Below are 72,089 nucleotides of genomic sequence, written 5' to 3' on the forward strand. Positions count from 1 at the left end.
TCCATAATTTACCTAGAATTGATTTTTGTGTGTGGTGGGAAGTAGACATTGATTTTCATTTTATTAGTCAATGTTATGTTTGTAGATCTGCAAGGCCATATTTATAACATGACAAGTTCCCCTCTAAGAATTTTTCTAATTCTGGAATAACTTTACTTTTGCTAATCTATTTGTCTATTTCTGCCCCAGACTATGACAAGTGCTAGGGCAAGTTGCTGCATTTATTTGTTTTTTATTTCTTGGCTCTGCACCTCATCTGCAGAAATCTTCAAATCATTCTTTCAGATTCCAGAGAAACCCACCTTAGATTTTTAGAAGACATTTCATTGATTTGTGTTATTCATTGGGATGTTGTGTAGCATTTTTTAGGTTTTCTATAAATGTAGTCATACTTTCTGCAAACGGTAAAAATTCTTCTCTTTTCCATCCTGGCCTGCTTTTCTTCCTACTGGCAATTGCTGTGATTGCAGTCTGTTGACTCCAGATCGGTGGAAGTGGGTATCCTTCTCTTTTCCTTTCTTTAAAGTGAACAAGTGTTAGCATCTCTCCAGAGAATACATTGTTTCTTGTGTGGTTTCTATAGGTAAGCCTCTGCTAATTACGAAAGCTTCATTCTACTGAAGTCTGCTAAATTTCTACTGTGAACATTGACTCTCAACAGCAAAAATATGATGTGATTTTGTGGGACTTTACCATAATTTTTGATACTTTCAAGAACCAGGTTTCCTGCTCTAAAAAACGTTTCATAGTGGGATTTTGGACTACTGCTTCAGACACCCTTGACTCACGGTAGACATGCTTGCATTGGATTCCTGGCTCTACTTATTTCCTGCTATATTCTCAGCATTGCAATTTGTTCAAGAACATCACTTCAGCTATTACAGCTTTGTCTAGCTCACTGTTTTCCTATTTCACCAGTTAACTGCCAAACAGTAAGTCTCAAAATCACCCACTGTAATTTTTCAGCTTCTCTTGTTTTTACTTGGCATAGTTGTGAAACTCAGTGCATAGGACTTTTCAAGTTACTTTATAATTAAAGTTACTTGATCATAAAGAGGACCATTAGGCCCTCTCCTAAAATGATGCCTTTTCCTTAGAGTATGTTTTATCTGATAATAACAAAGAGCCTCACTGAATTCCTTCCACCCTTTTATTTCAAAATGCTTGTATCTTAGGTTTTGTTTCCAGACATGCTAAATGTCTAGTACCTTTTGTATGTTCCATTCATGTATAACACCATTTATACTCTGTATTTATCTTCACATCCCACAGGATTTCAGCACAATTTAAATTTGAGAATGACCTTTTTGACTTAGTGCTTTATTTTTACCTTTTATTTTTTTTTTCCAACTTCTCTGCAGTGAGTACACTCTACAATGACCCATGAAATACACCCTTGCATGGCTCTGTCCCCAAGAGTACAAGCAGAACCTGGGCCTTCCTTCTAACCAATGGAGTGTGCCAACACAATTGGGATGCCAGTCCCTTGATTGGGTTACAGTATTTGCCAAAGCTGAAGGGACGTCATTCTAGGAATTATTCATATTTTATAGATTTTACAGATTGGTGAGTTATACAGCAAGAAGAGGCATTCTCCCTCCAGACTTCAAGCCAACAGCATCATACTGTGTGAGGATCTATGGAAAGGTGGGAACTAAAGGACTAGGCTTTTAGGTAGCTAAAGCGAACCAAGTCTACACCCTGAGTTGTAGACAGACATTCCAGGGAATTAATTCTGCTAGCAATCTGAATGAGCACAGAGGAGGGTTCTTCCTCAGGGGCACCTCCAAATGAGAACACACCTGCTTCAACCAGGATGACAGCCCAGTGGGCTCACATCAGAGAGCACAGCTGGCTGCATTCAGACCCCTGATGTATAGAAACTAAGAGATAATGACATGTCTTGTAGTAAGCCAACAAATGTACAGTAATCTGGAACATGGCCATTGAATGGGAACACACTTTCAAGTTAAACTGTATTATTAGTGCTTCTCAAAAGAAATATTTGGGCTGATTTGCTCATATTTAACCCTTTATTTGCTCAGTCTTCTTCTTGAATACATGCTCCTCATGACTGATAAACTTGAAAGACTCATGTCAATGAAACACTGGCCATGGATGTTACTTCAGAAGTTCATGGAAAACAGAACTCACAGATAAGGGAGATCACGCCAATGAGGATCTTCAAAACCTTCATCAAATGAAATTATGCAAAACCCATGTGTGAGGAGTGAACATTTGATGTGCCCATTAAATCCCCACTTAAGATTACATAAGCCATACTGGAGGGTCTAGTTTTAGTTCCAGCTCTACTTCTAATTCAGCTTCCCACTGATGCCCACCCTGGGAGACAGCAAGTGGGTGCTGATGTGTTTAGGTCTCTGCCATGTCAGGAGCCGTGCACTATAGCCACACTGAAGCCATTTTGAATATAGACCTATGGGACAGTGGAAAACCCCCGGTTGGCTAGATGCTTGGGAAAGAAGTTATGAAACTAATCACACGCTTAGCTTCAATTGTTCCTAGCAACTGTTTCAGAATATGATTGATGCTGTACTTACCAACATCTTGTTACTGATTACCTATGCTATTGTCGATATGTGGGTTACTATTGTTGATATGGTGGCTGCTCAAGAACAATCGGTCTTGAGACCATGGCTTGCGTCCCAGTTTCTCCTTCTCTCCCTGAGCCTTAGTTACTGAAGAATATAAAAACCCTCAGTTGAAATCAATAAACTGACAGCTTGATCAGACCTACTGTCTTGCTGTCCATTCTTCGTGTCTCTTGTCCCTTCATTCTCTCCTAGGTGACTGCGACCCCGTTGACTGTCCTGCTGGACAGGACAAATTGGCGCCCAACGTGGATGTGTGCAGACCACCGACAGAGAGAACGCCGTGCCATCATTCATGGAGAGGCCTCTCGTGGTGTCGAAAAGGAACACCGGTTGAGCAGTTTCACGGTTGACCCGCCGGAAGTCGAGCTCGTGGGAAATATTCACGGCGTAAATCTTACGGAGCCAAGGTAAGATGGGACAAGCATTATCATAACATGACCTATTCTTGCAAGGTCTTATAGATTCATTCAAGACACGAGAATTAGGGTGAAAAAGAAAGACCTCAAAACCTTTTTGGATTTTGTAGGTCAAATTTGTCCTTGGTATCCCCAGGACGGTTCTATTGATGAGAAAACTTGGTGTAGAGTAGGTGATTGTTTTAAAGATTATTATGAAGTTTTTGGGTCTGAGAAAATTCCTGTTACTGCTTTTAATTATTGGACTTTGATTTATGATATTTTAAAGATTAAGTCTCAACATCCAGATCTACAGGATCTGGCTTTTGAGGGAGAACGATCTCTTAAAAAAAAAAAAAAGTCACTCTCGGCTGTCCACACCTGTCCCCTCACCTTCCCCCGGTTCTCGACCATCTTCTGTCATTATAGGTATTGAGGCAGAGTCCAATGCCAAGCCCCTTGATCAACTCACCCACCTCCACCTTATGCTTCAGAAGCAGCAGCTCCTTCAGCCCCTGCCTCATTACTAGAAGAGGAGTCTGTAATAGAACCCCGTAAGAGTGAGGCTTCAGATCTCCCCAAGAAGAGTGTAATATGCTGCCCTGTTATTCACATCCCTGCACGAGGTGGTGGACACCACACCGCGAACATCAACCTCTGCAGTTTAAAGATCTAAAAAATATTAAGCAAGCAGTGAAAGATTATGGTACTCAGGCACCTTTTACCCTTGCTCTTATTGAGTCCTTTTCAGGTATGCATCTCCCACTTCTTTACCCAGCCCCTTAGCTGAGAGAGGGTAAGATAAGCCATTTAAGGTTTATTAAAAAAAAAAAAAAAAAAGAAAGAAAGAAAAAGAAAAAAAAAGAAAAAGAAAAAGAAAAGAAAAGAAAAACGTGTTCTGTAATTTGACTTAACAAAAGTAATCTGATAAAGAGTGTTCCAAATCCACTGTTAAATTAACTTAAAGCATGAGATGAACCTATGTGTGCTTGTTTTACAAAATCTCTCCAGGTTAAAGTATTTTGAAGAAGAGGTTGGAAGTTGCAGCAGGTTTGAGAGTTATATATCTCTGTTCTGACATGTTTGGTGTTTGTGCTTATGTTTGTTTTGTCAATATTGTTAGTGTTCTATTATTTTTGTCCGGACAAAACTAAATTTTGTTTTAATATTCTTTCTCCAGTTGTGTCTTTGTCTTGAATTGTTAAGTTGTTGTTCTTGTTCTGAATTGGTGCGTGTGTGACTGACTGACAGAAGAGATGGGACGGATCATGACTAACCCCCTGGTTAGTTTCTCTCTCCTGGTAAATTTTAGAGAGGTCTAACAAATTTAACAGGACCTGGCCAGACCAGACTCCCCACCTCCACTGGGAAAAAATTTGTGTGTCATTTTCTTGCTGTTTGGTCTTTAGCTTACAGTGCTGTCCTGGCATTGATTAGGTCTATCAGTATTCAACATGTTCAGTTAAATGCTAAAGGTACTTTTGTTTAACTCATTTAGACCTCTAAATTCTTCAGAGTTTTAAACCAAATCTCATGACTTTGGGGGTTCCAGTAGGATCCCTGGAACTCTCAAAGATTGAGATAAAATTTAAATAATGTACTTGTCATTTAAAATAATTTGGATTATAATCTCACAATATTACAAAATTATGCTAAATTTATTGCATCATATATGCTATTAAAATAGAAGAGCATTTATGTTCATTGGTCAAAATGTTTCCTACTCATGAAATTGATCCAGATTGTAAATTACTTGTGTTCTTACTTACAAGGAAATATGTGAAATTTTGCCTTGCAGGAGAACAACGAATTCTTTAAAGATGTATAGTAAAATGGGTCATAATGTGTATATTTTCTGAATGTTTGCCTTTAAAACAATGGAGTTGAAGTCTGATTCTTTGTGAAAAACAGTGTTTTAACATCTTCTTTTAAGTAATTTTCATCTTATTGATAACCAAACCTGTTAACTAACTTCAGTAAATTCCAAGGTAGTCTCTCAAGACAACAGCTAAATTTAAGTTTTTTCAGCTCTCTTGACTTCAATAAAACAGAAGCTTAGGGGAAGCTCCAGGCCTATCAGCCATAAAACAAGGAAGGGACATGCTTGGAGTCTGCCCTTTGAAGAATTTGGGACTTTGACTTTGTCCCTGTTGTGGTGATTCTTATCTGCCTTCATTTTAAAAGGGAAAAATTTCCAAATCAGCTAGAAGAAGACTGAAAAAACTTCTCTTTCCCAGTTTTGAGGAGGATTTGTGCTAAAATGTGTTTCCATGAATTAGGAGAAATGATTGAAAATTGCTTAAAGCCGTTGTATTTAAAAGTTGGTATCCTTTTATTAAGAAAATGTCTTAAGAAAAGTTGAGGAATGAATCTTGTAAGTTTTACATATAATTGGCTATAATTTTAAAGATACTATTACAACATTGTGTAAATCTTTAACATTAATACCTAATACATGCTGATGTTAGAATTGATATCTGTATTCAAAAAAAGTTTTTGAAGTGTGTATACATAGCAATGCTAGTAAATACCTAAAAATAAAAATATCTCCAATTTTGAAAGCTGTTAAGAAATTGAAGCATTGAAAAAAAAATTGAAACATTGAACTTTAGGTAGTCTCTGTTTAATGGGTAGCTTTGTCAATTGTCTATCCAGCTTCAGTAAGCTCTATTCTTGTTCCAACCTTTGAGTTTGTTACAGTTCTTAAACAGTTAAGAGATGATTTTATGCACTAATTCCCATGTTTAAGGTTATATCTCCCTTTTGGTAACTGACTAAGGAAATATACATTTTGCCTTTCAGTTAGATAATCCCTTGTGTTCTGTATATTGTCTTTGTTAAATTCTCATGATTTAAAAGAACTGTGTTTAAGGGTATTTTCTGGTATGTACTTACTTTAAAATGTTTGGGTGATCATTTATAAGTGATAAAAAAATTTTTTTTTGATGTGTTGCTGTTTGAATCAGTCTGACTAAATGAATGGATATTATAATGAGGAATCTTTGATCAGATACTTTAAGAACTCTTGGCATATTTAATAGGTTTAACTCTTCTGGTTCTGGAATTTCTAAATAGGCCCCTGACAGTCTCAAAGTCAGAAGAATGTGTTTCAAAGGTTGCATCTTTCGGTTAGTGAAATTAATTATAGAACAGATAATTAATTAGATCTATTAAAAATGGTGGGGGAGGGGGCAATTGCAGAAAAGACATTGGGAAACCTTGCCCGTGGGGAGCCAGGACAGCTAAGTCTAAAAAGTACAAGAGTGTGTAAAATCCTACAGGTGGTATCAGAGCTAAACATAGATACTTTGTTTTCTAGGATTCCAGCAAGCCTATTGTATCCATTAAAGCTAAAGTTTAATTGTAAACTATAGGTATGGTTTATTCAGATTACTAAGAGCAAAATGTAATTCTAAACAATTGGTAACTTGAACATACTTAACAGAATTCTCAAGTAGCTGTTACAAAAGCTGTTTTGTTTTATGTGTGTTATCTGATATGCATATACATGTTTATGAATGAGAATTGCTAAGCTAAATCCTTTTTAAAAATTATGTATAGATGCATAATTAGGCTCTTAGAGAGTCATGTCTGTTACTGTTTTCTTAGGACCTACAAGATCTGTTCAGCTCAATAGTTCTACACGATTTTAAATGGACTTACTGCTAGCGTACAGTTTCAAGATTGGCCGTGGGAGCCCAAATCCTCATAAGCTAGATGGAAAATATATGGGTATATGTATGCAAGTGTTTAATGATAATTCAGATGTCAGAGAATGTTAAAATGCTCCAACATGGGAAACAGCTCTTACAGCAGACTCATAGACTGTCAATTTTAAGAAGCACTCAGTGGCCTCAGAATCAGCCCAAAGGCATTCTGATCTGACAGGAGAGCCAGCAAGAGAGCAAGCATATCAGGTGTGGAATGCCAGGACACTGCTGCTAAGAGTGTCCCTCCATGAAGGAACTCAGTGGTCCACGCCCCAGTGCAAAGAAGCAACCACCGAGGATGGTTGTGCTCTTCTCTCAATGGAGGAGAGAACTTCCACTTTGTGTGTTGCCAGGTCTGATGGGGTTGTTGTTGATTCAAGAGGCTTCCACAGCCTAAACATTGCGTGTCTGGAGCCTCAGGTGATAACTGACGTCACATATAAGAGTGCTAATTTGTTAAATCCACTAGAGTCACTGAGTTATAGTAAAAGTAATAGTACATCTTGCTGTATTTTAGTATAAAGATTTATCATCTCAGTTTTGGTTAGGTCTGAATATTTAACTCTTTTGCTCTAATAAGTCAGCTTGCATTTACCTGTCCTGTGATGGTCTTATATCCTGATGCTGTATGCTAATCCTTGCATTGTTATTGTGCCTTCTGATTGATCTAGGTTAGCAATTTTATGCAGCTCAAAAAAAGTTTCATGTGTTCCATTGAGCTCATTGAATATGTTCCAAAATTTGAGATTTAAAGGAGTTAACTTAGACAGAGGTAAATCTAGTCCATAGTCTTAAATTAAAGTTTACTCTAACAAAGACTGAAACCTAACAATTCTTTTACATCTAAGTTCTGAAACTCAAGTGTTCAAACTGCTAACCCAACTCACAACCTGATAGTCTGGGAAAGTTAACTATGTTATGTCTTGTTATTTAGACTTCAAGAAAGAGAAACCTTTCAAGTGCCAGAATGTACATCGAACACCTAATGACTTCTGCCTTCTATCAGGAACCACTAGATGGATCCCCTACAGCTGCTGTTACCCAACGGCGCCCCCCTCTCAGCAGGAAGTAGTTAAGAACAGATGACGGCGTCCCTTTTCCCTAAAAGCAGCTGGGGTCCATTTCTCTGTTTGGAAATGTAGGAGCTAGATGGGATAATGGGAAGTTAGGGTCTCCGGTTCCTGGTAAAACTGTCTTGTGTACATGTAACAATGTTAGTGTTATAAGATTCTTGAATGTTAGTATTTTCAACAATACTTGTACATTGTTAAGTATGTCTTTTTGAATCTCACCAGCCAGCTGCTCCCCAATATACCATCATATATGTGTCACCCCAGTAAAAGTCCACAATATTTCGGCCAGAGTGATAAAAATCAATCAATACCTCCAGGGACAATGTTCTAGTGCCTTCCTAAATTTCACCAGTCAGTTAGCCACCAGTATAATTAAAGTAAATGAGACCCAAGTTCCACTCATGTCAGGAGAAGTTATTCTAAATGGCATTAAACTGGCAGCCTGCATGTTCAAGGAATGGAGCAGGATGATGGCCTTAGAAACCTCGATGGTTGCTGCACTAGTAATTGCCATGCTCTTCCTGTACTGCATGCACAAACAACAAGCCTGGGAGCAAGTTGCCATTGGACAAGCCATGATGGCACTGGCTGTGGGAAATCCTAGCACTCAAGTTTGGCTGAGCATGATGTGTTAATAGGTAACCAGAGATGGGTAAGACCTGACAGGACTGGCAATCAATCTAAGACAGAGACCCCGCATGCCCTGGGCGGGACTCCCCAAGTGATAACCCCCCACATCATGCCATGCGGCTCCAGTCTTCTAACCGGTTCGTCTAAGGAAATGTGGCCGTTTACGGTTGGAGCAGTGTTTCCCAACAGGGCTGTCATTTATGGCAGCGTTGCCGGGGAATACATGCTCCAGCTATGAATTGTTACATGGCCCCTTTTCTAGTAAGCGTGTAGCCAATGACGGGCACCTTTCTGATACCCCGCCAACCTAAGACAGGGAGCCCTGGATGACTGGCAGGGCTGCCCAGAGACAGGTAAGAGCTGAGGGTCCCTCAGAATGAACCTAAGACAGGCAGCGCTTATCTTGCTTCACGAACCTTTCTCTTTTCACCACTTTCATTGATATATAGAAAAAAGGGGGAGATGTCAGGAGCCGTGCACTATAGCCACACTGAAGCCATTTTGAATATAGACCTATGGGACAGTGGAAAACCCCCGGTTGGCTAGATGCTTGGGAAAGAAGTTATGAAACTAATCACACGCTTAGCTTCAATTGTTCCTAGCAACTGTTTCAGAATATGATTGATGCTGTACTTACCAACATCTTGTTACTGATTACCTACGCTATTGTCGATATGTGGGTTACTATTGTTGATATGGTGGCTGCTCAAGAACAATCGGTCTTGAGACCATGGCTTGCGTCCCAGTTTCTCCTTCTCTCCCTGAGCCTTAGTTACTGAAGAATATAAAAACCCTCAGTTGAAATCAATAAACTGACAGCTTGATCAGACCTACTGTCTTGCTGTCCATTCTTCGTGTCTCTTGTCCCTTCATTCTCTCCTAGGTGACTGCGACCCCGTTGACTGTCCTGCTGGACAGGACACTGCCACACATGTGTGACACCTGAAGTCAATTACATGCTCCTGGCTTTGCCCTGACCAGCCCCTACTGTAGCAAACAGCTGGGGCAGATAGCCAGTGGATGGAATAGCTTTCCCTGTCTTTTGAGCTAATAAACAAAAGTTTTAAATAAAAAACAAGTATATGTGAGTTTAGAAAATGCATTAATTTAAGTTTAAAAACTATTTTATATAAATTATACATCTAACAGTGTCACAGATAGGAAACAAACATGAAGCACCTAAATTAGCAGTGCAAGAAAAAAGCACTGAGATTATCTTTTCATTATTAAAGCACTATACATATGACATGAAAATAGAGGCTAAAATGACAGAGATACGGGCTTATTTTGTACCTTTGTATTTGGGTGCACTGACAATAGTCCAGAGGTCCAATACTCAAAATTGTTCATTTTGTCCCTGACAGGAATAATGCAAAGAAAGTTTCCAAACTGAACAGGCTTCAAGTCTCCTGAACAAGTCTGCATGCTTGTGGCACTGAGAGCTGTGTGCCATACAAACAGGATCTTCCAACTTGAGGGTTGCACATGTCCCATTTTGCTGACAAACATCTGAAATGTTGGTAGTATTTCTTAAACTCCTTTTTTTGAAAAAAGAAATGAAAACTTGGTATGGACTCAGGGCGAATGCCAGGCACACACTGGCGCCTCCAGGTGGACCTGCTCGTGTCCAGCACTGATAGTCTCATTACTCTCTAATCCGTCACAAGCTACTTCCTTACAGAAAACTGAGGCATACACTGGACTCAGAATCACAGCAGATCACTGGATGTTAAATCTGGGAAAGGTCTGGTTTCAGACGGGTGGTGCAGTGGCAGGAGGTGTGTGTTGGACGTGGTGTTATTTACACCATGCGATTCAGCGCAGTATGCCTCATTTAACACTCCTCCATTCTGAAACTGAAGACAAAAACAGCAATGAGATTTAATTCAGTAATCCTTCAGATAGTGTAAGTCATTGAATGACACAGTAGTAATATGTGTTGCAAAAATCTTAGTTATTTCTGTAGGTCATTAAACTTCAAATGTGTTTACTACTAAATTTTCAGTCTTCCATTCAATGAAGACATATACAGTATATGGTTGGCCTGGCTCCAGGCTTCGGATCAGCTTAGCTCCAGCCAATGACACCAATTGTGGAATGAATCAGAGGATGGAAAAATCTTTCTCTGTCTCTCCTTTGAGCAGTAGATGTGCCTTCCCAATGGAAATAAACAAAACCTTAAGAAAAAGACTTTTTTTAAAAGGTTTTTGATTGGTTAAAAAATATATCAAACATAAGAACTGTGGTTAAGACTGTACTTAAATACACACACACACACGTTTATCTAAATATATATTTTAAAAGAAAGTTGGAAAAAATAATTCTTGCCAAAGTACAAAGTATAAAAAATGAGCCAGTAGGCCTAGAGCCTAAGATACTTCTTAGTGGCTAAATCCTCACCTTGCATGCCCCAAGATTCCATATGGACACTGGTTCATATCCTGGCTGTTCCACTTCCCATCCAGTTCTCTGCTTGTGGCCTGGGAAAGCAATCAAGAATGGCCCAAAGTCTTGGTATCCGACACAAACATGGGAAACCTGGAGGAAGCTCCTGTCTCCTGGCTTCAGACCATCTCAATTCTGCCTGTTGCAGCCACTTGGGAAGTGAACCAGGGCACAGAAAATCTTTCTTTCAGTCTCTCCTCTCTGTAAATCTGACTTTCCAAATCTTTTTTTTTTTTCTTTATGAGCTAACATAAGTGAACTAAAAAAGGTAAGAAGCCAAAATTGAACAAAGCAAAATGGGATCCTGGAAGAAACTAATCAAGTTGATGAGATCCCAACATGACTGGACAGGGAGGTCACAGCTGTGCACCTGCTCAGCATCATGGCACACAGGTGCATGCATCTACCGGATTCTGGGTTTGAACATTCGGCATTATTATGGTGTTCCTTCTCCCCAATGATCTACACTTTCAAAAAATTCCATTCAAATCCCAACCAGTTCCATGGATTTCTAAACTCTATTTGTAAATACAACCAGGGAAGAAGAGGCAAGGTCATCTTGAAAAAGAACAAGAACTAAACAAACCAAATGAAGATGCGCATTCAAATATCAAAGTTGACAATGTAGTAATAAAGACTATGTGAGGGTTCAAAACAGACAACTTTAAAAGAATCTGGGAGGGCTCGGCAGCGTGGCCTAGTGGCTAAGGTCCTTGCCTTGATCCCATATGGCCGCTGGTTCTAATCCTGGCAGCTCCACTTCCTCTCTCTCTCTCCTCCTCTCAGTATATCTGACTTTGTAATAAAAATAAAATAAATCTTTAAAAAAAAAAAGAATCTGGGAGCAGAACCACAGCTTCCAAGTGTTTTCTTTGATGAAAACGCTTCCCAGTGTGGGAGAAGATAGCATTTTTAAATGTCTGCAGTAAACCTGATTGGCCAAATATGTACACATCAACCTTGATCTCATCTCAAGTCAGATACAAGAAACAAGTTGCCAGACTGGGAGAAGATGTTTGTAATACAAATATTAGACAAAGGATTCATTTCCAGAATATGTGGAAAATTCTCCCAAATCAGTGCTGGACTTAGTGCATGTGATTATAGCAAAACACTAGGATTTTTAATTTTTATTTTTCAGATGGCATGATCTTTTCACCTCTCCTTCACTGGCTGAGGATGAACCAAGGAGCTTCCCTTGGTTACTCTGCCGATGTGGCCACTCGATAGAATTTGCCTATTCCACGGTTTCAGTGGCTCTCCTTGATGTCCTTCTCTTTCTTAGCATATATATGTTACTTTAATCTCCATTTTCAGACTCAATGTTCCTAAAATTGCTTTTAAGTTTTCATGTAAGAGGACCTATGCCAATCGATATTACAGTAAAAAGGAAACCAGGAGACACTCTGAGTCTGTGCTTATGTTAGGGGTCTCTGAGTTGCAATAATAAAATCTGGACTTCCCTTCTTATAAATAAAATGTGCTTTAGACTGGATCCAGGTCTATCGATTATCTTTCATCAGAAGCCTAAAAACTGCTAGGCCACCTTCTTCTATCTTAATCACTAAAAAAGAAAAATTACAAAAGTAAATGACCAAACTCCCGATGAACATTTTAAAGAACAATTCTGAAACAAAATCCCTCTGACATATTTCTGGATGCCTCTATCACCAAACAGGCTACTATCTTGACAACTTCTAATACAGTATGTTGAGAATCATAAAATCTGTTATTCAAGGTTGTTCTTCCTGTTGTACACCACATCTGCTATTTAAAATGTTTAAGGGAAGGTTAAATACCAGGCAGGCAATTCTGATAAACACATGGAAGATAAACTATTTTCATTTCAAACACAACCCTATTTTTCTATAGCTCAGAACTTCACAATTTTGAAGTTTAATCCTCTATTAACATAGATTAATCAATCATCATGGCACCACTAGTGAAGTCCCAAGTAAAACCATTGACCAAAGTAGTCATTTTTGTGGTAATTCACCTACCGCATTCTGTAAAGGAGACGATGCACAGAGAATGTAACTCAGATCAATTGTAATGGCACAGCCTGAAGAGGAAGTTCAGCCAAGCAGTTTCCTTGCACACCTTTGGGGAACACTTTGGCACACACTTATGGGGAGCCCCAACTTACTCTGGACATGGGACTCGGCACATACAGCATGTCGGCAGCATGGACTAATGGATATCCTGACCCTCTCATGTACAACTTGGCCTCTGCGTAGTCCTGGACAATCTGACCTCTGTCGGACAACAGGGTAAAAAATGAAATTAGATTTCAGTACAAACACCCAAAAAATTAATCAATTATATTCCTTTCTTAAATGTTTTGCATCATCAACTTCATTATTTCACACGATAAGGTGCAAAAATCCACTATGTCTATTTGAATTGTGCCCTTTTGCTCATAGATACAAAAATCAGATTTAAATTATTTTCTGCTAAATAAAACTCTGAAATTTAGATGAACTATCAGAGCAAACTATATATGTAACACAAAGCCATGAATAAAAATCCAGAATGCTTAGTTCCCTTTTTGGTGACATTTTCAGCTCACATTTCTGAATTCTGAAATAGAAAATGGAAAGCACTGGTGTACTTTGCATGGGGTTGAAAGCTTACTCTTAAACTACTGCATAATCTTCTGAAAACTACTAAGTTCCTAGGGCTAAAAATCAAATATCTGCATAGTTAAAGTGTAAACAAAACCAGGATCACGTGTAAGCAGGAGAATGAGTCTTATTAATACAAACCCATTTCCTTCTCTCTCAAGTGTTCTACTTACAAAACAGTTTACATAACTTATGAGCCTAAAGAAATATTTTATTTTATTTTTTAAAGATTTATTTATTTTTATTGGAAAGGCAGATATACAGACAGGAGGAGAGACAGAGAGGAAGATCTTCCATCTGATGCTTCACTCCCCAAGTGGCCGCAACGGTTGGAGCTAAGCCAATCCAAAGGCAGGAGCCAGGAGCTGCTTCCGGGTGCAGGGTCCCAAGTGTTTGGGCCGTCCTCGACTGCTTTCCCAGGCCACAGGCAGGGAGCTGGATGGGAAGTGGGGCTGCTGGAATACAAACCGATGCCCATATGCATTCCTGGTACATTCAAGCTGAGGACTTCAACCACTACACTATCATGCCGGGCCCGGAAATATTTCATTTTAAAAGGATGCACTGAAAGAATACACAATGAAAGTTAATATGACATTATTATCTATATACATATGTTTTATATGTTAAGCGAGACTTACTAAGACAAAACATATTTGGATGAAATGAAAGTGAAAACTTCCACTTAGCATCACGGTCAGTAGGTGTGAAGTCTAGCTTGTGTTCAGTTCCAAAGATGAACTTTTGTTTTGGATTTCAAGGATGGACGGTAACTGAAGAGGAGAAGCTATGGCAGACAAAGCCAGCTGGGGTGGAGTACTGAGCCATCCTTTCTTTTTTAATTCTGTCCATGATGATATTTTAGCCTTCCCTGGAAGTTCATTGCCTTAAAAAAACAAACCAAACCGAACCATCCACTAACACCGAAGGGCTGCATCACGTCTGCTCTGAGGGTTCCTGATAATTCCACAGAAGTTATTAAGACTGAGAACAGCTGCTCCTCTCTCCACAGAGGTCTGCTAGAATGAAGGCAAGTGGCAGTGTGAGGAATGTACCAAAGGTACCAGTAAGAGAACTACTCTTTGCTTCCAATGGTCTAAGCAGGAATACGGGAATTATTCTCTGAGCACTAATTTCCCCATCAACCTCACCCACTAGCTCTTTGTACACTAAGTACTCAATATACATTTCCTGAGTAAATTAACAATGATGAAGTAATCAAGTGTGTATTAATTTTTGGCTTGCAAAAAATCATAATGATCTTTCCTATAAGGGAAAAGAAACACAGCTTTATTAAACACCCAAAAGAACCATTATGAAGCCAAATAAAGAGCACAGAGCCCTGTTGGAAAAAAATACACAATTTTAGAAAGCAGGGAATGAAGACACTGTGAGGATGAACCCAGTCAATTTGCTTGATTAAAACAACATCAGCCAGACGAAGGGATGAGTCTGACACCAACTGCCTAGGAACACAGGAGGAAAACATCTACCACACATAGAACCCATCTCACAGCTCCTACAGCTGACCTGAGCAACACTGCTAGGAAAATTACCCCCAGCACAACTTCACCGGTGGGCTGGCACGGGTAACTTCAAAAATGAACATATGGGCCCAGCGTGGTAGTGTATCAGTTAAGGTCCTTGCCTTGAACGTGCTGGGATCCCATATGGTCACCTGTTCTAACCCTGACAGCCCTGCTTGCCATCCAGCTCCCTCTCTGTGGCTTGGGAATACAGTCAAGGATGGCCCAAAGCTTTGGGATCCTGAACCTGCATGGGAGACCTGGGGGAGGCGCCTGATTTCGGATTGGCTTAGCTCCAACCATTGCAGCTGCTTGGGCAGTGAAACATCGGACGGAAGATCTTCCTCTCTGTCTCTCCTCTCTGTATATCCACCTTTCCAATAAAAATAAATAAATTTGTAAAACAAAAAGTAAACATACAAGCAAAAAGCATTGCTTGGAAAAGCCAAATTTGAAATTTTGATTCTCTGCTTAGGTTTCCAGAGAATTCACAAATGAAATATGTACGTACAACCTATGTAGAGTGGCCTCCTGCGCCCACTGGACTCAGTGGGCCTAAGCAGACAATCAGGATAACAGATCCTTCCACTCCAAAACCTGACCCAAACCCCCAGTGCCACACAGCCAGGTGCTGAACCAGTGCAGAGAGAGACAGCACCGGCTGTCACATAAAGATTCTGCAGACATGAATATACAACCATGTCCTGGACACATATCAAATGGCACAAATTTCCCATGGAGCAGGCATTAAAATACGAGATGCTACACATACTCTTACTAAAAAAGGCTAGGGCGGGCCCAGCACAGTAGCCTAGCAGCTGAAGTCTTTGACTTGCGCATGACAGGATCCCATATGGCTGCTGGTTTTAATTCCAGCAGCCCTACTTCCCATCTAATTCTCTGCATGTGACTTGGAAAAGCAGTTGAGGATGGTCCAAGACCTTGGGGCCCTGCACTGCTTGGGAGACCCAGAAGAGGCTCTGGGCTCCTGACTTTGGATTCCTTCCAGCCTTTGTGTACCCTTGGGGAGTGAACCATTGGAGAGAAGACCTCCCTCTCTGTCCCTCCTCCTCTCTGTAGATGTAATTTTGCAATAAAAATAAATAAATCTTCAAAAAACAAATGAACAAAAAAAAGCAAAAAGCTATGGCTGTGGCTCTATAGGTTAACCCTCCACTTGCAAGTGCCAGTAACCCATATGGGCATTGGTTCATGTCCCAGTTGCTCCACTTCCAATCCTGCTTTGTGGTTATGATCTTGGAAAGCACTAGAGGAAGGCCTAAAGCCTTGGGACTCTGCATCCATGTGGGAAACCCAGAAGTTGTTCCTGGATCTTGGCTTTTGATCGGCTTAGTTTCAGCTGTTGCACTCATTTGGGCAGTGAACTAGCAGATGGAAGTGTCTCTCTTTCCTATTCTCTATAAATCTGCCTTTCAAACAAAAGTACATCTAAAAAAACAAACAAAATTATGTTCCAGCTTCACTCTATGAAGTTCCAAACTCCAAGGCTCCATGTCATTTCAAATCTTTGTTGTGGCTCTAAACGACAGGGTCTTCTGAATTCTGGGAGACACTCAAGGTCTGAACTAATGTTTATGAAGTCACTTTTCTTTTTAAATGCCCTGCACAGAAATCACTATTCACAAGGCTATGGTATTGTCTGCTGAACCTTCACCCTAGTCGGTAACATTCTAGCTAAGACACCCACATTTCTTTTTTAATTACTTTGTTGACAAAATTTAAACAAAAGTAGTGTAGGATGGAAAGTAGCAATATGCTTCTAAATCTGCATTTACGGAGTTTTCATCCTATGTAAATAAGATAGATTTTTAAAATCAGAAACGTATAATACAAGAAAATTGGTTTCACTGGATTTTCTTGTTTTACCTCCATAGTGAAAGCCAGCATGCTAACATTTGACACCTTACCAGGAGCCCTGAAGAGTTATCCAGTAGACACCTCAGTCGGCATATGAAGCTCCCCTCCATGAAGGAGTTTTCTGGGGGAAGCTGGTCCGGGTTGTAATAGGCTGGCTGAGTAGAGCGTCAGTTTCTGTAGATAGAAAAAACAATATAAGTTTTTCTTTCATTTTGCTTAAAATATTAATTGCTAAAAAATACATTATGAAAAATCAAATTTTTTCCAAAAATCCAATAAAAACTGAAAATTGCAGTTTTTACAGCATAGAACTTTACAGCATATCTTTGCAGCATAGAACTTTGGTTTCTATCTATCCTGAGCTATCACTGTCAGCAATTTCCACGTCTTCTAACACCTTTTGGCTTGCTTAACACTTTCACAGGTTTCTGAGAACACTTTTATACTGGGAAATGTTTTCTTACACTTGTACATGTTAGTTGACTTTTTGGGATACTGTAAAGAGAAAGTCTACTCACAGTCCAGTTTCACCCTTGTACATTCTTTCCACATTTCATGAGGTTTACAATCCTTGGGTAACATCTAGTGACACCTTGTGACATAAAAATGTCACTTCAGTACACCAGGCTCCTTGTGACCTGGTCCTGGCTGAGGCTACAGACTCACGCCTTTCCATTCTTCCTAATGCCAGCCTGGGGCTCTATGCCCTAAAGAGTCTAAGCCTTCTTTCACAGAACCCCTCAACACCATCTTTTGGAAGATGTTCTTCCCATCAGCTCCCTGGCCAAGGTCTGCTGCTTGCAAAGGGTTTAACGCCCAGTGTAGCTGATGCTGAATTTAACTTGGTCATCGGTATGGATAAGTTTATACACACTCTGATGTATGACATCATATAAATGTGAAAAACTTTATTATAAGTGATAGCATTGTACATTCTATATTACTTTATTTCTACTTTTTTATTAATTACGTTGCATTATGTGACACAGTTTCACAGGCTCTGGGATTCCGCCAACCCTTCCCCATGCCCTCCTATTTCTCTCTATCTGAAACATCTGAAAAGAAAGCTCTGTGGTGACCCACTGTACCAACTGTGTTACTCAGTAATGGGTCACAGCTTACAGTTTTTAAATGTTGCTTTACACTCTCTCCTATTTATGATATGACTATTTCTTAAACATTATATCTTACTCATTCTATAAGTGAGAAAAAATACTGGAAAATGTCTATTTTGTTCCAATTTTGCAACAGTTTTAAATCATATGATATCATGAATAACATAGCTATGCAATTCATTAAAATTCTAGGTTTTCCTATGACAACAATGTATTTTCTTTTAAATACAAGAACATTAAAATTGAGATTGTGTGGCAATATCAAGGTTCCATTATCTCTCTCCAGAAACTTAATCTTCCACCATGAAACCAATTCTATGGCAGTCAATACACACACAGCACCAGAATTATCTTCTGAAACACATATTGTGGCATGTACTATGCCTGGCTTCTACTGTGTTTTTGGAAAACAGCCTCTCTCCTTGCCAGGCAGACAGTGCTCGTAAGACCTGCAGCCTGTGCACTTGTAAGACACCCAGGGCCAAGCCTCAGTAAGACCTGCTAAACCAGAGCACTTGGGGATGCAGCCCAGAGCCTGTAAGCTCTTCAGGTGATTCCGCATGCACACGACAGCTTGAAAACCAGATATCTAACAATGGCAAGCACTCAACTGTACTTACCACCTGTTCTCTAATTACCTGATGTTCTTTCCCCTCAGATTAGTCAAACACATTGCAGTTCAATACATTTCCAGTGTTCAATGATGTCAATGTAAACACATTGTTTCCTTCAAGGACCCAGTCCATTACACACAGTGCTTCCCTCTCCCTCCTCCTGCCCCCCTCTACACTCTATAAGTCAGCTTAAAGATCACTTTATTTAAGTATTTTTAATAATCCACATAAATCATAATTATAGGTCCAAACAGAATTTTGCTAGCATTGCTTCTTTTAACATACATTTTTATTGCATTTCCTTTTTTTTTAATTAATTACATTGCATTATGTGATACATTTTTTTATGCACTGGGATTCCCCCCACCCCTCTGCTTCATCCATTTCATGGTTGTCCTCAGTCCTTGGCAATCTAGAAGTTACTCATGATTTTCTTAGCTTTTCTAAACTCTACCCGAAAGTTACTGACATACAATACAATACTGTGATTCAGGAATTAATCACTCTTAGATGATCAATGTAAGAACATTAATATACTTACATATAGTTATTCATTATAAGATTAGTTAATACAATAACAGTGATCTTTGCAGATTTAAAGATTTACACAAGATCGTATATGTAGCTCTAAGAAAAAATATATTGGCTACAAAGATAATTTTATGTTCTATAGCATCTACGTTTTACCTGATACTTTACAGATTTGAATGGTTACGTTTGTCCTTAAAGTAAACGTTATATACTATTATGTTGGAAAGCTTTACTTCTGACTGTTATCAGAGAAAACATATTTACCTGCTGAAACCCCACGTAATCTGGTATAGTAGAAGAAGCATAAAAGACCAAAGCATCTATGGTGATAACCAGCACAAAGCCTTTCGGTGCCTATAGTAGGAAGGTCACAAAGTTAGCAGTGTGACAATGATACTCAAACATAGCCAACTATATCTATGAAAAATCTTCCTGTTACAATGATCCAGATGATTACACCTCATAGACACACATACTCCTGGGCTGAGACAAATCTATCCATTCCTAGTTTGGATGAAGAACAACTCAGAGCTGGGGTGGGCATTCCACCAAGTGGTTACCCTGGGTAAGATGCCAGTGCAGCATCAGAGAGCCAGCGTGTTACATCTTAGGGCACTCCTGATTCTGCCTCTGGCGGGTGCAGACTCCAGGAGGCCCCTGGGTGGGTCAAGTCTGTAAGGTCCTGCCATCCCCCCCCATCGTGGTCCTGGACTGAGCTCTGGCCTCTGCTCCAGCTGCTGTAGACATGTGTAGACAGACACTTTAAACACTGATGCAATGTGAGACTCAGATAGCCTCAAGTTATTCTGAAACAATTTAATACTTAATAGAAACCACAGTACAGACACATACATATTCATGCAATTCAAATGCACACACAAAACATGAGCAAACAAATCTGCCCATTAATATCTAATGCAATTACTAATACTATATGTAGCTTTCAATCTATCTGGCTATCTGTGCTATTCTTTATTTATTCTATCTGAAGCATGGCTCCCTTTCTCCCCATTTTGCCTGTTTTGGGTCAGTTATCCTTTTCTGTATCTTTTCTCCCTTTATTTTGAAAGTTATACCCTTTTTTTCTATTTTTTCCATTTATTATTCTAGTTAGTGTTAATGGCTCTTTTCTCCTCTTGGGTCATATCCAAACATGAGGTCACTTTCAGTATTTATTGCTATGTTTCATTTCTACAGGAACTCACTGTTTCCGGCTGGAGTTTATTTTGGAGTTTATTTCTACCCTATAGTGTGTGATCATTGCTCAACCATTCCAAAACTCTGATTTTCAATAAATGGAGAGCACGGTGTCATCAGATTTGGACTGGACTCCTACCCCTGGCTCTTACAAGCTGTGTGGCCTTGAGCAACATTTCACCCCTTTAGGTTTTAGTGCCACTATGAAAAAAAAAACACCTCTCACTTTAGGAGGTGGCCAATGATTGTTCTCATCCAGTGCCCAGTCCAGAGCTGGCATTCCATATGCTAAGGCACACTGCTGCAAATGTGTGCAAATGAGCAAAAACTGGTTAATGTGATACTGCTGTGAGAATTATAGAGAGCCACACAAATAATACTTAGCAAGTCACACTTAATAACCTAGAGCACAGGTGAGAGGACACAGGTGAAAACCAGGGTCCTGGAGTCAGGAAGACTGCCCCAGGCTCAGCATTTCATTGAGCACCTGCACTGCAGGTGAGGCAAATGAACTACACGATTCTCTCGACCTCCCTGCTGCACCGCTGGATTCTCTGGTGCAGGTGATATTTCTGTGGACTTGACAACAAAGAAAATAGCTATCATTTATCAATCTTTCTGCAAATGGCTCACTGCATCAAGGGGCTGAACTCCCCCACCCACTCAGTGAAACAGAATCTTAAGCAATTTCATAATATGTTTCAAAAACACAGACAATGTGCTCTGAGATCTCAGGAGGCCCATTCAGGGCAGCTCGGTGACCAGGCTGACCACCGTTGCTGCCTTGCCCAGAATGCCAGATGTGGACCCTTTATCCAAACCTGCATTCTCGGGTCACTAACTGCAGAAAGTGTATGCATTCCATGGAGATTTCGCCTGGAGAAATAATGTTGAATATACACACCAGGAAGTTGAATATTTAACAATAAATACAGCAAAAAGGAGCATCAATAAATTTTGCTGGCAGTAACAGTATATACTATTGTGGTATTACTTCCTGCAGAAAACATCTTCTTTGTCTACAGAATACTGTTAATTGATCAGGTTCACATTATTTGGGGGAGTTTTTTCAATCAATTAAAAAATACACAGTAGTAAATTGGTATGTGGCAGAATACAAAATTACAACCTAAGATACCATATCAAATCTCTTTAGAAAAATGTTGTTACAAATAAAACCGAAAGGCCAAAAAAGTTGCATGTTGATCTCATACATCAGTGTTTTAATTATCATGATCTTACAAGGTCTTCGAAGATCTTAGAACTCAAGATGATCCTCGAAGCTATGAAAAAATAATGTTGAATTATCTTAATAACTTAACAAAAGGGGTTAAAATAGTAATCTCATATTAAAAGGAATTATAATTCTGATTAAAAAAAGATGCGACTATTTTAACTGACCTGCACTCCTGAATAAAGTATGTGTAACTACAATGTCTTAAATGGGAATCTTTATACTAACCTAACAGTTCTTGCTATTTGAAGTACAACAGGATGCAGTTGGGCTCCTAGTTAATCTACTTCATATAATACAAGTACTTTTTTCACGTTTCACCTTTATGGTAGTTTACATAAAGGTGAACTTTTCTGTTCACCTGCTAAAACTTACCTGAAGTAAAAATTCTCCTTCTTGCAACTTCAGGCCTTCTCTAAGTTTTGGTCTGCAGTTATCCCGGCCTCCATTTCTGTCCACAGGGGAGGACTTTAATGTAACTATGGGAAAGAGAAAAAAGCAATGAGATGAGTAGGTAGATTTTCAAGCAACATGAAAGGACTGTGACAGAAATCCTCTGGTAACAAGGGAGGAAAAAAAAAGGTAATTTGAAATATCCACATTTATTGGTACTATACTGGCCAAGTAACCCTTTATACAATGAACAGCTTCCCATTCCAAAGCTAACAATGAAACTGAAGAATTCAAATAAGATGTCAGCTGACACTGTCCAAAACAATCTCGGATAAGTCCACTGTGCTTTTAACCACATAACTTTGAAGTTTCATGTATCTGCAAGAAGCTGCTAGGAACCCTTCCCTCTGTGTCCAATCTATTCTACTTACCAGGTGAAGGTCCCTCAGAATATGGCCTCCACAAAGGATGGGGATGTCTGCAGATCTGCACCTCAGGATCAGCAACGAGCAATGGTGAGCAGTAAAACTCAACCACACAATTATTGAGAGAGATATTCCTCCCAAAATTAGAACTCTCTCACGTTGGGGTAAAAATCATTCACACCGTCACTAGGCTTACGTTAGATTTGTAAGTCATGACATCATACAGTTCTAAGAATGCTTCTCCACTTGTTCACTGACATTTCAATTTTAGCTTATACACAACTGACTGCTATACACCTTAAAATGGTTACAGGGTACTATTAAGTTGTCTCATGTCTATTTTCACTTTTATATTTAGCAGTTTATAGTATTCAAGTGTGATTTTTTACTGAACTTGGCGAATCTTAGGATAGTCCAAACAGGGTTATAACTCTAACAAGGCATATGTTAACAGTTTAGGTGCAGAACAGTTTTAGGAGGGGTGTGCAGAGAAATCTTCAATATCTTACTAAGGAGTAACTAATCTTTGTGTCCTACCTAGTAAGGTATATTGAGTCCAAGCTGACTGCTTCCTGTCTGTTCTAAGCTTTCCTTTTTGGTCTCTGTCTATTTGATCTGATAGTTTGGCGGGGGGGGGGGGGGGCGGCGCTCCAGAGCGACCCTGATGTTCATTGCAAGAGAGTGTGTGGAACCAAAGATGGATCTAAGTAAGGAAAGCTCCCCTCCCAAGTCCTGAAGGAAGTTTACTGTTCTTCTGTTTCTGAGGACCGCTCAGGGCTCCTGGCCATTGTTCCAATGACATTGGATCCTGAGAGGAAGGATCTGGGCTTCTTCCAACCCATGTGGGAGATCCGATAGGGAATGGATGACCTCAGAGTTCTCAGCCTACGAGGGCACTCCAATTCCCCCATGGTCTCCTTGGCAGTTTGTATATAATCCTTTGTGCCCATATTGATAGTCCTTGCTGAGGACCCGGGAATCTCCAGGGTTGGGATACAAGGCTCCCCCGTCCTGCTCCACTGTGGGGTCCAGCCCTGCTCTGTGCATATGACCTCCTGTTAAGAGGCTGCCAGGATCGCTATTGAATCCCACTGTATGTCCTTATAATTTTTGCTAATGTCTAATACAGATTTGAGTCTGCTGTCTGTAAGTTACCGGCTACAATCTTGACAGGTTATACTTAACATCTTTCTCACACACTCTAAGAAGGTGGAAGATTTCTCCGTTCTCCTGACGCTATGTTATGGAATAACATAGGGTATTAAAAGCATATTAGGTTTTTCAGTTCTGTGATGTAGATCATAAGCAGTCTGACTCACATTGTTTGTTCATTGGTTACTTCACAATATCTTATTGAATGTGATACAGGCTGTTTGAGGTTGAAATAATATTACAATATACAGGTACTATGTTTTGGATTGACATCATTTTGTCTTAAATTAAGGCAAACATGTGGTATCTAACCTTTTGGGATTGGCTCATTTCTCTTAGCATAATGGTTTCCAGTTGGGCCCCATAGGTCACGATAAAATGCATTTTATTTTTGTTTGTTTGTTTGTTTAATAGCTGAGTAGAATTCCATTGAGTAGATGAACCATAGTTTTCTTATCCAGTCTTCTGTTAATGGGCATTTCGGTTGCTTCCAAATTTTTGCAATTACTGATTGTGCTGCTATGAACATAGGAGTGCATGTTGGTTTCTCATGTAACAGGTGTTTTGGATATATTCCTAGGAGTGCTATTGTTGGATCATATGGTATGCAGATTTTCAGTTGTTTGAATCTACTCCATACTGATTTCCATAGAGACTGTACCAACCTACAGTCCCATCAACAGTGGAGTTGGGTTCCCTTTTCCCCACATCCTCACCAGCAAGTGTTGCTGCTGGTTTTTTGCATGTGAGCCAGTCTTACTGGCATTAGGTGATACCTCATTGATGTCTTAATTTGGATTTCCCTTATTGCTAGAGAGCTTGAGCATTTTTTCATGTTTGTTTGCCATTTGGGTTTGTTCCTTATTAAAATGTCTGCCCATTTCTTCAGTGGTTTGTTTGTTTTTGGTGTTTTGGCTGTTCTGGAGAACTTTGTATATTCTGGAGATTAGCCCCCCTGTCACCTATGTAGTATGCAAACATCTTCTCCCATTCTGTGGGTTGTTTTTTACTTTGCTGATTGCTTCCTTTGCTGTACAGAAGCTTCTTAGTTTTACGTAGTCCCACTTGTTTATTTTAGTCTTGATTGATATTGCTTTTGGTGGGTTTTTGTTTGTTTCTTTGTTGTTTTAGGAAGTCAGGGCCTACACCTAAATCTTGCTTGGTGTTTCCAACATTTTCTTCCAAAAGTTTGAAGGTTTCTGGATGTAGGTTTAGGTCTTTTATCCATTTAGATCTGATGCTAGTGTATGGTGAGAGATGTGGGCCTACCTTCTTGTTCCTGCAGGCTATCAACCAATTGCCCCAACAGTATTTCTTGAAGAGACCTTCCAAATTGCTTGGATTGTCGAGGATGGCCCAGGCTCTTGGGAGCCTACAGCCACATGGGACACTCCCAAGCAGCTCTTGGCTCCTGGCTTCAGATCAGCTCAACTCCAGTCCTTGTGGCCCCTTGGGTAGTGAAGCAGCAGACACAAGATCCTCTCTGTATCTCGTCTCTCTTTCAATCAACCTGCAGGACGGCTCCACAGTATCAGTACTGCTGCTCTTTCAAAACATTCTTTCTTAGGAATTACAAGTACAACAACGCAGAGAAACAGAACTGATCTCTGGAAATAAATCACCCACTGATTCCGATGGGGGTTATCTGACATCAGCCCGTTTACCCCGCATTCCAAAGTCTGAGGATCTGACTCTGAACAATTAGTGTACGAACAAACCAGTAAGCCATTAATGTGTTTCCACTTTATCCTCATGCAGAAACTCATAAAACAACCCTACAATCTAACATAGTTAATCCAATCAGTGGTGGGCTTTAGAGTTTAAATATGTCATATTCTAGTTTCCAGCTTTATCCCCACATGCATTTAAGTATACTCCTTCTTGCTAATGTGGAACTCTCCTTCTCCATGTATCTAAGCTCAGATGTCTATCACTTCCTACATGCCAAATATTCCCTCTTCAAGAAAGCAAACATTAAATTATTCAACATGAAAAATTTATGCAGAAAATGGTGATAAAGTTTATTTTGTACTTTGTTGTTATAAGTTGCACATAAACAGAAAAATGACAAGATGAATCTTGCCAGAGAGGAACATGGTTTCTAAATCATTAATCAGTGTCAAAAATTCAATTGATTTAACAATAATATTTATCATCTTCTTTATTACTTTGGCAAAGAAAGATAAATTACACTCACACAGACATAAGCACAAAAACAGGAAGTTAAGACTTAGAAAATCCAACTAATCGTAGAAATGTTTATCAATTAAAGAGGGTGAAATAGTACAGTATTTCCAAAATGTAAAGAAAATATCCCTGGTTGAATTTAGCCTGGTATTTACAAATAACTTCCAAATAACATTAAGCACACCTAGGAGTAAAACACACTTTACTTCAACACATAACATATCCTTTTGTCAGTGAAGTGTTCATTCTCCTTTTGAGGGAGCGAAGAAACTGGTATTAAGTGCATTGTATTTTAATTCCTAGGAAACAAAGATGAGGTCAGTACAGTTCAGTAGCTTCTGATGGTGCAAATCATGCTTCAATTTTTCTGTCTGTAAATTCCCAATCACTGATACAATAGTAAATCAATTTTGATTTTGTAAAATGTGAATGTTACTTTACAAATGCATGACTGTAAGGCCCAGGGTATATCCAAGGCCTTGAACAGTCCCTGTGTCACACTGTGTGATGTGCTTGTTAAAATACCGATTCCTCCATTTACCCACAATCTACTAAATCACCACAATAGGAATGTAAAAACCACTAATGTAAAGGATCTAGAATTAAAGACAATATAACTGATGAACGAATGACAGATATAGGTAATAAGATTCTACTACGAAACATATGAGCCAGAGTAACAGGGGAATAAGCTCATTAATAAAGCGTCAACAAGATATTTTATAACAAGTATTAACTCCTTGATTACCACATTCTTCACCAAGGAGCATTTGGAATCTCATTTACTTGAGGGGTTAGACAACTGCTCACATGTCTAATCATGCATATGTGTGTGTGTACACACAATATAAAACATATATTACATGCATATACAAGTGTTTCTGCTTAAGAGGGTACTAACCATGTTACCCTGGCTACCTGCAAGTAGCCTCAAATCTAAACAAGGGACAACCAATACATTGATTCCTCCCTTTTTAATAGGGCAGAGAGAAGCAGGAAATGGAAATGCAAAATGACTTAACCATATACATTTCTTTTTTTTAAGGACTTATTTATTTTTATTGGAAAGGCAGATATAGAGAGAGGAGGAGAGACAGAGAGGAAGATCTTCCGTCCAATGATTCACTCCCCAAGTGACCACAATGGCCGATGCTGCGCCAATCCAAAGCCAGGAGACATGAACTTCCTCCAGGTCTCCCACGTGGGTGCAGGGTCCCAAGATTTTGGGCCATCCTCAACTGCTTTCCCAGACCACAAGCAGGGAGCTGGATGGGAAGTGGATTAGAACCGGCACCCATATGGAATCCCAGTGCTTTCAAGGCAAGGACTTTAGCATCTAGGCCACTGCACCGGGCCCAAGCCCATACATTTCTACAAAGTCAAAGAATAAAGCCTCCCTGGCTTCCACTGCATAGATTCTTTAAGGGCAGAGACCACATCTCATTTGTCAGAGACAACCTGGGGGACACAACATGTGAATAAACAGAGAATCAGGGGAGTTCTCCATGGAGCCAGAAGCAACAACCTACAGTGGTGGCTTCCAAACTTCCACAGGGATCTGGCCCCAGCACCAGACGTTATGATTCCACAGTGAGGCGAGGGGCTCAAAAATTCTCACTGCTCATGGTAATGCTGATCCTGCTTGTCTTGGAACTACTCATCTGAGGACCTCAATTCTCAGAGAACTCCTCAGAGCTTAACCCTCTTTTCTGATTGCAAGAAACAGAGCATTACCTGAGAAATGGTCAGAAAAAAAATGTAAACAACAGTGTCAGACATCTGGAACTTGGGGTTCTGGTTTCAGATCTAACAAAAATGACTACACAGCTGATAAACACAGAGTCACAGGCACTCCAAAGGAATAATGTGCAACACACCTGCAGGATCAAATGGGAAATGCACACACACACACACACACACACACACACACACACCAGGGGAGAGAGAACTGAAAACCAAGGGGCCTGCTACAAAACCTGTCAATATGGAAATTTCTCTGAAGCTACTGCCCTCAAGTTGGTGTCTGTTCCCTAGACCGTAAATATTAAGCTACCTAATCTTTGTGCAGAGAAAGTCTATGTAAGTGGAAAATAAACAGACACTCAGACTAAAGATACCAATACAGGTCACCATGAACCCAAAGAAGAACTAATGGCTTTATAATATTCTAAATATAAATTACAAATCAAGTATCTGTAGGTACACTGAAGAAGTGCAAAACTTGCTGGTGAATTAAACCAGCAGTATCAACTCCAACTAAGTGTGTGTTAGAAATGCAAACCCTTAAGTCACACCTGAACCCCCTGAGCACAAGTCTGCATCTTTTTTTAAGATTTTTTAAAAATTTTTATTGTAAAGTCAGATTTACAGTGAGAAGAAGAGACAGAGAGGAAGATCCTGTGTCCACTGATTCACTCCCCAGGTAGCTGGACTGGCCACAGCTGAACCAAAAAGGATAATAAATTGACAATAGATACTTCCTCCAGACTATGTGCATAATTTCATATGTAACAAAAATTGATGACTGCTTCCCTAGCTATTTCCCTTTAATCACACTGAATTTAGAATTAAATGTAAGTCATATATAATCCCTGCATTCCTCCAATTGACCAACTACATTTCCTCCTTAATTATAATGCTTGCCTATTTCATTATATAACTCCTCAATAGTTATAGAATTCCTGAGAGATTTCTCACAGCAAAAGGGAAGCACAAGGCCCAAGAGGCAGAGGGGGAAGAGGGCTGGGGAAAAGGAGCCTCTTTTGGCTGAAAAAGCACAGCAACTTCTGTTTGCTGGGGCTCACTTCCAGCTGAAGCACAGACAGAAACAGATACTCATGTAACTGGGGAGTCACTTTAAGGGCTGAGCTGGGGCTCACAAGATTACTTCTGTGTTCTAACAAGCTGATTTTGATGCCGGAGAACACAGAAAGCAGGGTGGGGCTGGCTGATGTTAGAATCCTACCACCAGGAACTTCTTTTCTAAACCATACACCTCATTATGCCACTCTTCTGATGCAACAGTTGCGGACTGGCACATGATCTACACGTGCAGCCTCTGTCTTCATATCCTCCACCGTAAGTGTCCCTTGCCTGTTACATCACAAAGCTCAGAAATCACCTCGATTACCAACAGCTGGCACAATCTCCCGGCTTGGTCTTTTAAGTCCCTCTAAGAAACGCACTGACAACAAGTCCACCCTGGCCTCCACCACCAGCGGCGCGGGAACTACTTCTCTTCTATATGACTACTGGATCTCATGCAAATCTCTTACACAACAGTTCCATTCAAAGAGTTACAGCAATAACTCCATATCAATTCAGAAGTGTGTATAACTGATTCCTACACTCTTGACAGCTTTCCAATCATGGTTTCTAATCACTGAAGCCAGATAGGCCTGAAGAATGGACAGGAATTGGAAGACAGCCTTCAGGAGCCATCATCACTGGGTTAGCTCTTCATGGTACTCAAGCCTGCACCAGGCTCCGACACCATTTTCTTGCATGGTGAAATACTGCCCATGTCTCCAACATGTTATCATCCATCTTATGAAACACTTAACAAGAGAATAAATTCCTATACATCAAGTATGAAGCAACCCAACTGTGTATGCTTGTTTTCCTGTGATTCTTACTACTATGTACATAAAACTATTTTTGCATCCACAGTGCCCTGGCAAGGTACTTGACATCCTACGTAATTATTAGTTTTGATACTTTGTGTCTCAATCAGAAAGTCAAGGAAGCCCCAACAGTTTGCCATGATTTTCATCATGGTGGACTCCAGGTATCTGCTGCCTAGATGTGTGACATGCATGACTGGAGCTGATCAACAGTGCCAAAGCAAAATGAAACGGTACAGGAAGCAATGGAGGAAGACAATGAGTGAAGAGTTGTGGCTCAAAAACAAACCCCTACACATTTCCTCTGTGTATATGGACAGAGGTAGTGCTAACAAGGGGGATGGGGACTGGAGGACAAGCCTCCAGGACGGTGTAGAAGAGGCACAGGCAGAGACAGATGTCACAGGAAAGAGGACAGGACGGGCATGAGAAGCAGGCTACAATATCCTGAAGTCACAGAACAAAGTCAAATGCACAGAGGAATTCAGTCAGGGCAGGGCTGAGAAGCACCTGGGGGACTTAGCAATGCACACCCACTGTGCCTTTCCGGTTTTAGATCATAAAAGTCAAAGCAGTGCATTTGACACATTTTTTTCAAAACTGTGTTGCAAACACAATTCACCCATATTCATGCATGCCAATGATGTAAAAATAGTAATGGAGAGTAATCCTCCATCAATATTAGTTGATGTGAACTACACTAATACTTTTATTTATGAGTTGTCTTAAAATCCACATTTGAGTACACTGCCAGTCATCATCTAAATAAAAAGCCATACTGGAATTAGAGAAAAACATCCTTCTAAGATTGGCCTTGGGATTTCTGCTGGTCAGAAGTCTCCAGAAAAGAGGTCCTGTAGGACGGTAACCAGGCAAAAGAGCAACTTCTTTTTTAAACCATAACCTCAAAAGTCCTGTCCCAACCTGTGGGCCAGAACTGTGTAATCACACCTCCAGCTGACTGCATGCCACGCTTCTGGGAGAGAAGCCCTGTGAGCTACATCTTCAGGTGGCAACAGGCACAGCAGTGTCCAGGGTCGACTGGTAGCTAACTTCAGTAAAGCCTTTGTAACATCCACCTAATGTGAGCTTCAACATCTGCACACAGTGCTTGAACCAACATTGCTAAAATCACATCCACTGGATTATAATGTAACTGTGAATGTCTGTGTACTCATTATAAGACCAAAATGATATCAAAATGCAGTGTTAGTCTTCCTGTGAAATCAAAGGACATTTTCAAACGAGATTCCCTTTCATAAGTTATGAGTTTGCTCAATTGGCTTTTCCTCTGATGACTGAATCTAGTGCCTTTAGTCTCCTTACTAAAAACTTAATCATCCTTGGTTCTAGTCCTTGCGCTTGGATGTCCTTTCATTCATAGTTTCAGAACATTGGGCACTCTCTCTTCTCCAGATCAGCTATGAAAGCACTCAATGGTGAGGAAGTCTAAAGTAGTGTCATTCAGCCACAATACCCCTCGCCCATTCCACCATGCTCAGTGCAGCCCAGCTCTTTCTTAACACTAGTCATTCTTCATTTCCTGCCTTTAGTTTCAGTGCATACTTATCTCAGAATATTAATTCTGAGTCTCCACAAAAAGCGTGTGCTGTACGGAATTTCACAGAGGTGACTTTTCATTGTTTGCTGAGAACAGCGGGAGTGCTGCTTGTCGCTGGGGCCACATGGACTGAGTCAGAAATTTGCTGCTGAGTCCCTGGCTCTTGGCTAGGCTCTGCTTTTGTGAGGGTCCTGACCCACAGGGTTTGCTTGCTAACCAAAGTGGAAACTTGGACTATCAACAGCCCATAACTTCATAGAAGACTGAAAACTTGCCAAATGACATGGAATCAAGAAATTGCTGTTGCTTCTACGATCTCTCCCCCCTCCTTCTATGCAAGGACAGTTTTTCCTCTCCACTATTTCCCCCTGGAGGTCCAGAAGTAGCTTCTCTCCAAGAATGAGAAAAAAAAATCCAAATGATGGTCAGTGGTAAATCAGGACATCTCGAATACCTCCTGTGTGCACAGCACCAGGAAAGCACATGGTAACAAAGACTCCTAAAAGACAGTTCACAGCTCTAAGGAGCTTGTTCATCCTGTACCAAGTAAGACAGCATTTGGAGATGTGGCATCTCAATGTGGTCTTAAAACAGGCAAGGCCCTTCCACTTTTATTCTGTGATTCTACAAAATTCTCCAGAAAACCATACCCAAACAGAAAAAGCAAAGGGCTGACACTATAATTCTGTTTTCAGCAAACCTAAGTGACAGCTAAACCTAGGTGCAAATAAATATGAAAGTGAAAATAGGTAGAAAAATACTGATGGTAGCATACTTCATGGCATTACATACTTTTATTCCAACAATAGGCAATATTCACACAGTAAGAACAAAGTAACATAGCAAGTAATTTGCAAAATTAACAATAAAAAAATGTAACACTGCAAGTGAGTTGAAGCAAAAGTTGTGAGAAAAATGATACTGGGAGGTTTAAGAAAGGTGAAAAAAGTTAAGAAAAGACAAAGGAATACTCAAAGTCCAAGCTGCCACAATATTATGTCAAAACATAAACCTAACATACTAAACTTAAGACATTACTTTCTATTTATATGCACATATTTTAATTTTAATGTTCAGGAAATGCTTAATAGGGGGATATTTTTAAAGGACATTTCATTTCCAAAATGATGGAAAATTAAATAACAAAGCAAGTCAATATGTAAAAGACACTGCAAGCAGAAATTCTAAAAATAGACATATTCCTTACTGCTAAACACGAGTACACTCCCAACACAGCAGTGTAAGTTCAACTAGCCAAAGCAAACTGCAAGGGGAGAAAATACTTTCACAAAATGATAACAAAATTAGTTTTTTCTAAGAGTAGTCTGACACTATCTGAGTATAATAATTGGCTGAATCTTAAAAGTAAACACACTTCTCTAGCCCAAATTTTCAATCCTGGGAATTTTCCAAGAAACAAAAGAAAACCTCATAAAAATATATATGCCTCAGGGTATTCTCTGGAATATTAGTTAAATACTAGAAATCTGGAAATAACAGCAAGGCCTCCTCAAGGTATCATGCAGTCATTAAAAGCAATGATTAAGACAAGAGGGTGTCAGGTAGCTAATCAATAACTGAGTAGAAAGGAAATAAATACAACCTGTGAGATGAGCAAGTACAAATCACATTTTTAAAAAGCAAATAGCTGATTTTAGCCACCACACTGAGAGACAGTGGCCCAGCGCAATCCCCAAGACATGGGGACATGTGCACACCACTGCACACTACTGGCAAGTTGCTAAGGACACAGAGCTGCGAGCCAATGTCCAGTCTCAGCTCCTTCACTGACCAGCTGAGTGAGCAATGCAGTATGTGACCCCCAGACTCCTTTACACACATACACACACACACACACACACACACACACACACACAGCCTTTCTTGGGTATTATCAGAATATCACAACATGATGTAAGTCAAGCAGGGTGCATGACAGTTTCAAGGTGTCAGTAAGCAGTATTTCTACTGGGGTCACAAAGAGGAAAATCAGTTTTTAAAGAAGCCTGGAGGTAGAAAGCCACTGTTGGTAAACATGTGTGTCCTCCTTATTTATAACTGTTCACCAAGAGGACAGTAGGCAGGGACGGCACCAGATTCCTCACCCGGGAAGCGGTACATCTCGGCAGTGTCTGGAACTGGGAACAGAATCAGAGGCTGCCTCTTACTGCTTCCCAGGAGAATCGACTGCACTGTGAGATTCTAAGCTCAAAGACTTCAAGAACACAAGTGTGTTTCCACTTTATGTGAATCCGTGGCAGTCTTTGTGGGTTCCAAACTACTTTAGTTCTGTGGGTTTGGACTGCAGGAGTGATGGTGTGGGTCCCCGCCGTCTCACTTTCTGGAACAGGAGACTTGTTCAGATCTACCTCCTCAGGAATGCAACCTCCCCTTCCAATGTGGGACCTGTGCTCTCTATTTTTACGCCCTGTTTCTCCTTCTCCCATTAAATGTAACTTGTAACTAAACATTTTGAACTGTATGTCCCAGATGTTCCATGCAAAAGTGGCCAATAGTCACGAAGCATATGCTACCTCAACAAAGCTGTTTACAACAATGAGGAGGGACAACTAGGTGACAGAAAGGACCTATCCCTTGCCGTTAGGTCCTATTCACAAATCAGCATTATGCCACAATTCTGGGATACATGCGATGCGTATTATATCACAGCAAAACTCAGTAAACCAGTATTACAGAACTGAGGTACATGATTTTATAATACAATGAACAGCAATGTAACAAGACTAGCAGAAAAGACCAGGCTTTCCCATTAATATTAGCATGCTTAATAAAGTCAAATGTTTTCTAAGCATGCATTTTAACAGACTATCAGGTAAGGTTTAGAATTTACTTCCAGTTTCAACCCTTCCCAATGGTTGGCTTGACTGTCAACACTGCACTGTCAAGTGCACATGTCAGCTGCCCAACACCTGCCAGTTGCCACCATCTAGTACCATCTAGAAACATGCAAAGTGGAAACACCATTAAAAGTGTTTCTGCACTGATAAAACATCAATAAAATGAAACCATAAGGCATTATCATATAAAGGAGAAAAGACTTCATTTTATTCTTTATAGGCTTTTCAGCCATCTTCACAAGATAAAAATGAATAAAATATACAGAAAGGCTTTTGTCTCAAAAAGGGGAAGGGACAGGGTTTCAATAAAAACACTTGCTCTATTTTCTGAGCAGGCTTGCTAAGGGGGAAGGTTCAGCAGGTCCCGTTCCTAAGGTATCTTTGAAATGTTCCTCTGAAGTATAGGAACACTCATCTAATGCAGGGCTGCTTTGGAGCTGCTCATTTCCTAACCACCAGATCTCCACAGAGGAAGGAAATACTGAGAGCCGGTTACACATAAATTACTTTCTTGGGCTTCAACGTAATACGTTTAAAATTACTTCTTACAAATAAAGATATTTTCTCAGTGTGGACTTTCCACTGGGGGAATAAATTTTGCTTTATGAATTCAATTACAGATTTAAAAGTTTTTTAGATTAAATTGTATCATTTACTTAATCCCAACATTTTATCTATTTCTTTAATGAAGGTGTTTTTTTAAAGCAGTTCTACATTTTTGCTACAGTGTATTTTCTGTAGAAGTAAAATAAATGGCTCTCACTTGAGTGCTAACATCTTCAGCACAAACAAGATGCACTTTTTTTTTAAAGATTTATTCATTTTTATTACAGCCAGATATATATACAGAGGATAGACAGAGAGGAAGATCTTCCGTCCGATGATTCACTCCCCAAGTGAGCAGCAACGGGCCGGTGCGCACCGATCCAAAGCCGGGAACCTGGAACCTCTTCCGGGTCCCCCACGCGGGTGCAGTGTCCCAACGCATTGGGCCGTCCTCAACTGCTTTCCCAGGCCACAAGCAGGGAGCTGGATGGGAAGTGGAGCTGCCGGGATTAGAACCGGCGCCCATATGGGATCCCGGGGCTTTCAAGGCGAGGACTTTAGCCGCTAGGCCACGCCGCCGGGCCCACAAGATGCACTTTCACAAGACAATGTTGCACGTTGTAGGATCCATGAGCTACAAATTAGTAGATTAATTTAAAAGCTCACACTAAACTTAATGCTTGTTTTACTGGCCACACTCCTAAGATGAACTTCGACTAGCCAAATCATAAATGTGACACTATATCACTCCAGCAAGTATATCAACACTTTCACTCCATAATGTAAATGATGCCACCAGGTCTTTGTTATACAGCAAACTGACACTTAAAGGATCCATATAATTAGAAGCAATGTACAGTGTTCAGCAACAAGCTGATAAAGGTCTAATCTAAATAAATAAAACAAAGCCCAGAGCACATTTGTTACATTACACTGTCATCAGTTATTAAACGAGGACCCATTGAAGCCTCAGGAAGTAGACTAAAAGGTCTTGTTAAGGTACTGCAATAAAAGGGACAGCTTGCACAAACAACTGTAGTGTGTGAAAATATAAGGTCTTTTATTAAATATTACCTGGAGACTAAAGATGCTGACCTTTACAATGAATGCCTAACTAGCTCATTTACTTTGGCTTACAAAGGCATCAGTGCCATTTGGTAGGACAGGGACTCAAACCCACTCTCTTAAACCCTCACAAGGCAGAGTTTCACATCCTGTGGCCACACACAACCCTCCCACCTCCACCTCCCACCACACTCTGGTGACTCAGGTGTATTACATCGGCCAACACACAAAGCAGGTGTCTGGGAGGCCTCCCAATTTTACCCATTCAGGATCAACTGCAGACAGGTTTTTATAGAAAAGCCCACTCTACAGAACGTAAAGTATGTGTCAGAACTAGCTGCCAGGGCAGAGCACTGGGGAGTGAGTGGGTCATATTCCTGGGAGCAGCACGGCATCACCACCAGTTCAAATCCTAATCGGAGTCCAGGTAAGGATGACTGTCGATGCCGATCCAGAAGGTTCTGAAGCAAATGAAAACTCCACAACCATGACACTTTTCAACTCAAAGCTGGTTTTAACTATCACATAACCTCCTGGTTTGTAATAGTGACAGTGAAGTTTTGCTTGTTTGTTTTCTGATACACATTCTTAAAAACTGTTAGTGCAAATCTCAAGGGTGTAAATGCGAACACCACCGACTCACAAAACAAAACCTGTCCCAAGCAAGGAGTCCCTGAATTTCCTGAAATAAATCATTGGGACAATCTGCCCTCTCCCCCACAAACACCTCACCAAAGCAAACAGAAATCTGCGTTCCGGATCACTCTGCTAGAACCACTCTCACACAGGGGAGAGGAGGCATCAAGGGTGCAAACTTCTCTTTTAATAAATCTTTACAAACTGTAAACGCCCTCCCTCCCTGGCCGAAACACCAAGGCCACAGAGGACCTGCCTGCTGCAACTTTCACCTGCCACCAGCCCCACACAGGTGGCCCAGCCGGACACCTGGGCGCCTCATAAAATCAGCACGAAGACTCAGTGCCATGAGGTGCCAGCTGCCACACACCAAAAAAGACACCTTTACAGGCAAGCTCTCAACCTCTTCCTGGGAGGCAGACACATGCTGAGGGAGCTCCTGGGGCCCACTAGCCCCCCCAGTGCGCATCCCAGGAAAGGCGGCACTCAGCTCAGCCCAGCCCAGCCAAAGCGCACAGCACCTTTTGCAAGGGGAGTTCAGAGTAGGCTTAGGAGTGCTAAGCCAGGGGCACCGCGGGCCAGGTCAGGTGACTTATCACCCATGCAGTGTGCTGTCCCAGGGCTCCGTCGACCCTGGGGAAGTGAGGAGGAGGGCAGAAAGCAAAGCACGAGAGAGAAGGAGCCCAATTTTAAAATGCACCAGCCACAACCGGGGCGTGGAGTAGGGAGAAGAGGGCGCTGAGAAATTAAAAGAAAAACAAAACAAGACAAAAAAAGAGAGAGAGAGAGAGGAAAGAAAAAATAAAAGTCCGGTCTCCAATCCGGGTTCGGTGGACCTAATCCTCTGGGTTCTTGGGCATTTGGGGGTCTGGGACACTCACGTTTTCTGTACCGGCTTCTGCTGCTTGTGGCTGGCATAGGTGATGTTGGCACCGTTGCTGTTCCTGGCGCCTGGGCAGCAGCCCCTCCTCCCCCAGCGCGGGTGGCAAGGTCCTGGAGATCTGGTGCCAGCCGGGAGGAACTACAGCGGCAACAACAGCAGAAGCCATGCTCTGGAGGAACCTCGTGCGCCCCACCTGCACCTGTCCAGGACGCTGTCCCGGCGCGCCACGCAGGAACAGGGGCGCAAAGGCTCACGTCGGGAAACACAGGCGCCTTTTCAAATGGCGGCACCGAGGTGAAGCGGCCCGGCGGCGGCGGAGTGGTCTGCGCCTTCTTCAGGAGCCTGGCCTGGGTCGTCGCGCCCCGTGGTGCCGCCATCTCCGTGACCCTCGCCGCGGCCCCTTAGGGGAGGCAGGTGCTGCCGCTTGGCTGCCATGGCTTCCCGGGTCCTGGTGCTTCCCGCCGCGGAGCTCGAGCGCCGGCCGCCCACCCCTGTGGCCACGGCTCCCAGGCACTCTGAACGCGCTGTCCGGGAGGAACTCGTGCACTGGGCGTGGAGCGCACTCCCTGACGCCCCACGCTGCGCTCACCAGCTGAATAAGAAAAGGCCCCGCCCTCCGCGGCCCTGCCCACTCGCTCGGTCCATCCAGGGCCCCACCCTTACCCTGGCACGTGATGATGTAGGTCGCCCAGGCGCCCTTCGGTGGCCATCTTGGTGAGGTCTGAGCAGAGGTGGAAGGCCCCTTGTGGGAGAATTTTCCTTGGATTCTGCATAGGCCAGCTCTTTGTAGCTAGGCTGCTTCAAGAGATGCCAAATAAAGAGTTTTAACCGCGCTTATGTGACAGAAAGTGAGCGAACTTTCTGCTAAGAATTATTGCAGAAAGCTTGCAAATATCGAAGGGACAGGATTGTCCTTGGGGGAAGCCTTGCTAAAGCTACATTGGAGTTCATATTTGGAGGTTAGGTGTGGCCTTGATTTAAAAAAAAAAAAAAAATAGGAACAAATACAACACGCTACATTACAATGCTTTTTCCCCTGAGTTATTAGACTTGGAGGAGGGGAGAGCCAACTGCAGGTTTAAGGGAACTGGAGATGGTGCTGGGTCTAGTAGGGTTGGGTTGGAGAGGAGCTGGAATAAGAAAGGAGCAGGAAGTTGCCTTGGAGAAGAAAACCGGAAGGGCTGTGCAGGAATTTCAGGAGTAAATCATGAAGTTTCGGTGAAAGATCCAGCTTGGATGAAAGAGGTACAGCAGGGAAGTGACATCGTGTTTGTGAGGGAAAAGCCCTTCTGGGAGGACGGTGCACAGTAGGAGAGAGGAGGAGCAGAGAGGAAGCTGGCAAAATCATTGAGTGAAAGTCCAGGGAAGTGGCAGGGATGGGAGAAGAGAGGAAATAGAGGAGGGCTGGGAGATAGGGGATGAGGGCAAACACACATTGCTCCAACATGTCTGGCTCCTTCAGTGCTACTATCCGACCTGGAATACTATCAGTCTCTTGGTGTGTGGGCAGAGGGAAGCCAGCTGAGCTGAGGGCCACTGCATGATGTCTGAGACATGCTCCATGTCTGTACCTGAAGTGTTTTTCAGGCCATTTCTCTCAGTGAATCGGTTTCCTAAAATCCTTTTTGTGTAGCTGAAACCCTGCTCTGTTCTCAGTACTAGCATTCAGAAGATCCATCTTTGAGATCAAGCTGAGAATCAGATTAAACCCCTCGGTCACAATATAAAGATCCTCCACCAAATACAATTGATTTTTTTTTTCTTTACAGCGTTCCCAATCCATGTCTGTCCAGCGACTCTGCAATAGAAACTGCTGGTGCCCAGGTCAAGTGGCTTGGTCATCAAGATCTCCTGGCCGAAGTCTGTACGTATGTGTCAGTTCAAGAGACAGTATGAGACCATCTACTCATTCATTGCCAGGAGTCAAGCCAGTCCTGAGAAGACCAAGGCAAGCAAAACCCAAAATATACCATACTCTTGGGAAACAATCATGGATATAATGAAGTACACGATTCTGCATCACCGTCTAGCGGATGATTTTGATCTAATCACAGAGGCAAAGACAAGCTTTCCTGAGAAAACGGTGGTTGAGGTTGTATCTTTGAGAGGAACAGGGTTACCTAGGAGAAGAGCATTCCAGGTTGGCAATGGCTGTTGGTGGGAAGGAGCCTGCCTGACCACTGTCCGGGACTAAAAGAGTAACAGTATGAGCAGAGTTCAGTGGGGATGATCAAGAGTGTATATCCAAAAACTCACCATGTCTTCAGGATGTAGGGCAGATGAAAGGAGGACAAATGGAATGGAGGTCTCGATAGGGAACCACTGTGGGAGCTCAGGTGTCAACACTGGAGTGGAGATGATGTAATCAATTCAGTAGACGTTTGGTAGCAAGGGAGAAGTGTGGTAAGAATGTAACAACAACAATAGCTTACTGGTCTGTGCATCTGGTTGGGTAATCATGGTAGAGTCTAGTGGAACAGGGACTGTTAATTTAGACATGTCTCAGGTTGGAGGGACCCTTGAGACATCTGAGAGAAGACGTGGAGCAGACTCAAAGGAGACATATAAATTGGAGAAATAAGTCTGAAGTCATTTGCATGTTGACAAAGGAAGAGACGTGAAGGTGTCACACAGGATGTGAATATGTGCTGGAAAAGAATACTAGAGCTCATTACTGAGTGATTGACAAGCACTATGCTGAACTGCCTCCCCTGCCCCTGTCTGTTAACTTGCTCTGATAAACATATTCGGAAAAGAGTTCCTAGAATGGCAACGAGGAAAATAAAAGGGTTATTGGTGACAGGAGACAATGTGCTGAAATGCTCCAAGTGGTTAACAGCCTTGAATGCTATTGAGAACTTCCATGGTGAAGAATGAAAAATGCTGGTCTCTTTCTGTGGGTCATAGATGGATTTGTTGAATGCTCTGTTGGTGGCAGAGTGAGCCCACACTCTCAATGAACTGTGTGCCGTGTTGAGTTAGAGGCATCTACAAGTAACTCATCTCCCTAACCTCTGGCAAGGGATGCCCAGATAGTTTCTCTTAGGACATTTCCCAGATGCAGGGTTGCTGCCCACATGGACTATGGCTACTTCCTACATAACTTTTACTTTCTGCTATTCTAAAGTTAAAACAGAAAATTCTCAAATGAGCTGTAAAGGGACAGATTTTTTTCACCCCGTATTCTTTATTTTAGTTCTGGAATATCATAGAATGATTTGTAGACTAGTAACAAAGAAAGGAGTTCATCAACCCTTACACCCTGGAAGTTTGATGGAGAAGCTGTTAGGTCTCACTTGAGACAGCATATCGGGAAGTTTGAGAGCCAACTTTCATTGTAAGGCAAAACACAGAACCGATTCCCAGAGAAGAGAAGGCATACTGGTGGTGGGGGCAGGGGTTACGGCTTATGGATTAGTGAGACCAAGGGCATTAAGTAACTATGTCTGAGCTTCTCTTGCATTCCTTCATCTCTCTATTCTTACCCATAGTCATTCTATCTAAAATGTATAAAGTATCAAAGGACAATTTGTCCTTAGCCTAGGAACTGTAAGTGTAAAAAAGGCATGTCAAAACCAAATTCACTGATTCTATAATTTATAGCTCCTATTCAGAAAAATAAATGCAGTGTGTTAAATCCAATAAACCAATATTAATTTGGTGGATTGTGTTTTTTCTTTTTTCTTTTTAGTGTGCCCCTTTAAGGATTGTTATTTGATACCATGATTCTCTTTATTTTTGTTGTGTTTCACTTTCATTTGCTTAGTTTCTATGTTTGAATTTAGAATTGTTTTATTTATACAAAGATAATATCATGATATGTTTCATCACAAAGTCTTGATTAAGTAATGGTCTTTGTACAGCAATTGCAATTAAATGTCCAGATTATATTTATTTTTGTAGTGATGCTACAGCCCCTTAATATTTTTCTTAGCATATAGGTAAAACCTGTCTTTGTGGTATAGTGCTATTTTTTTTTAATTACCTGACATTCTCTAGAAGCTATTGCTTTCTATTCCTGTTATCACAACTACAGGAAATGGCTTTTCAAGAGTGGTTTGTGGCCATGTATTGAGATTTTAAAATCAACTACGAACATTTCAACTTTTTTTTGTATGGAAACAAATTTGTTTTTCCTTCCAATTTTGGTGAACTTTTAGACTCCTCTGGTATGTTGCTAAACAATTTTGAAGAGTGTATTAGTGTTTTATGTATTACAAATTTTAATTAAAAATAAAAACTAAGAACAAAAACAATCTTTTATGTTCCCGTTTGACCTTTGAAGACACATAATTATGCAAAGATTGACAGCCGTGCAGGTGGCGACAATGCATCCACGTGGCACCCAGCTTTCACATAAGATAAAGCTTTAGCACTTGCTCTACTCCTGATACTACAGGAAACAGATGAAAGGTAAGTGTAGAAAAAAATGCAAGTGACTTTTCTACACATCTCCATATTGTGAACAAGAACAAAAGTCCAAATTCCCATTGTGCTGCATGTGTAACTAAGGAATAAACATGCAGTTAGCTATGTATTTCAAGATGTCAGCTGGTTCATACTAACCACAAATGCTCATACATACCAATAACTTCCAAATATTTTTTCACTTGTTCTTTTTCAATTTTGTACTTTGTTTTGTTATTATTATCACTTTATGATGCAGTTCCGTAGGCCCTGAGATTTCCCTAATCCCCCTCCTAATTCCCTCATCGACCTCTCTGAGTTCCCCTATATTATTACTATAGTACAGTTCTTCATAAACAGTCATGTCCATCATCACGCGCATTGACAATGACAGAGACTGCAGCATCCTGTTGTCAAGATATAGTAAACAGTTTCATTGGGAGTCCATCTTTAGTCTGCAAGTAGAGATGCATAGTGTATTGTATCCTCACATCTGGATATGACAGTCTCCATTACAGTTACTATGCTTCCCCTTAAATGAAAAGCCACAATGTAAAATCAATGACAGGAAGAAAAATAGAGTTACAATGCCATGAGGTTAAATAACATGATACTAAATATGATCATCTCCAGTACACAGTAACTATACATTCCGTTAAATGAAAAACCACAAAATGACAGTGACTCATAGATCATGCCGTTACATCAATTTCTTCAAGAAGGTTGTTGATTTTCTTTTTCATTTCTTCAGCAAAACGTTAGTCATTCAGTACCATGTTATTTAACTTCATGGTGTTGTTAATTTCTTTTTCTTCCTGTTGTTGATTTTGTTTTTGTGGCTTTCCCCTTGTTCTTAAACATGTGAAATTTCTCCTCTATCTTAAAATTCATCACTGGTGTGCCTCGCTTTCGCTGATGCATCATTAGTGAAAATTTACATCTCTAAGACTTATGTGCTAAAACAATAGCATTTTTTGAATATTGAGAAGAACTACCTCCAGCTAAATCTTTCCCATGAAGAACTGTGCCCAATAGGTGCTACTGACAGTTTGGTTAGGACCCTCCTCAATCAAAACCTCTACCAGGTATCAGAAAAATCTGCCATTACCTGATTGGTGAGTTGGTAAAGATAAGGGATCTGGTTACATATTTAAACAAAGGGACATAGCTGAGTGCGGAGTGTCCTGTAAAATAGCATGCTTCCACCTTGCCCTCTCAAAGAAGGCTCCAAGAATGACCCTCGTGAAAACCAGCTTTCCTGCCAGAACTCAGACGTAATTCCCACTTGACAGAAGTGGGTTAGGATTCAATTTACTCCCACCTCTTGGGTAAAGCTCTTATGTTTTTTCTATCCTTACTTTAAACAAGATCCATGCTGGTTATCTGACTCTGTATTCAAAGATCACGTAGAGAAAATGTGTGTTGGGAGAAAATCTTGTAAATTGGGTAATTATTTTGGAAAACCTTGACACTTAAGGAAAACCAAGCAGATTTTTTAATCATGTAAACAATGCCTACCTCAGCCCCATAGTTTTCAAATATGTATTTTGAATATTTGTATTATTTTTCCATGATAGTTATTTTGACACATTTTGCAAGTGGGCATATTCCAATTTTGTGTGTGTTTGATGAAGAAAATCCCCACTGGAAAAGAGGTGAGGTCAACACACATCTATATTAGAAAAATCACCCATCTGAATGCTGGTGACTGAATATGGAAATTTTAAGGTACGAGATGCAAGCCCTGACTGCTTTTAAATATTTGTGATTAGCCCTGGCCTCAAGTGACAAACTCAGCAGGAACTGAGACTCCTGGGGAAGTTGGTAGGATGATTCAACTGCCCCCATAATTTGTTTCAAGTGCAGATATTGCCCATTTTAGCTTACAAAAATGATTGATAGTCTGCAGAAATTTCCTCAAATGCACAAAAGTATGCCCTGCATCAGATAGCAGTAAGGGAAATAGAATTAATTACAACAGATTGTCCTTAAAATTAAGTTTGTTCAAACTAAAGCTATGAACAAACTGTAAACTAGGTTGACATAAACTCAGTCTTTATTACTAAATTATAGTATGACCCCATTGAAATGTTTTTTAAATGAAACAGGACTTAGCAGCTATAATTTTAAAGCCATGTCCTTTGAACCTCCTTTCAAGAGATCATATATATATATATATATATGTATATATATATACACATACATTACATACATTACACCTCAAAGGCCAAGTCTTTATGTATGCTCTCATTCACATCATTGGTCGTTTAAGCCTAACTCAACCCGACTGACTCCACCCTCTAGCCCACCCTGGTGCCAGTGAGTACAACCCTCTGTCCATCCAGGCCTACCTCCAGTCCTGGTTCCCACACTCATCAGTGGGAGTTGCAGCTCATCAGAAGGGTGCCCACAGCCTCCTCAATGGATCCACTCCCTGCCCTGTCTTATACACTTCATGTTGTTCTGTAATTCAGCTCAACAGGATTTTCCCTAGTCCCAGCACTTTACAGCTTCTGCTGAAGCAAAGTCCAACCCACCTGCCCTGACTCCAACTCATGCCTGTACCGGTGGATACAGTTAGCCCAGCCTAGCTCTCCCCCAACCCAGTACGCATGCAGGCCAACAGGTGTTGTAGCCCTTCCCAGCCTGGTCTAAAACCAGTTTCAGCTTTCGTGCTCACCATCAGGATCAGTAGCCTAGCACGCGACTCCCCACTGTTCCCCTACCATGCTGTGACCCAGCCTGGCATGGCCCATATCACTTAGGCATTTGCCGGAAGGTGCTTTAGCCTGGCCTAGCCTGTCTGGCCTCATTTCAGCTAATGTTTGCAGCTGCCCAACCTAGCACAGTCAGCTCCTAATCCCAGCCTTAATGTGAACTAGTTGGTGATGCGGCCAGACTAAACCTGTCCTGCAGCCCATCCTGGTTCTCAGATATGCCAGTGTGTGTTATGCACTGGCACAGCCTGGCTCACTCCAAGACCTGACCCACACATATGCCTGCAAGTATTGTTACCTCGTCCATTTTGGGATGCTCCCTGCCTTGTCATCTGCAGGGGATGCATGCTGACAAAAGAGTTCCCTAGGCTCCTTGTTGGGTCTCCTCCCTGTGGCAGATATCACATACACCAGGGTGTTTTATGCCTAGGCTGACTTAGTCCACTCCTGTTCTAGCAGGAACAGTAGGCTAGCCCAACTGGCTGACTCCCAGTCTTGCTCTTACTGTTGGGTGTTATAGCCCAGCCACACTTAGTCCATGCCCTGATGTACCTCTCACATGGCCCAGGGAGAATCAAGACCTAATCCAGCCCATCCAGCATCCACTCCGGCTTTTATGAGCATCAGTGCATGCTGAAGTCTAACACAACCTGGTGCACTCCACACCTAGTCACAACCATGCTGAGGAATACTGAAGCAATGTCCAGCCCAGACCACCACTCCCATCCCAGTTCTAACATTCACCAGTGGGAACCACAACCCATCTAAGTATTCCATTAGCTTTCCAACCTGGCCCACTCCCAGTCACAGATTTTGCACATGCCAGTGGTTGCTCTGACCCAGCTCAGCACAGCCCATCCTCTGTCTTGGCCTTTCCCATTGGATGCTGCAGCCTGACCTGTCCTGGCCCAAGTCTCTTTGATGGGTTCTGAAGCTTAGCTCTGCTCAGTCCACTCCCACCCCTGGCTCATGCAAACAGATAAGTGCGATAGTCTAACCAGGCATTCCCCCTATTCCCCCCAGCCTGGCTCTTGCATTTGCCAATGAGCTTAGGTTGGCCTGGCCCTGCCCAGTCTGCCCCTTCCAAAACAAATTCACACACTTGCCAATAGGTGGTGCTACCTTGCCTGGTCTGACCAACTCACCCAGGCCTGAATGACCTGCTCACCAATGAGAGTTACAGCCCACCAGGAAAATTTCCCACGTTTCCCCACTCCCACGCCCAGATCTCAGACAAGCCAGTAGGTGCTGAATTCCTACCAGTCACAGACTATCCCCTCTGCCACAGCCTGTGTGTAAGTGATGGATGTTGTGGCTCAGCCCACCCCACACTGTATTCTTGGGTGTGCCTGCCAGTGCTGCAGCTTGAGTCAACCCAACCTGTACACAACCCCAATACCCATGAGTGTCAGAGAGTTCCATGGGCATGCCTAGCTCAGCCTGTCACCACCCCCAGCTCCCAAGAAAACCAGCTGAAATTGAAGATCACAGGATTGGGCCATACATTCCCCACAGAATCTGCTCCCACACCCTGTTCTCTCATGCTGGTTAGTGCCCTGGCTAGCCTAACATTTCCTGTACCTGTTATAACTCTCACCAGCGGGTTCTGTGATCTATCCCTATCAGGCAGTGCCCCAATACAGGCTTTAGTGTGCAGCAGTGAGTGGTATTCAGTATTGGTCAATCCTAACTACCCCAGCTGTGATCTCCCACAAGGGCTGGTGCTTCAGTCTGACCTTTAAAGATCCTCACATTCTCTCCTTGAAATTGAACTACTGGATGGCCCAAGAGCTTCATCCAGGCCATTGACACCTGGGCTGCCCAACCCAAACTCCACTGCCTGAGACCCTGCCACCGGGACAAACCTACCCAAACCTCTGACCCATGCCCTGCCACATGTGAGCTGTCTCCCCAAGGGATGCTAGTCTCTGTAGCTCTGAACAACTAGCAGGCCAACAGGCACAAGCCTTCAAGCTTGAGCCACACCCTCAGGATGAACCAACACACCTGGCTCCGAGAACATGGCCACCTGAGCCTCCTACCCAAACCTTGCCATCCGGGGGCCCACATTTCATGAAGTCCAACACCACCTCATGCTGAAAACCCTAAGAAAGATAGGCATAGAAGGAACATTCCATAACACAGTGAAAGTATTATGTAAAAATACAAATGCCAGCATTATACTACATGGGGAAAGACTGGAAGCCTTCCCACTAATGTCTGGAACTAGACAAGGATGTCCACTTTCATCACTGCTATTCAACATATTATTGAAAGTCCTTGCCAAAGCTATTAGGCAAGAAAAAAAATAAAGAAATTTAAATAAGAAATAATGAATTAAACTATCCCTGTCTGTAGATGACATGATTCTATACATAGGAGAACCAAAAGACTCAATCAAGAAACTATTGGAACTCAGAAGAGAATTTGGCAGGGTGGTAGGATACATAAATCAATGTCACTAGTATACAAAAGTAACTTCACGACTGAGAAAGAATTTGTAAGTACTGTCCCATTTAAAATACTTGAGAGAAATTTTTTTTAAGATTTATATTTTTTATTGAAAAAGCAGATATACAGAAAGAAGGAGAGACAGAGACTCTTCCATCTGATGGTTCACTCCCCGACTGGCCTCAATAGCTGGAGCTGGAGTCAAACTGAAGCAAGGAGCCAGGAGCCTCCTCGTGGTCTCCCATACAGGTGCAGGGTCCCAAGGCTTTGGGCTGTCCTGGACTGCTTTCCCAGGCCACAAGCAAGGAGCTGAATGGGAAGCTAGGCTGTCAGGATACAAGCATATGGTGCACATATGGGATCCTGGCTCATTCAAGGTGAAGACTTCAGTCACTAGGCCATTGTGCTGTGCCCTGAGAAGAATCTTACATACCTTGTAACAAACCTAACCAAAGACTTGAGGACTTCTATGATAAAAATTACATAGTATTGAAAAAAAGAAATAGAAGATGTTAAAAAAAAAACATGGAGAAATTTATCATGTTCCTGTATTGGAGTAAATATGTATAAAATATGTTTTTGAATACTTGGCAAATATAAAAAAGCAGAATATGTTTGCAAAAGCAGGATTTGTAAATATTTTGAGAGAAAAGAAATCCAATATGGAATTAACTGCAAATCAGTAACTAATTTTTAGTGTTATGCAAACCAAGCCTCTCTAGAGCCTGGCCTCCAGACAGAAACTGTTTTCCCCAGCCCTGAAAGCTGAGTTGAGATTGGTGGTTACCCTTGTATAGAGTGTATGTGAGGAGCCACTGTCTAGATGAGTGTACTCACAGCAATATTGAAAAATGTGCAACATGCGCAACAGAAACACGAAGGACATTTGGACAGTAACTGACTCAACATCTCCAGTCATGGGCACTCCTACATCTGTCACCAATCAGCATAATATCAGTTTTGTGTTTTTCCAGCCATATGAGAATTTAGGAGTATATTAAAAGCTAAATATTCAGTGAACCCCAAAAGTTCTTCCACCTAACAATGACACTGTAACTGGCTAGAAGGCATTTTTATCTCTCTGAATCCTCCAACCAAATCACAGGTCACATTCTGTATGCATAGTTGGAAGCTATACCTCAGGGAACATTCAACATGTTTGGCTGGCAGATAGACTGTAGGTCCCATTTGACTTCTTAAAGTTGCTAATCAAGGAAGTCTCAGCACAGTTTGGGGGGCCTTCTAAGCTGGTGCCTTGTTCTACAGCATCTACAGGCTTCAGATTCAGTTCATGGTTGAGGACAAAAAAGGGGGTCCTGACCTGCTGGAGGAGGAATCACCATGTTCCAGGATCCTGTGAAGAGCATGGGTATCACAGCATTCAAAATCTGATGATTGGGTAGTGTGACGTCATCTGGTGTTTTAAGATGAGATTTTGGAGGGAAAAAATTCCAATAATCAGGGGTACTTTCTGAATAAACATCTTAAAGAGAGAATGAAAATAAGACTTTGAGGCTCATCATGAGGACATGAAGAGTGTCCATATAAATTTACAAATGAATTTTGACTCAGTTACACCCAGTTCATAATCAGGAGAGGCAATGTTAGCCTAGAGTCAGATGAACAATACTTGGCCCCAGAATGACACAGAAGTAGAAATTTCATTAGGAATTGGCACAATTCCTGGAAACTGCTCAGAAGATATCTTGGAATAAGATGATCTGTTTGCATAGCTCAATGTGGTGCCAGAATCCTCAAATGAAGAGTCAGTCTGTCTTTCAGAGGACAGTCTCCAGAGGTGACAAAGGCTGTTTTAAGACACCTCATATTTGTATCAGAGTCCTTCAATAGGAGGACATTTGTTGAGCACTCTCCTGAAATGTGGAAATCTGTTACCTTGAATCAGTCTACAAACTTTCTCTGTGAAAACTCTGAAATGTAAAAATACAGTAATATCATAAGACTCAATAATCAGGCTATACTAGGAAGAAAATCAAGATTATCCTGTTGAAAGACCAAGATGTCACAACTTGAGACAGGACACCATGAAATGTGTCCTGAGAAATCTGAGAACTAAAGAAGAAACAAAAGGTTGTACACAAGTTGCTGAATGACAGAAGTACATTCCCTAACTCTTGGAGGAATGAACTCCCATGAACCCAAATCCTCGCCATGTACTGATTAAGGGAAGCCTCCAATACTCTCACTGTCCAGCCCCATCTTCTCAGACTGCCCAAAATGGCTTACAATGTAATCTACTGGACCCTGGCTTCAGCACTTCTCCCATTGCCCTGGAAGCCACCAGCCCTTGTGCCATGCCAGCCTCACCACCATCAATCCTGCTATCCCCATCTCAATACCCATGGCAGTCCTTGGCCCACACTTGCCTGTCCTCATCCCACCCTCAGTCCACCTTTGCCCATTCTCACCCAGTTCAACAGAACCTCTTCTGCCTTTACCCTTCCTCACCCTTCCTCAGTTCACTGGGAGCCCACCTTCTGCCCACTCTCGCCCTGTGGTTATCATGTCCTGGTTGGATAGGACCCACAGCCAACCCTAAGCCTACCTGTACTTTCCTCTGCCAGCCCACACCCACCTTTGGCCCACCCTCAGCCCACCATAACCTTACCTATTCCCACCTGTACCATTTCTCTCTTAGTGCCTCTCAAATTCCCTCATCTGCATCCACTGTATTCCCTCATCTGTTCCCACTGGGTCTTTGAATTCTCATTCATATCCACTGTGCCCTTGCAAACCCTACCCTCAAGCCCTCTCCCACCAGGAAATGACTCTATCCAGGGGCTCTCCCTGCTCTGCTTCTATCCTTGGCACACCCCTCCCTGTTACTAATACACAGGATGATGTCACAGATGATGTCACAGAGGCTCTGACCTTCACCTACATTATATGCACATGGCTGTGACTGCTCTCCCTGGGACTGGGGGTAGGCAGGATATGTGTGAGCCACATTTGGGAAGCACACTCACCCTACTGGGTACTCATCCCTTGGTGTCCACTTTCCAGCCCATCAGGGTATACCAGGTCCTAATAAGGATACTGTAAGAGGCTCAGGATGAACATGATCTAGCTTTAAAATAATCACACAATGGGCACAAGTACATGAAAAACACTCCTGGAATTAATTGCTGACAACAACAGAGCAGACTCTGAGGTGACTGTCATGTGCTTTACCCTAACCACACAGGTCAGGCAGAAAATGGAGGCAAATCCCGCAGGACACAATGTGCAATGAATGATTCTTCTGAGTTGATTAACCTTGCCCTGATTCCTTTCTGAAGTTGAGATCCTGGCTAAGGACATTATGCTACAAGAAACTTCCAAGGCTTTGTATAATCCTGTACTTCCTCTTTCCATTTTCACACATTTCATTAGGCACAGGATACACTGCATGTACACAAGGTTCTACACATATTTCCATCCATGTATACTCCATCTAATGACCCTTTAGAGATAGTGCCCTGGTCTCTGGGTGTCCTTGCATGAGGATCCCATGTTGGGACCTATGGCATTGTGTCAGACCAGTTTTCTGACTGCGGGCTGGCAAGTTCCAAACACAGTGCCCCTTTGGCTCCACCATCATGTACATGTCGGGCATTCTATGGGAGTTTGATAGAGATGAACCACCACACACAGGAACAAGGAAGAGGAAGCAGTGAGGTACCATAGCACTTTGGTAGCATCCTGTTCGGCCTGCTGAAGACAGAGCAAAGAGAGGAAGATGGGAATTAAGGGCTCCTCAAGTTCTCAATATTCTCCGTGCTATGCCTGTCACACCAAAGGCCTGTATTGACTCATGAGCTAGTGCTGGCTGAGCAGTGAGGGGACACAGAGTTTAGGGAAATTGGAAAGCACCCTGATCTGCCTGCTGGTCATTGTGCTTTCTGGAGTTTTGGTGTTGTTGGTGATAGGCTTCACTGTTTCATTCTCTGACACACAGAAATCTAAATCAGAGTCCAGCATTACAAATGTCAGGGATGAGACAGCATCACCCTCTTGTGCTGGCCAAAGCGTGAGTTTCCTACTTTCATTCACACTCATAATGTAAAATAGGAACTCTATGTTAGCACAAGATATAAAAGCCCTGAGACTAAATAAATTTACAGAAAAAAAATCTTTTCTACTCCCTCTCTAATTGCCTTTCAAATAAAGTCTTTCATAGAAAAATACTTGAATGAAATATTAAAGCTATTCAATCGAACATATTTGTCAATTGTAACTATAGTGTTTTGTTTATTTTTATTGGAAAGGCAGATTTACAGAGGGAGAAGGAGAGACACAGAAAAAAATCTTCCATCAATCGGATCACTCCCCAGTTGGCTGCAATAGATAGAGCTAAACCAATGCAAATCCAGGAGACAAGAACTTCTAGATTTCCCACATGTGTGCAGGGTCCTACGGTTTGGGCCATCATTACTGCTTTTCCAGGTTAAAGTCAGGGAGCTGGATGGGAAGTGGAGCAGCTGGGCAGTAAACCAGCAACTATATGTGATATAGCTGCTTAAGGGTTAGGATTAGCTAACTGAGCAACTCTGCTGGGCCCAATTTTCATTGTTGTTGTTTGTTTGTTTTTTTGTGTTGTTTGTTAATGAGGCTTCCCGGGTTTGGCACAGCAGTTATAATGCCACTTGGGGCGCCTGTATCCCACACTGGAGTACTACAGTTCCAATCCTGGCATCACTTTCAACACAAATCCCTGTTAAAATATATTATTTTTAAAAAAATTTATTTAATTTTTTTATTAGAAAGTCAGAAATACAGAGAGGAGGAGAGACAGAGAGGAAGATTTTCCATCTGATGATTCACTCCCCAAGCTGCTGCATTGGCCAGATTTGCGCTCATCTGAACACAGGAGACTGGAGCCTGGAGCTTCTCCCAGGTCTCCCATGTGCGTGCAGGGTCTCAAAACTTTGGGCTGTCCTCGACTGCTTTCCCAGGCCACAAGCAGAGAGCTGGATGAGCAGTGGAGCTTCCTGGATTAGAACCGGCACCCATATGGGATCCCGGGCATGCAAGGGGAGGACCTTAACCACTACACTATTGTGCCAGGCCCAGAAAGTGTTATTCTTTTCAAGCAGGTTTACAGAGAGGAGGAGATGACCACCATGGCCTGAGTTGAGCCCATCGGAAGCATGGAACTTCTTCCAGCTCTGCTTCCCTTATAGCTGCCAAGGCTTTGGGGAAAACTCAACTGCTTTCTGTGGCCACAAGCAGAGATCTGGAACATAAGAGGAACAATCAGCACAATATGCACTTGCCACAGGAAATACCAGCACTTGTAGTGGACCAGTAGATCACTATGCCAACTCGCCTTTTCCTAAACAAGACACTCATTAGGATGCCTATCTAGGTTTGTATCCTTGGTTTTGCTCTTCCTTGTTTGCTTTTTTTTTTTTTTTTTTTTAATTCCTTGATTGGAAATCAGAAACATTGAGAGGTTGTCCATCTGCATGTTCACTAACCAGATGGCTGCATGGGCAGGGCTGAGCCACACTGAATGCAGGTGCTTCCTCTGTGTCTCCCACACGGGTGCAAGAGCCGAAGGACTTGCATCATGTTCTGCTTTTACCAGGTTATGAAAGGGGACTTCGATAGGAAGTAGGGCACTGGGAAACCAATCATCAGCCAAATGGGGTGCCAGGCACAAGGGCAGCTCACCTGTGCTTACTGATATCTTAACAAGATATTAAGGTTTTTTTTAAGTAGGTTATTATTATTATGTTTTAATTGGCTACATTGCATTATATGACACAGTTTAATAGGCAGTGGGATTCTCCCCACCCCTCCCCAAACCCCCCAGACTCCCCTATGGTGGACTGCTTCACCCTGTTGCGTTACCACAGTTCAAATTCAGCTGAGATTCTTTCATTGGAAGCATCTACCAGGAATAAAGTCCAGCATCATACTGTCCAGATAAGTTCATCTGTTCCTTGGGGAGACCATCTCTGGTCTGAAGGTAGAGCTGGTAGAGTGTTTTTGACATTTCAAAGGATCTGAATTGCTGCCACTCTCACCACTCCAAGCACATTGCGGTCTCTGGAGAATCCACTGATTGACATAGTCCATCATAGAATCTCCATTTGCCCAGCACTTACATTGCCAACACATAGCTAAGGTGGTTAATCGACCTGCTCTCTCCTCTGTCAACTGATGGCTAGTGTTCTGCGTCCGAAAGCTCGACTGGGGAAATCCCCATAGAACCTTTCTCCGAGATGTTCCCAAACCAAACTCCTGTATGTACCGGCAAGAACCAAGCCCGTCACAGTCCATCGCCCCGATCAGCTGGCGGTTGAGGTTGCTGGGTTAGTTCTGTCTTCAGCCCCGCCTTCCACTGGAACCAATGGGTATCCGCAGTCCAGACTGGCTCTACCCAGCACATACTCGGCCCTCGCCCAAGCCAGTGGGGGCTGCTGTCCAGTTGGAGTGACCCACAATAACCCCACCAGACCCGCGCCTTGTCCTGGTTTGCCAATATGTGTGTCCAGTATATCTCACATTCCCTTCTGCTCTCATACATGTCAATGGGCATGAGAACCATGTCCCATCTAACCAGCTCAACTACCCAGCCATCACAGATGTTGTTGGGTGTCTCTCTGTCTAGCCACCCCAACCCCTGCCCTAGCTTTCGTGCCCTTCCATGGGGAGCTGTAACCGAGAGAGGAGCCCACTGTTTCCCTCCCAGGCCACTCACACTCCCAGATTATGTAGTCTCTGGGTGGTTTAGTGGTTTAACTTGACAGAACTAGCCCCCAGTGCCAGCTTCTGCCAGTTGATGCTGCGGCCAAGTCCCAACAATCCTCACCCACTCTAATTTTAGATTGCACCAGTAGGAACAATCAGCCCAGCCTGGTTCTTCCCTGTTCTGGTCCACATGAGGCGCACAGGTGCAGTAGTCCTGCCTGGTCTGGTCTGCCCCCCATCCCTGCTCACGCTCTCCAGTGGGAGTAGCTGTTCAGCAAGGGGACCACCCCTTATTCCCCTGCCAGTTCTGCCCCCTCCCTTCCTGGCTCTCACATGTGCTGGTTGGGTGCTGCACTCACGTCTGGCACAGGCAACCTCACCTTGGCATTCTGCATTGTGAACAGCTTTTGTCACGACCAAACCTGGCTCCACTCATACTCTGTTCCAATGTTCGGATTTGCCAGTGGGTGACGTGAACTGATTCAGCCTGGTCTGCCCCCGACCCTTGCCAAATGTATGCCAGTTGGACACTTTCCATGACCTCTTTGCTATATCCTTCCATGCTTCTTGCGCTTACCTGCAGGGTCTGTGTCCTGCCAGAGGAGTTGCCCAGGCTCCTCCAGCAGAACCCCTCCAAGTGCCAGATTTCACACATACCACTGGGTCCATGAGCCAGCACTACTCAGCTCACCTCCTGTCCTAGCAGGAACAGTGTCCTTCAACCCATTCTGGCTTTTGCTGTTGGATGTTTCAGCCCACATATAGTGCATCCATACCCACATATAGTTCATATATGGCTCAGTAGGGGTTGAGACCTAGCCGAGTCCATCCCACATCTACCCTGGTCCTCCAGAACACTAGAAGGTGTTGCAGTCTAGCCTGGCCTGGTGTGTCTTGTCCCAGTCCACACTTGTGCCAAGGGAGACTACAACTGTAAGGGATATTAAGTTTTATTTCATTTATATTTATTTATTTAACTTTGGATTTATTGACATTTACTGGAAACACAGATTTACAGAGAGAAGGAGAAGTACAGAGATCTTCCATCTGCAGGTTCACTCCCAAATTGGCCACAATGGCCAGATCTGAGCCGATCCAAAGCCAAGGTCCAGGAGCTTCTTCCTGGTCTCCTACATAGGAACAGGCTGCCAAGAATTTTGGCCATCTTTTGCTGCCTTCCCAGGCTACAAGCAATGAGCTGAAAGGGAAGTGGAGCATCCAGGACACAAACTGACGCTTATATGGGATCTGAGCACTTGCAACGGAAGGATTAGTCAATGGAGCCATCACGCAAGGCCCTTCACTTGCATCAAAAACACAAAAACATTGGTCAAATGTAATTTGCTTTGTGAGGCAGACACAAAGACACAGACCATCTTCTCTGCACTGATTCATGCCTCCAGTACATGCACTGGCCGAGGTTGGCATACATGGAAGTCAGTAGCACAAAAGTTCAGGCTCGTTTAATCTGGAGGTGACAAGGACCCTGATCCTTGAGTCACCCTGCCAGGGTGTGCACGTGCAGAGAGGTGGCCTCAGAAGGGCAGCCAGGAGTGGAAGTCCAAGCCCAAAGAGGGGGTGAGGTTCAGGGTGTCACATGCTGTCAACTGCTGTCCTATAGGCCTGTCATCTAGGGCTGACCTTGGAGCTGGCCCTAGGGCTGTATTGGGAGTTCAAAGAGGGAGAGAACGCTCAGCACAGTGTCTCAGCAGCCTAATACTCCAATGGCATGCACTGGCAGCCCCTATGGACACCACTTTGTGTCCTGGCTGCTCCACTTGTGATCTAGTTGCTTGTTGATTTCCTGGGACACAGTGAAGGATGGCCTGAGCCCTTGGAACACTGCACCCATGGGGGAGACCTGGAAGAGTTTCCTGGGTTCAGATGGTATCAGCTCTGGCCATTGTGGCCCTATGGGTAGTGAACCAGCCAGCAGATGGAAGATCTCTATTGCTCCATCTCTCTCTCTCTCTCTAGCTTTGCCTTTCAATTTAGCAAGAGACATCATGTAGAAAAGGAACCCCCCCTCTCCTCTCTAGAGTAGGCTTTCAGGCTGCTACTTGAAACACATGCGTCACTCCATTGGCATTCCTGGCTGTAGCTCCCAGCTCTGGCTCCTGACGCCAGCTGGCTTCCCACCAACAGACCCTGGGAGGCTCACCGAACTGGCTTCCTGCTATTCTTGGGCAAGACCTCGATTGTGTTCATGGCTCGTGAATTTTGCCCCAGCCCAGCAATTACAGATCCTTGTGAAAGGAATCAGTAAATGGGAGCTCCCTTGATTTTTAATATATCCTTTTTGGGAATGCCACTTCTACTACAATATCCAGGTGTCTGCAATATAGTATTTTCCCTCCAGGACCAACCTTCAAGAAACATTTTGAAAAATCAATTCAAATTCCTTGTGACCGAAAAGGCCTGATTCCTGCAACTCCTCAGGCCCTAACTGTTCCCCTGAGTCATGAGACTCACTAGACTAAGGAACTGGACAAGTGAAAGACCAGCTTTTCACAGAAGACCTTGCTCACTGGTTAGACCCTCCCTGTGAATGACCCCAAAGAGGTGGGGCATGTCAAAAATGAAAGAGGTGCGGCCTGGGGCTATAGTCTGCTGGCTTAATCCTTACCTTGTCTACCCCCCTCAGGATTCTGGGATCCCTTAGAGCCAGAGCTCAGGTTTGAGTCCTTGCTGCTTCACATCCCATCCAGCTCCCTGCTTGTAGTCTGGGAAAGCAGTCAAACATGGTCCAGGCTCTTGGGATGCTGCACCTGAATGGGACACTAAGAAGAAGCCCCTGGCTCCTGGCTTCAGATTGAGTCAACTCAGGACGTGGGGTACTGAACCAGCAGAAAGAAGAGCCTTTCTGAATCTCCTTCTCTCTGTTTCTTCTCTGTGAATCTGCCCTGCTAAAAAATAAGAAAATTCATTTTAAAAGAAGCAGGAGGAGAAGAGAAGCAGGAGAGCAGGGGGAGGAGTAGTGGGAGGAGCGGGGGTGGAAGAGAAGGAGAAGGGGGTTAATAATAAACATAAAAAGAAGAAGAAAGATGAAGGAGGAGCTTGAGGGAATCCATGCGATATGAAGTGAGGGACGTGAGCATTGGACAAAGGTTCTCGCTCGGTGCTGTGCCTCCCAGTGCCCATCCAAAACAGTGCACCTGTAACTTCCAGAGCCCTATTGGAGGTCACGGCCCCAAGGGCACCTGCTCCATCAGGGACACAACTTGCTGCCCTCTCGGACAGAAAAGTGACTGCACTACCCCCGCACCCAAGCCCCACGCCACGCCTCCACATCCCTGACTCACACACAGATATACTGAAGGGAACCTACCATGGACCAGAAAGCAGCTCCCCACAGCAGGGCTGGGAAGTGGCTTGCCTCGTTGCCCAGCAACCGGGCGTGGCGCGCCTCCACCTCCTGGGAGATGCCCTCAGTGACATGGCACATGCGCACTCACAGGCATTCTGGGCTGGCCACAGCTCCAGCTGCCTCCTGCTGTGGGCATTGGATCCCTGGTGCTGGTCAGAGCCGCCAGCAGAGCTGGCCAGGGTCCAGGACCACAGCTTCCGGCTCTGCCCTGCCTTGTCACCCTCGCGCCGCTTGTGTGGGACTCTTCCAGGTAAGGCCCTTTGTGTGCCAAAGACAGTCTGTCAGAATCCTTATCTCCCCTTAGCCAGAGTTTAAATAGAAGAGATGAATGACTTGCCCAAGATCACGGTGTAAATGTGTGACCAAGAACAATCAACACCTAACATGGTCTCAGGTTTGGTAAATGGCTCTTTCTCCATTGTTAGGTAATGAAGTTATAGTCTTTTTAACATTCCTGTTTTATTAGCATAGATAGATACTCAGTAATAAATACAAAACTGACAATCCTGGCAATAAGAGAACTATGTCACAATCCCAAATCAGTACAGATGATTTTCTTTAATTAATTTTGTATGAAGGGATGAGGTGAGTCAGTAAAGATTTCACAAAGACATGAGATTTTATGGAGTATTGGGGGATGAATAAGAATTTGCCAGAAGCCAGAGGAGGAAGTGTTCATGGAAAGGCAAATTGAGGAAACATGGACCTTTTGAAACTATAGACTCCCTAGTCATTTAGGATGGATGAATTTATCAAGTTGAAAGCGAGAAATAATGGTAGATAAGGCTGAAGAAGTTGGTAAAGCTAAATTAAAGACGATCTTGAAGTTGTGCTAAACAACATGCACTTGCCCTTCAAATTGGTGCTTCCCAAAAACTAAACACTGAGGTCTTGGTGTCCTTTTTTTTTTTTTTTAATAATTTATTTTTATTGGAAAGGCAGATCTACAGAGAGGAGGAAAGACAGAGACGATGATCTTCCATCCAATGGTTCACTCCCCAAGCGGCCGCAATGGCTGGAGATGAGACAATATAAACCCAGAATTCAGCAGATCCCTTTGCGTCTCCCACATGGGTGCAGGGTCCCAAAGCTATGATCCGTCCTGGATTGCTTTCCCAGGCCACACTCTGGTAAATGGATGGGAAGTGGAGCTGCTGGGATTAGAACAGGCACCCATATGGGATCCCAGCATGTTGAAAGCCAGGACTTCGGCTGGTACACTATCACGCCTGGTCCAGTACCCTAACTTTTGTCCCATTTGTATTATCAATTTTATTTAACCATTTTATTCAGAAAAAATTCACTTTGAAAATATTTAACTCTCATAGTTAAAAATACATGTGAAAAAAATGGGTTTCTGGTTTTGGTGTACATTTTTCCTAATACACATTAATATATACACAGAACTCTTAAATGTAAAAAAAGAGCTTTTAATTTTGTGCCATCTACAATAAACCTTTGAGTCACTGGGGCTACATTCAACATTTGGGGGGACATTCTTGATCTCTTAAACACAAATTAGCAAGGTTTGAGTTAATAGCAAGAAAGTACCAGGGCATGTCATTGTTGGTTGTGGTAAGCAAGTTAGGATAATGTCAATGGTTGAGGCACCACTGGATCTAATGAGTGTTACCAAAACTATAGAGTTGGTCACTGGTAATAGGATAATAGAAAAACCAACAAATTAATATTTGTTGAAAGCATGGATGTTTGATGAGCAGAAGTTTTAAGTGTGGAATGAAGGAAAAAAGAGAAGAGAAAGATGATATTTCCTACTCCAGATTTTTAGTTTGGTTTATGAAAAAAAAAAGTAAGGAAGGAAGCAAGCAGAGGGTGGATGACACTAGATCTCTCAGCTGAGTGCTATTTGTGGGACATTCAGGTAGAACTTGAGCTATTGGATGTATGAGTTGGAGCAACAAATAGATTTGGAAGTTAAGTATATGGGGGTGGTCTCCTTGTTCCATGGCTTTCACTGCTAAAGGAGAGTGTCTATGCTGAGAGGAGATATGTGCCTGAGACCACATTCTGATAAAAGGATATTTATACTTCAGAGTGAAAAGGTACTTTACCTTGGTGCAATCTTTCCTGAAGGACAGACCTAACTCCTATGATCACAGTCTCAGCCTTTTCCATGAGAACACGAGCTGTGACTGTTTTCCAGGTTTAACTCTCATTGACCAGCCTTTGAGCAGCTTGTGGGGGAGCAGGCAGCTTATTGCCTTTCTCTAACTCAGTGGAGTACATACTCCATGGGGGCTTCTGGGACCTCCTAGCAATGTCCAGTGAGCAGGCAGGGAAGGGAGAATATCTTAGACAGGAGGTGAGGGTAGAGGTGAGGATGGAGGTAGAGGGTAAAGGAAGGGAGAGGAGTCAGGAGTTTACCACTTTCTGCTGCCAGAGGCTGCTCCCAATTGTGACCAACTCCAGTATAACCCAAAAGTGGAGCTGGCATTGGAGGTGAGAAGCAAATTCTCAGAAACCAGGAACAGTCCTAAGCTGTAGCACCAGCAATGATGCAAATGTTATCTTTGGTTTCCTGGATTGTACAGAGCATCTACATGTAACACCAGTGAGCTCTGAGCCTCCAGCTCCATGGTGAAGAGGCTGTATGCTCTGTGGTGCTGACTGAGCCATTCACCATCCAATAAGTGACCTCAGAAAAGGGAGTCACCAAAGATTCCAAAGATACTTTAACCCCAGAATTGTCTCTTTTTTAAAAAAAATTATTTATTTATTTATTTTTGATTACATTTCATTTTGTGACATAGTTTCATAGGCTCTGGGATTCCCCCATCCCCTCCCCGTGCCCTCCCCCCATGGTGGATTCCTCCACCTTGTTGCAATATTACAGTTCAAATCCAGTCCAGATTCTTTCATTGTAGGCATATACAAAGCAGAGAGTCCAGCATCTTATTGTCCAGCAGTGTGGCCTAGTGGCTAAGGTCCTCGCCTTGATCCCATATGGCTGCTGGTTCTAATCCTGGCAGCTCCACTTCCTCTCTATCTCTCCTTCTCTCAGTATATCTGACTTTGTAATAAAAATAAAATAAATCTTAAAAAAAAAAAAAACAGAATTGTCTTTAGCTCAGTCTACTACGGTGTCCAAACACAACCTCGCCTGGAAGCTAAAAAAAAAGCTCTATTCTGTTGTGCACCCCTTCTGTCAGTGACCACAAGATACTTCCCTGTAGCCTTCCTCCCAACCACTTATACTGCAAGACCCCCCCCCCCCCATTCTAGGAACACCCATATGATTAGAAGGCCTTGGCAGTCGCTCTCAGCAGCATAACCAACAGAGTCCTCAGGATAGGCAGGTACAATCCTCCGAACCTGGTCATGGCACATTTTTTGTAAGACATCCGCCTGTGGGTTGCTTTCTTGTAGTCAATGTGAATAAAATGCAGCAAAAACCTTTTCCTTCCTTACCCTGGCCTGAAGGGTGCAGAAGGGGCTCTTTTGCAGGCGAAAATGGAATTGCAAGTTTCTCCCTGACACAGGAGAAGAGGGTCAGTGATCAATATACTTAAAACAGAGAATGGGGAGAAACTGGTCTTTGACCTGGAGCTTGAGTCTTGACCAGAAGCAGCAGTAGAAGCTGCTTCCTAGTGACTAAGGGGAAGAAGGGAGGGTAAAGAGTTTGGAGGTGAGTAGGACGAGTGAGGCTGCTTCCATATCTTCTGGCACATGCTTGGAAAGGGAGCTAGAAAAAGTTTTCTTTAGACCCTGATTTGCAAACTGTAAGCCACCAAAAGGAAAAGGAGGAGACTATGCCACCTCTCTTGAGTTCATGTCTAGCGAGGGGCAAGAGGAAAAACAGGGTTCCTAGGAGAAGGTGGCAACAAACTCAACACTGGGAAACATGTTTTTTGCTCATGCACTAAGGAGAGCTCTTCTGTCAAGGTTTTGGCAGAAAGACAGGTGGGAGGGCATTACACAGTAAGAGATTTTTCTGGATCATTCTGTGCATGCAGCAGATGAAGTAGAAGCAGGAGCGGTCAGGTTTGCATTGTGGGGTGGGATGGGGATAAAGGGAGATAAATGATTGAATAACAAAGGAGACTCCTAAAAGATGAAACTATGCATGACTGCAAGACTCTGCCTACCTGATCCAAAGAGAAAGCACAGTCTTAGCAATAAATCTCAATCACAAGCACATTGCTTACTCACTTTCCTGACACTCCAGCCACCCTCCAAAAACTGCATGGCATTGGTACTGAAGAGACTAACACCATACTCCCTCAGAAATCTCTGACTTATGCTGAGGAAACTTGTGCACTCAACCCAGTCTGCAATGGATTGGAGAAGTTGATGAATGGCAGAAATGACTTCAGAAAAGTAGAATCTCTCCCTTATGGAAATGTTGAATTAGAACAAATTTTCAGATTTGAGGGATGTTTATATAAACATTTTCAAAGTATGAATTAAAATATTTGATGTGTCAATAAGAAACAGCATAATAAGTACCAATGTTTGGAAGGTCATTGGAGGGGCATAGTTTTGCCTGCAGTATAAAGTTTTTGTTCCCACATCAATTGGGGCAGGTAAGAATACTGGCCTGAGGTTGCATTGTAACTAATAATATTTGAATTTTCAACCTGTTTGCCTGGCTCTGGAGTTCTGATCATTGGCCTCACATCTGTGAGGCTGGACATGGGCCTGCCTGCAAGGTGGTTGCTGGATGTCTGAATCCCAGTGGTGGGGGTCCAGCATGGCCCAGGTCACCTGACACAGTTCCATTAGCCCACCTAGGACAACTGGTCCTCCACAGTGTAGAAGATGGAATGCTAGAATGCACACCATTTTGCACATGGAGGAACATGGTAGCTCATTGGGGCCTGCAGAGGACATCTGATACCATAGCAGAGAATGGAATACAGAACATATGGACAACTACTTCAGCCAAATGATGAGAGCAAATATCTGGGTGATTGGAGACTGTAAGGTCAATGGTGTCAGCATTGGGAGGGATTCCTCATCCATAGATTCATGAAATTGGGAGCATTGTTTGAAACTATTGCATCCTCTTGGGCAGAACCTTCTGAACAGCGGCTATTGTAACTCTGGATTGATATCAGGTGGCCATTCCCCATCCTCGAGTACTGGGATGGTTGGCAGGTTCAGTGTGGCCTATCCTCTTATCTGTATTGTCCCCCCAGAATTGGGAAGAAGAAATAGAAAGTTTGGAAACAATGATCCTACCCACTTCTCCCTAACCCTAGGTGCTTTCCAATCTGATTGACTACATAAACATTATTGAAAATAAAAGTTAAAAAAAAAATTGCACATGTAACTAAAGACATAATAATGATACTAATTAGGAAAATAATTAGGAAAATAATAAGGAGAAACAACTGATAACAGATGAAATGAATTCCTTATAAAACGAGTCATCAAAATTCACTGAAGAACAATAATGTATTTTCACATTGTATTTCTTAAAGAAACTGAATTGGAAATTTAAAGGAAGAAAAAAAAAGACATCTTTCCAGATAATCTCCAGGCCTAGATGACTTCATAACTCCACAAAACCTTTGATGAAAAGAACACAATAAAGCATCCATCATCATCTATTTTTTAAAAATGAGGTAGTAATACTGCATCAAGGTGGAGGAATCCACCGGGGGGGGGAGGGGAGGGGGAGGGATGGGGGGATTCCCAGAGCCTATGAAACTGTCACATAATGCAAAATAATTATTTAAAAAAAAAACAAAAAAAAATGAGGTAGAAAGAACACCTTTCAACTTAACTTCCTGAGGGTAGCAAAATACTGTTATTAATACCAGAGATGCAAACTTGCATTTTGGCTGAGTGAGTAAAGCTGAAACCTGCATCCACTGTGGATTTGGTTTGTATCCTAGAGGCTTCAGCTGTGATACAACTCCCTGCCATGGCCTTGCAAAAACAGATCATTGAAGTGTTCGTGCCCCAGCCACCCATGTACAAGACCCAGTGTTGTTTCTAGTATCAACACAGCCGAGAATTGACTGTTGGAACCATCTGGAGCGTGAACAAGCAGATGGAAGATCTCTCTATTCCCACTCTGCAACTGACTTTCAAATAAATGAATCAATAAACCTTAAAAAAAAACTCTGAGAAACACATTACAAGGAAAAAAACCCTGCAGAACAATAATCCTTACTGTGCATAGACTATATGTGATAAAATATTAAGAGATCAAATGTGGCAATATAATATTATGTCATAAACATGTGATACCTTAATAATCCAAAGTTATCATGATGTTTAAAAGCATCAATTGGTGCTGATATTGTGGCTTAAGAGGCCAATCCTCCACCTTTAAGAACTGGCATCCCATAGGAAAACGTTTTAGTCCAGCTTCTCTACTTCAGACCCAGCTCTTTTTTTGTGGACTGAGGAAACAGGAGAGAATGGCCCATGTGCTTGGGTGACTTTACCCACATTGGAGACCTAGCAGAAGCTTCTGACTCCTAGCTTCAGATCAGATCAGGCCAGCTCCAGCAATTGTGGCTATTTGGGTAGCAAAACAAGATATTTCTCTCTCTCTCTTTCTCTCTTTCTCTTACTCTCTACAGGCCTGCCTTTCGAGCATGAATAAATAAATCTTTTTAACATCCGCATAAATTGGGACTGGGTGCCATAGCCTAGATGCTAAAATCCTTGCCTTTCATGCATCAAGATCCCATCTGCATATTGGTTATAATCCTGTCAACCCCAATTCCCATCCAGGTCCCTGCCTGTGGCCTGGGAAAGCAGTGGAGGACTGCCAAAATCCTTGGGTCCTTGCACTAGCATGGGAGACCTGGAAGAGGCTCCTGGCTCCGTTCTTCAGATCGGCTCAGCTCCGGCCATTGCAGTCACTTGGGGAGTGAATCATTCGAAGGAGGCTGTTCCTCTCTGCCTCTCCTCCTCTTAGTATATCTCTCTGATAAAAATAAAATAAATATTTTAAAAATCAGTATGAGTTGTCAAATACTTTATCAAAAGAGATAAGATATCTTGAGACACTAGCTGTGTTCCACTCATGTTGAGTGTCAGCCTGGCTCGCAACGTGAAGAAATGGCCGAGCAGTGCAACCAAGCCGTGAAGTACTACACCCTGGAAGAGATTAAGAAGCACAACCACAGCAAAAGCCCCTGGCTGATCACCACACAAGGTGATCATTCACCTGACCAAATTCCTGGAGGAGCATCCTGCTGGGGAGGAAGTCCTGAGGGAACAGGCCAGAGGCGATGCCACAGAGAACTTTGAGGATGTTGGGCACCCTATACACGCCAGAGATTTGTCCAAATAATTCATCATCAGGGAGCTGCATCCGGAAGACGGATCAAAGCTGAGCAAGCCCATGTAAACTCTTACCACCACCGTCGATTCTAATTCCAGCTGGTCGACCAGCTGGGTGATCACAGCCATCTCTGCCCTAGCCCTGCACTGATGCATCAGCTCTACATGGCCCATGACCTAGGGCCTGCCCGAATGTCAGCGAAAAGCAGAGACTCTTGGGATGAGGGAGAAAAGCAGCTCATGTTAATCACTCAACTGACAACAACCCTGAACCTGAGAAATCATTGTAATATGTCTGTCACCCTTTCCTTCTTCTTTCAACACAAACAGGAACTGTTCTGTCCTCTCTACTCTCAAACTTTACTATGTGGCTTTTTATCCACCAACTTTATTTTGACATTTCTTCACAATGTAATTTATTTATTGTAAACATGATCTTTAAAATATATGGCTTTTAAAATATAAAAAGAGACTATCTTTAAGAGACAGACAAAAACTGATTAACAAAATCCATAATGCATCTGTGATATGATATGGAAGCAAACTGGATAATGAAAAGAGGTTCCTCATTATTAGAAAGTACTGTCATCTAGAGGACTGTGCAATAGAAACTATCATATCTAGATGTGATGATACAATTCAATAGGCATCTTTACTTACAAATCAAAGATGAATTCCCATTGAAATGTTAAATATATCTTGACAATAAGATGCTAGACTCTGCCATTGCCCGTATCTATGTTAGGATACACTTAAATAGCAGAATGACAGGCTTAGGACTGTTTATGAAGACTCTACTACTGTAATAATACAGAGGAAATCAGTGAGGAGAGAGGATTTAAGGAGGTTAGAGGGTAAATCCAAGAGCCTATGGAACTGTACCAAGAACAAAAGATAAAAAAAGAAAAGAAAGGAAGGAAGAAAATTTCTAACTGAAAAACTCTAAAGCAGCTTGTTTTCACCTAAAATTAATGTAGAAGGTACAACAAAAAATATTCCATTTTTTGTACAAATGATACACAAAACATTGAAATTCTAAGCATAAATTTCTAATGATGGAATAAAATTACTTGCAACTAGAAAGCTTTCTACTTAATTATCAATACTATATTAGAGATGACATTACTTCTTAATTTACTCAAGATATTTTAAGATTATATTTTTCTAATGATATTTTAAGTAAAATTTCACAGTGGAATTTCAAAGTAAAAACATGATAGGATCATCTGATCTGCCTGAGTTAATATATTGAACTGCTGTTTTAACTAGAATCTGCAATATTTATATTTATGTGGACATTTCTTCAAATTTCACAATAAATGCAGCCAATATTTGCCTAGCAATTTCACCCCAGTGCTCAATATTTCACAATAACACCCAAAATCTTGCAATCATAATGAGGAAAAAAATCATTCTCTTAAAATAAATACAGTGTGGGGCCCAGTGCAGTAGCTCAGCAGCTAAAGTCTTTATCTTGCACTCACCAGGATCCCCTATGGGCGCCGGTTCTAATCCAGGTGGCCCTGCTTCCCATCCAGCTCCCTGCTTGAGGCCTGCAAAAGCAGTTGAGGATGGCCTAAAGCTTTGGGGCCCTGCACCTGCATGGAAGACCTGGAAGAGGCTCGAGGATCCTGGCTTCGAGTCAGCTCAGCTCCAGCCATTGTGGACACTTGGGGAGTGAATCATTGGACAGAAGATGTTCCTCTCTATCTCTCCTCTTTGTGTATCTGACTCTGCAATAAAAATAAATAAATCTTATTAAAAAGGAAAAATACAATGTGATATAGAAATCATAGCTTTCCAAACTTGAAGGTACACACCATCCTGCACTGGGAAACAACTATATATATTGCTCATGATGCCGGAAAAGTACATTACCAATACGAAATGAATGAACTTGATTAATTTGGGAAATGGCCAAAACAGACTCTAAAATATATGTTTATTTGGATCAATATCAGTACAATGCTCATCCTTCAGAGAGCCACATGAGACAGCATGGCTGTTTGAAGTGATAACATTTTGCTTGGGCTTTTTAAACCAATAAAAGCAGTTTACTGCTCTTTTGCCATGCAGGGCCACAAATCCACCCCCCAAATTAGGGATTTACAATGTGTTATCCTGAAAGAGCCGCTGACCACTCTGTAGACCAGGATTTTGAGGAAGGTGGTTACCGAACCTGGAGCAGTCCCTTCTGAGTAGAGATTAGAATCCACACTTCCCTGATATCCATGAGGCTGCCAGGTAGAAACCATGATAAACACATCATTAGCTGACAAGTGTAAAAGGAGAAACATCATTTTCACATGTTGGTTCCAGCAAATGTAAGCTGATAGACTTGAAGCAGTTGCATGTTTATACACTGGAAGGTCTTATTTTTCTGGCCCACTCTTTCTAAGTTTTTGACACAGAATGGTAATGCCTAGCCTGCCTCCTGGGTGCTTTTTTCTTTAAGTTAAGGTTTTAATTTTGATGTAATTAAATATTTGTATGTAGTTTCAAGAAATCACGCAGATATTCCTTGTACGCGTCACTCAATTTCTTCCAACAGTAGCAACTTTCAAACTATTCACTGTAGCACTGCAATATCAAAACTAAGATCTTCAGATACATTTAATCAAGATACAAAATTAAACAATCAACACAAGGAATCTGATTATTTTATATTTTATGAGAGTTTTATAGTTTAATATTGTATATCTTACCCCTGTCATTTATACATGAATAATGAAAATCACTGTAGATGTTTCAAGGATGAGGACAGGAAATTTGCCTGAATGGATGTCAATTCAAATGGATTAGGGACCTTTTTTCTCATAGTCCATTTCATGTGAATCTACAAGTACATGTAGTTGCCAACACTCTTTTTTTTAGATTTATTTTAGTTGTTACTGGAAAGTTAGATATACAGAGAGGAAGGTCTTCTGTTCTTGAATCACTCCCTAATCCACGGCAACGGCTGGAGTTGAGCCAATCTGAAGCCAGGCGCCAGGAGGCTCTGCCGGGTCTCCTATGTAGGTGCACTATCCCAAGGCTTTGGGCCGTCCTCGGCTGCTTTCCCAGGCCACAAGCAGGAAGTTGGATGGGAAACGGGGACATCGGGATAAAACCCCGCGCCTATACGGAATCCTGGCATATGCAAAGCAAGGACCTTAGCTGCTTGACTACTGTGCCAGACCGGCCAACAGTCCTTCTTACAATAGAAGCTGAATTTATGTGTTCTACATTTATCATCTGGATATTTTGGTTGTGTTGTTTGAGATCCAAATAGAGTATAGACACGCAAGCACAAATACACATATATATGCGCAAATGTGTTTTTTCTGGCTAACTGCTGCCCCTCCCCCATCGCCTACCCTTCATGCGCAGAAATCTTCGATTGGTAGGATGCCATTACCCACCAAGCTCAAGTCTAGTCTCCACAGCCATTGGCACAGGAGGACAGGAAGATTTTCACTTTGATGGGTAGGAGACGGCAGAGGCTCTTGAGGTCCTCTGTTGAGTGTGAGGAAGATTTTGGGAATTGATCTTGTCTGGGTGTTCTTCCCAGGACAAGTGCCTCAGGAAGATCCCCAAGGCTGCCAGCGTGGGGGAAGCAGCCCACGGAGGGCAGCTCCTCTGGCTGAGAGTAAATGACATGAATGGCAGAGACCAGAGCAGCTAACTGGAAATGGGAGCAGCGGTGACAGGAAAGAAACCAGGCCAAAGCGGGAGAAATGCCCCCTCCCCACACCCAGGCAACTCTTCAATCCAGCAACAGGAACCCCAGGGCACCCTGGGTGTCTTGGGAGTGGCTACAACAAAACCCAAACTTCAGCCAGTTCCTGTCTACTCAAGAGTTCTTACAGCGCACTTTATTGGATACGTAACCAACCAAATTAAGTCTACACCGTTTGCCTTTAGTGCACATAGCTTAAAAAACATTTCTATATGCATTAGATAAATAGACTTGAAAGAAATAATTTCCATTACATACCAACTTCTGAGCTGAATTTTTTTTAAGTAGATCAAATAGTTATCTCATACCCCTGTGCATGTGTCTGTATTTACTGAACTGGACACACTGACCCATGTTCTTGAATAGCAAGATTCATCTGTTTTCCAAGCATGAATTCTTTAGCTGTTGTTCTATTTTGCTAAACCACAAACAACATGAAGGTTTTAAATATTTGAGTTACACATGTTGTCTTTCATTGTTTTGATGCATTAATTAATTGGTAAAATGCCTGACCTTCTAGTTATAAACATATGCTGCTAATTTTCAAAAATTAAACATTTTATTGCTGGCTGAACAGACCTATAAGTGAAGGGAGCTAAACAGAAAATCCAGGAACATGCAAGCATACTTAGGAATTTAACAGTTGATGCAAATTATATTTCATATTACTAGGGAAATGTGAAAATTATTTGTAAATACCTGCAAATTTAGGCAAGCTGGCCACATATGATGTCATGGTTATAGAATAAATATTAGCAGTTTAAAATATACAAAAGCTAAAAAATGCTAAAATACAGTGCCCATCAACAGCCTTACGTGGTTGAGTCTGTGTTACCTCAAAACCAAGCATTCTGAAGGAATTAAAGTCAGAATTAAAATACATTCTTCTCTCTGTAAGTTTGTGAATATTGAGAGAAGTAGAACATACACTGCTGCTTCAAGTTTACTTTGCCTGTGACTTTAAAAATACACACTTTGGGGCTAAGTATTGTATCCTGTTTAAAAACCTATGCCCTCCTTGTGTAACACAAAAGTAACTTTTATACAAGATATTTGTTTTTAAATAGTATATCAAATAGCTTCCCAATAACTCATATTTTGTGTTGTAAGATACAATGTATCCATAGGATGCAATATGTGATCACTGAGAGTGCCAGAGGGTATATGTGAACATGTGCAGATATAACTGGTAACCAAATGAGAAAAACAGGTTTGAATATGAATACAACAGAAAATGGACTTACATTAGTTAATAAAAGGAGCAAAATATAAACTGGATATCTGTTGACACTATAGGCATCTGAATTTTATGTAACATTTCTTTTTTATGTTATTTCTAAAATGAACACGCAAAAATATTTAATTCAAGTTTGCTTTTTACAAATCTTTGAAAACGGTTGAAATGAGTCCTGTCAGATAAAAATTTCTAACTTGCAATTAAATTTTTGTGGACATTTTAATATCTTCCAAATATTTTTCTCCATGCTTGCCAATTTCACTCTCCATGCCTTTAATTGTATATTTTGACAATTTAATTACATATTGTTGCTGATCATAATAATTTTATATTAGCTCTGTTCATGTTAAAATTAATGCTAGAACTATTTTAAAAAGAATTTCTGTATTTTATAGAATTTTGCTTCAAAGATATCCAACTTTGCTTATATACAATACCAACTGTATTTAATCTTTCTGGAACTCTGTTTGTCAAACATAACCTGAACACATATGGTGTAATAGATATATTCAATCAGGACTCTAACATACTTCACATCTTTGTTTTCTTGGCTGGTCATAGCAAGTTGAATTTTAAAATGAATTTTAAAGGCTTCAACTGAAGACTTTTCTCCTCCCTTTCAAGCAAATGTTATATCTGTGTACTCGGCTTTTTGTGTGTGTGTGACAGAAGCAGAAAAAAATATCTTCTATCCTTCTTAACCCAAAGGTTCTATGTGCCATAAGCTGAAGATTTAAATTTAGAGAGTTTTTTGTTATATTGAGAGAAGGCAATTCATAAAGCTTGAGTATTCATTTTGACTTGGACTTTGGGAGACTCAGAATCTAAGAGTGCAAATTGACATCTGTTGTGCAGCAGAAATTGCAACATGTGGGTGGAGGGAGAATGATGTGGGGATCCAGGAAGCCGAGAAATAACTTGCTTCAGACTTCATTTACCTAATCTTTTATGGGAACTGCCTTCAGAGGTCATGCCTTGACCAGCTACATCCCTCCTACTTTAGCATCATGATTGTAGGTATCATAATTACCTTCACCTGAATCCACTGATCATTGCCATAAGAGTTGGGGTACCAAGTCTCTGGTAAGTACTTGGGCCTTGGAGGGTACCGAAATTATTATGCAACACACAACACTGCCATTGAAGTGATGAAAGAGGGTTCTGGGAGTAGCAGCCCAACAGAAAACAGACTATTGTGAAAAAGAGAGGCAGGACCCTTGTTGTTCCAGCAGAGTCTCCCTGGGGTATTTTAGTAACTATGGAGGTGATTGAGGGCTTGCTAGTTTACATGAACCTCCATAATGTAAGTCTTACATAGAGAAAATAATTGTATTCTGTTAAATTGTATTCTGGTTAAATCTGAGAATGTTATATAGATTCCTGCATGCTTTATGTCTTTAGAATTCAAAAATCTCAGATGCGTCATGAGATCCCTTGTATTGTTTCTAGAAGGAATGGGACCTTCTAGAGGCACACTGGTTAGTTTTTTTTTTTTTTTCCAAAAAAGGTTAGGCAAGAGACTATGCATCATTCTATTTCATCTCAGGCTGTCGGGTTTGTTCCATTTAGGTTACCAAACACCAGTAACAAGCAAACAGGACTTTTAAGTTGAACCTTCAGGATTACGGTAACTATTAGTTTTCAGACTTGGTTGTAATATTAAGGGTGAGTCTTCACTGAATTTTAAAAGTGATGAGCGAATTGAAACCTGAAATAAGTAACCAACAGATTTCTTAAAGCAAAGGTCAAATTTTAACTATGTCTCCAAACAATCATTGACAATAAAGAGAGCTGACCTCTCACCAGATTCACACACTTTTCTTGCATATTTTTCTCTAAAGGCTTTCTAGAAAACCTCATCCTAGTGATCCATGGCCTACACCAGAAGTGAAAGACTGTGATTTTGATGTCAAGGTAAATGCTCTATTGTGAAATAAATACTCTTGACCTGAGCCAAATTTTACATACTATTTACTTACAAAATTAAGAAGTACTCTACCAACATCTAATATGTGTAATAGAAAGTTGATCACAAAAAATTTTGAAGGAATAGGACATGTTGCAGTTTTAAAATATTTTTGTAAACAACAAAAAATTGTAACTACTTTGATGAAGTTCTGGGTGATAAGAAGAATGAGCTGAAAATCTTACAGAGAAACATTATTAGGGAACCCTTTTACTACCTTAGAGGAAATACAAAATTTGATCAAGGTTTTTTTTTTACACTTTTAATATGGCTGTAAAATCATATGAACCTGACTTTTAGAATATTTATGCTTAAATAAATCATTCACATATACCACTAGTTCTTACAGTAATCATGGAATCTCCCTGATGCCTTTCATTTTGAAAACTGAGTAACACTTCCTGTAGAACTATTCTTTTTTCTTGGGTCTTGTTCTTTCTGCTGTTATTGTCTATGCCTTGGGTCTATTCATTGAATTATATGTCTATGCCAATGTATCCAGTGCTTCCATGATGAGTTATTCCAGATTGAACCAGTCACAGCATTGTCTTCCTGCCTTTTCTTTTGGGGACCACTGGTGTGTTAATTTTGTAAATTTTTTTCAAACAAAAAAAAATCTGTTTCACTGGATTTCCCTACGCTTCCTGCTATTACTTCACTGAATAAATTCTCCAAAAAATTCTGTTTCCCAATCTTTCAGGAATGTCTAATACAGGTACATTTTGTCATTTGATTGTATCCTGTAAATCCAATTGTTCCTGAACACTTTTCATTCTTTTCTGAATATTTGTTGTTATTCTGACTATGATATTTCAGAATCTTTTATCTACCAGATCAGATATTCTTTCAATGGCCTCACTTTGTCTTTTGCTCAAACTTCCCAATATATGTTTTAACTTAACATACTGAATTCTTCATTTCTAACATTTCAATTTTGTTGCTAGCTAGCACTGTTTTTATTTCACAAATTTCTCATGTCATTCATAGATTTGTTTAACTATGGAATTGCTTCTCTATTTTTCAATATTGTTACAACCAAACTTTTGACTTCCTCACAGACATTTCATCAATACCCTTGTCTTAACAGTTCAATATTAAAATATTACTGTGTCTTTTAGGGAAGTTATATTATCCTTCTTGTTCATGCTTCATATATATATATATATATAATGATATATATTATATATTATATCATACATATCATATATTTTATATATATGATTATATTTGATTTTATGATATATATATATATATATATATATATGATTTTTATTCATTTGGAGAAAGACTTATGGATATTTCCTCTGAAGTTTTTGTTCTTGTGGAATTTTCTATCTGGCATAAT

General features: G+C 41.7%; 1 long non-coding RNA gene and 2 pseudogenes across 1 annotated transcript; 1 reads left to right on the forward strand and 2 right to left on the reverse strand.

Moving 5' to 3' along the window:
- Positions 1–12,286: 12,286 nt before the first annotated feature.
- On the reverse strand, positions 12,287–37,293 carry LOC131483187 (aryl hydrocarbon receptor-like; annotated as a pseudogene).
- A 6,966-nt stretch (positions 37,294–44,259) lies between these two features.
- Positions 44,260–49,325, reverse strand: LOC131483309 (uncharacterized). The gene is made up of 3 exons (XR_009247615.1): positions 49,121–49,325; positions 47,813–47,905; positions 44,260–44,429 (listed from the first exon to the last, which is right to left on the reverse strand). It is a non-coding gene; the product is annotated as an uncharacterized LOC131483309 (long non-coding RNA).
- A 14,192-nt stretch (positions 49,326–63,517) lies between these two features.
- LOC131483246 (cytochrome b5-like) lies at positions 63,518–63,890 on the forward strand (annotated as a pseudogene).
- The last annotated feature ends 8,199 nt before the right edge of the window (positions 63,891–72,089 follow it).

The sequence above is a fragment of the Ochotona princeps genome, chromosome 24 (genome assembly GCF_030435755.1).
Source record: "Ochotona princeps isolate mOchPri1 chromosome 24, mOchPri1.hap1, whole genome shotgun sequence".
Lineage (NCBI taxonomy): Eukaryota > Metazoa > Chordata > Mammalia > Lagomorpha > Ochotonidae > Ochotona > Ochotona princeps.